Source organism: Aquarana catesbeiana, linkage group LG02 (genome assembly GCF_042186555.1).
Source record: "Aquarana catesbeiana isolate 2022-GZ linkage group LG02, ASM4218655v1, whole genome shotgun sequence".
Taxonomy (NCBI): domain Eukaryota; kingdom Metazoa; phylum Chordata; class Amphibia; order Anura; family Ranidae; genus Aquarana; species Aquarana catesbeiana.
Window position 1 is genome coordinate 570,320,421 of NC_133325.1, and position 72,089 is coordinate 570,392,509.

The window sequence follows — 72,089 nt, forward strand, 5'->3', positions numbered from 1 at the left end:
TTTATACAAGTCTGTACTCCTACACCGTATATATTTGTTGTGCAAGTGCCGGAAAAATCCACCTAGGGGATCCCCTTTTTCTTTTGTTAATGAATTTTTACGGATGTGGCACTGCCCCTTTCTGTAAGCCTAGGAGAGCTAGTTACTCTCTTGCACATTGTCTAACTGGGGCATTCTGAGAGCGGAGGACTTAGACAGTAAACCCCTGGGAAAATTACCGTTAAGGAGATCGTGAAACAGAGGGGATTATTATCATTCATCCATAAGGCTGTTATCGCTCAGCCCTGAGGTGAGAGGCTGGGGGAATTATATCTGGATTCACCTTATTTACACTTGTGATTGAGTGCTGACACTGGGAATCTTGGATGAACATATTTTTTCACTCAATTCAATTGTCACAATCTGGATTGCAATATCTATGGAATTTGTTGCTTTTTGACACTCATTTTTTCACTCAATTTAATTGTCACAATCTAGATTGCATTGTTTATGGGACTTTATAAAATTATTTTTCACTATTATAAACACATTCATTTTTAATTATTGATTTTCACATTTGTGAAGTATCGCATGAGATTTAATAGAATTAATTATATTTAGGTTGCACAAATCTGCACTTTATCGTTTACATTTATTAATTGATGAGTCTTTAAAATATTTTTATTAATCCGGAATATTTTTCCCTGATTGTGTTTCACTCTCCCTTTGTGAGGCTCCATTAATTGGTAGCTTCAGGGATTTATGTAGTTTGGATCCATTTATTGCAGTAACTTTGATTCGCCTTGGTCCTAAGTTACCCAATGTGATGGAAGATTAAGAAATTTAGACATAAGTATTTAGTGGATTTTTCCGGTTTTTGAACTTCCATATATACTTAGTTGTTTTACATCTTTAATTGTCTTGATTGAGCGCCACTTTAATTATTTTGATTGAATTCTTTTTTTCAGATCCTCAGAGAGTTCTTTGCCATGAGGTGCCATGTTGAACTTCCAGTGATCAGTATGAGAGAGTGAGAGCGATAACACCAAATGTAACACACCTGCTCCCCATTCACACCTGACACCTTGTAACACTAACGGGTCACATGACAACGAGGAGGGAAAATGACTAATTGGGCCCAATTAGGACATTTTCATTTAGGGGTGTACTCACTTTTGTTGCCAGCAGTTTAGACAATAATGGCTGTGTGTTAAGTTATTTTGAGGGGACAGCAAACTTACACTGTTATACAAGCTGTACACTCACTACTTTACATTGTAGCAAAGTGTCATTTCTCCAATGTTGTCACATGAAAAGATATAATAAAATATTTACAAAAATGAGAGGGGTGTACTCACTTTTGTGAGATACTGTGTATATATATATATATATATATATATATATATATACACACAGTCAGATCCATAAATATTGGGACATCGACACAATTCTAATCTTTTTGGCTCTATGCACCACCACAATGGATTTGAAATGAGTCAAACAAGATGTGCTTTAACTGCAGACTTTCAGCTTTAATTTGAGGGTATTTACATCCAAATCAGGTGATTGGTGTAGGAATTACAGCAGTTTGTATATGTGCCTAAAGTAATGGGACAATTGGCTGCTCTGCTGTTCCATTGCCAGGTGTGTGTTATTGCCTCATTATCCCATTTACAAGGAGCAGATAAAAGGTCCAGAGTTCATTTCAAGTGTGCTATTTGCATTTGGAATCTGTTGCTGTCAACTCTCAATATGAGATCCAAAGAGCTGTCACTATCAGTGAAGCAAGCCATCATTAGGCTGAAAAAACAAAACAAACCCATCAGAGACATAGCAAAAACATTAGGTGTCGCCAAATCAACTGTTTAGAACATCCTTAAAAAGAAAGAACGCACCAGTGAGCTCAGCAACACCAAAGGACCCGGAAGACCACGGAAAACAACTGTGGCGGGTGAGCGCAGAATTCTTTCCCTGGTGAAGAAAACACCCTTCACAACAGTTGGCCAGATCAAGAACACTCTCCAGGAGGTAGGTGTATGTGTGTCAAGGTCAACAATCAAGAGAAGACTTTGCCAGAGTGAATACAGAGGGTTCACCACAAGATGTAAACCATTGGTGAACCATTGGTGAGCCTCAAAACCAGAGAGGCCAGATTAGAGATTGCCAAACACACACCTGGCAATGGAACAGCAGAGCAGCCATTTAAAAAAGCCTTCACAGTTCTGGAACAACATCCTATGGACAGATGAGACCAAGATCAACTTGTACCAGAGTGATGGGAAGAGAAGAGTATGGAGAAGGAAAGGAACTGCTCATGATCCAAAGCACACCACCTCATCAGTGAAGCATGGTGGTGGTACTGTCATGGCGTGGGCATGTATGGCTGCCAATGGAACTGGTTCTCTTGTATTTATTGATGATGTAACTGCTGACAAAAGCAGCAGGATGAATTCTGAAGTGTTTCGGGCAATATTATCTGCTCATATTCAGCAAAATGTTTTAGAACTCATTGGACGGCGCTGCACAGTGCAGATGGACAATGACCCAAAGCATACTGCAAAAGCAACCAAAGAGTTTTTTAAGGGAAAGAAGTGGAATGTTATGCAATGGCCAAGTCAATCACCTGACCTGAATCCGATTGAGCATGCATTTCACTTGCTGAAGACAAAACTGAAGGGAAAATGCCCCAAGAACAAGCAGGAACTGAAGACAGTTGTAGTAGAGGCCTGGCAGAACATCACCAGGGATGAAACCCAACGTCTGGTGATGTCTATGCCTTCCATACTTCAGGCTGTAATTGACTGCAAAGGATTTGCAACCAAGTATTAAAAAGTGAAAGTTTGATGGATGATTGTTAATCTGTCCCATTACTTTTGGTCCCTTAAAACGTGGGAGGCACATATACAAACTGTTGTAATTCCTACACCGCTCACCTGATTTGGATGTAAATACCCTCAAATTAAAGCTGAAAGTCTGCAGTTAAAGCCCATCTTGTTCGTTTTAGTTCAAATCCGTTGTGGTGGTGTATAGACCCAAAAAAAAATTAGAATTGTGTCGATGTCCCAATATTGATGGACCGGACTGTATATATACACTACCGTTCAAAAGTTTGGGGTCACATTGAAATGTCCTTATTTTTGAAGGAAAAGCACTGTACTTTTAAATGAAGCTAACTTTAAACTAGTCCTAACTTTAAACAAATATACTCTATACATTGCTAATGTGGTAAATGACTATTCTAACTGCAAATGTCTAGTTTTTGGTGCAATATCTAAATAGGTGTATAGAGGCCCATTTCCAGCAACTATCACTCCAGTGTTCTAATGGTACAATGTGTTTGCTCATTGGCTCAGAAGGCTAATTGATGATTAGCAAACCCTTGTGCAATCATGTTCACACATCTAAAAACAGTCTAGCTCCTTCCAGAAGCTACAAAACTGACCTTCCTGTGAGCAGATTGAGTTTCTGGAGCATCACATTTGTGGGGTCAATTAAACGCTCAAAATGGCCAGAAAAAGAGAACTTTCATCTGAAACTCGACAGTCTATTCTTGTTCTTAGAAATGAAGGCTATTCCATGCGAGAAATTGCAAAGAAATTGAAGATTTCCTACAACGGTGTGTACTACTCCCTTCAGAGGACAGCACAAACAGGCTCTAACCAGAGTAGAAAAAGAAGTGGGAGGCCGCGTTGCACAACTAAGCAAGAAGATAAGCACATTAGAGTCTCTAGTTTGAGAAACAGACGCCTCACAGGTCCCCAACTGGCATCTTCATTAAATAGTACCCGCAAAACACCAGTGTCAACATCTACAGTGAAGAGGCGGCTGCGGGATTTTGGGCTTCAGGGCAGAGTGGCAAAGAAAAAGTCATATCTGAGACTGGCCAATAAAAGAAAAAGATTAAGATGGGCAAAAGAACACAGACATTGGACAGAGGAAGACTGGAAAAAAGTGTTGTGGACGGATGAATCCAAGTTTGAGGTGTTTGGATCACAAAGAACAACGTTTGTGAGACGCAGAACAAATGAAAAGATGCTGGAAGAATGCCTGACGCCATCTGTTAAGCATGGTGGAGGTAATGTGATGGTCTGGGGTTGCTTTGGTGCTGGTAAGGTGGGAGCTTTGTACAGGGTAAAAGGGATTCTGAATAAGGAAGGCTATCACTCCATTTTGCAACGCCATGCCATACCCAGTGGACAGCGCTTGATTGGAGCCAATTTCATCCTACAACAGGACAATGACCCTAAACACACCTCCAAATTGTGCAAGAACTATTTACAGCAGAAGCAGGCAGCTGGTATTCTATCGGTAATGGAGTGGCCAGCACAGTCACCAGATCTGAACCCCATTGAGCTGTTGTGGGAGCAGCTTGACCGTATGGTACGCCAGAAGTGCCCATCCAACCAATCCAACTTGTGGGAGCTGCTTCTAGAAGCGTGGGGTGCAATTTCTCCAGCTTACCTCAATAAATTAACAGCTAGAATGCCAAAGGTGTGCAATGCTGTAATTGCTGCAAAAGGAGGATTCTTTGATGAAAGCAAAGTTTGATGTAAAAACAATGTTATTTCAAATACAAATCATTATTTCTAACCTTGTCAATGTCTTGACTCTATTTTCTATTCATTTCACAACGTATGGTGGTGAATAAGTGTGACTTTTCATGGAAAACACAAAATTGTTTGGGTGACCCCAAACTTTTGAACGGTAGTGTATATATATATATATATATATATATATATATATATATATATATATACACACACACACACACACACACACACACACACACACACACACACACACATAGACATGATAGACACGGCACTGGGACATGGTTACTGTCTTTGGGGGTCTGAACGAGGAAGGAGGAAGTCAAAAATCTTCCTCCTTCCCCCGGGATTCTCTCTTCACTCTCTGATTCTCCACCTCTGAGCTGGTGAATCGGGGAGTGTGAATTCTGACTCAGATCACCAGTGAAGTGCTGAGATTGCAGCTTCATAAACTTGGGATCCTTGGGATCACCGCTGATCACAGTTTCATAAACGGACGCCTAACTGCTTCACTGCAGTAAGTAGAGAAATAGAGACAACTGCAGTGTGCTTTTACATCAGGTAGGGCCTAATAGTTTACTAGCTATAATGTATCCAAAAAGCCATTTCAGCAAATGTAATTTTCTAATACAATTAAACATAATTTAATAACATAGCAAGACTTTGAAGAATTATTTTGTTGAACTAACAAATCACAAAAGTATGCAGCCTTGTTGCTTTTAAACTACTTAACGTCGCAAAGATGCCAAATTCATCAGCAAACAGATAATACAATTTCTTTTCCCTGTCTATTAAAGATAATATATGGCCATGGCCTTAGCTATTTTTCATGTTTCTCAGTCTTCTTGCTATGCCATTTCATCCCCCAAACATTCTCACCCTCCCTTGCCTTGTGAATAGAGAACAAGTTGCTGTGATTTCCTTATATGGCCAATTGAAGCATAAAGTATCTTTTCCCTGTCAGAGATACACGCAGTGCCAGACAACATATTCCAGAGAGGCTGGTGGAAGAGTTTAATTACACATGCATTTAAAATGTTTATTAAGCTCTTGAAACATTTATTTTCCACAACAGATTTACATGTCAAAAAATATATAAATTTATACCTGTGCAAATGTATTTTCAATTTAAATACAGTGATACTCAGTACCTATCAATTTCTTATTACACAGCTTCTAAGCTATGCTTTATCTGTTAACCCGTTCACAATGGAGAGGGAAACAGAGGGAAGTACTTCTACCATTATGTGATAGACACAGTTTTGTCTTTTCAAAAGAACTGTGACTTACCGTTTACTTAGAATACAGCAATCCAAAGTAAACAACAAGATCCATATAGTCATCTAAGATATTGCACTGATTATGTGGCATCACTGTGGTTTCATTTTGCTCAAGGGAACCCTCAAAATGGGAATACAAATCAAGCATGGCTAATTTAAAGTGACACTAAACTCTCAGCCTCCTCTAAATCTCCAAATTCCTTTTTTTTCCTGCCACCATGATCCAACTTTCTGTCATAGGCTGGCTACCTTTGTTCGTCATGGTTCCACTGTATGTAGGTCATCCTCTTCTGCTCACTCCCATGATGGACTATGGGATTTGTAGAATGCATAGAGCAGTCCACATGACCTTCAACTAATGTGCACTGCTCCTTCCAAACAAATGGAACTGAAGAAGAAGTGGAGAGGTTCAGAAGCTCACGGGATTATTTTTGGAGAATAAGGATATTGTTTAGTGTCACTTTAAGGCTGGATTCATAGATGTAGCATTATAAAAGGACATCTTTAATGTGTGTTTTACTAGGCTTTACTGTGTTATTGTGCGTTTTGCTGCTTTTTATTCACATTGAAAAACACAAGCTCGAGAAGTGCTCTTAAAGCAGAATCTTTATAACACTATAGTGTTATTCCAGTCTCAAATGCCACTCTACTAATCCAGCAAACAGCAACGGATGGTGTCCCAAGATTATTAATCACAAGTCACCTTTATTTGCTATCTTCTGGTTGACCATACAAATAGAATGGCTGTTAAATAATACAAGCAATTCAGATACAGTTATAACTCTATACATGAAGTGTAGATGATCGGTTTTGGAGACCAGCATTATATTTGGTAGAGATACAATGCATTGCTACAGTTTTCTGCTGATACAGCAGAGGTCAGCCAGAAAGGGCCAGTCTGTAGTAATTCCATATAAAGTGTTTATGGACATGTTAGGTAAAAAAGCATCTCTTAAGATTCATACTCGTGTTTAAGTAGCCCTTATGTGATCAACCTAAGGTGATGAAAGGTGGCTTCTGATTTATTGACATATATGACTGCACAGCACTACAATCTCGAGTATATCTTTGGAACAATGACTCCCATTTTTCACTGATCCCTTCTTGATCCTGTTTGTATTCTGAAAAATAACAAACTATTAGGCTACGTACTTGGAAGCTCTGCATGCCATCAGTAAATGTTTGTATCAAGGGTATGTAAACTATTGCTGCCTTCAGGCCCTCCCATCCCAGCCAATATTCATATTAAATAAAAAGGTTAAAATAAATGGGACAGCATCAATGCAGAAGCCTTTCATTCAGTCTATGTGCTACTAAAATCACTTTTTTCTCCGTTGTTTTAGGGCTAGAAAAATATATTGCATTAATATTTCATAAAATTATAATCTAATGCTTCATTAAAAAAATACTACTCATTTTAACTTCCATGAGCTCCTGCTCACCTGTAGCCCATGATATTAGCTCCTGATATATCCTTTTCTTGTCTCTGGTAAACAGCCGTCAAACCCCCCAAGAAATAATAAGGAAATGTGCTTATAAGGAATGTTGGGTAGCCAAGGCAGCCAAGACTGTAATTAGCCCCTAAGAAGCATAATAAACAGGTGTGGATTTAGAAAAACAAATGGATATGCTTAAGATGTTCATATCGAGAAAAAATGCTCCATTTGGTATGCTTCGCTCTTCTTTTTACCTCAGCCATTTTGGCACCTCCACCTATAAAATAGGAGAAATTATGTTAAAAGAGAATTTGCCATCTTTTTAAATGTTTTATTTTATATTTATGCACACATAATCAGCTTAGTACAATATTAGTATTGGCATATTAATTCAAAAAATATATATTTTCCAACATTCCACGGAAAATTGATAAAAAAATCAATAGTTCGCCACCTCCTCGACACAGCCAAGGTGTGCATCCCTTTATGCTGGAAGTCCACACAACCTCCATCCATAAGATTGTGGCTCAAAAAGGTGGAGGAAATTAACAAAATGGAGGATCTCATCCTCACATCCTGTCACCAACGGGAACGCTACACTAAGACGTGGACACTCTGGAACATATTTGCCTTCTCTGACGAGAAAGCGACACGATGGACTAGTCCATCCCTAAAACAACTAGGATAGTAGACAGCAGCCTCCTGATGCTATCCACCAACCCTTCCTATTTGTACTACAGCCCGGGAGATGCGCAATCGTCACCCCCCTTTCCAGGCCACGTTCCCCCACCGCTCTCTCTTCTCCCTTCCCTCCCCTCTCTACCCCCCCCCTCTCCCCCCCTTCCTCTTCCATCCTCCCCCGGGCCCCTGTGGCTCTCTTGACTTCTTTCTAGCTCATTTTTTTCCCTTTCTTATATCTCTATTCTTCTGGAAAGTTTCTACAGAAATAGATTCTAGCACTGTTTTATAATATTTGAAAAGGCTGAGACGGAGTCCACGACATCACTCACTGCTGCACGTTAAAGGCAATGAGATAGACAATTGGTGACTTAGGGTGGTTCTTGCATGATAAGAGTGAAGGGTATGCTTTTCATATTTTACATGTCTGCATTTAGCGACTATGTCCATGACATGTTGTTTCACCTCACCTGATGCCATTATGCCATTTTCATGTAACTGATGATGTTGTGTCACATGCTCTCGTGTTTTTTTAAATAAAAGATTGGAAAAAAAATATATATATATAAATATATATATATATATATATATATATATATATATATATATATTAACTACCGTATATATCTAATGTAAAGGGACCTAGATGTAAGGGGTAAAACTTGTTTATTTAATTTAAATTTGATTTATTCATTTATAAAACTGGCATGCAAATATTTGTAAAATATATGACATAGCGCTTTTACTGGAAAATTTGGAGACACCTGCTTTAAAACACACTAATTTACTAAAACCGGAGAGTGCAAAATCCGGCGCAGCTCTGCATGGTAGCCAATCAGCTTCTAACTTCAGCTTGTTCAGTTAAGCTTTGACAAAAAAATGGAAGCTGTTTGGTTTTTATGCAGAGCTGCACCAGATTTTGCACTCTCCAGTTTTAGTAAATCAACCCCATAAAGTTTGATTTTGCATAACTGATACAAACTCAGTTAAAGCCTATGGGCAGCTCAACCTATGAATTCAATGGAAAGCAACCTTTCTAAATTACCTTAAAAAATACATTCTCCAGGTGTCTACTCTGTAATATATTTTATTGCAGTAGCTGTTTGGCAAGGATGCTAATTCTACTATCTGACATGCAGATAAAACAACTCCTAACAGCTTCAAGTTGCATGTGATCATCAGTAGTTACATTTGCTTTACTGCACAACACACATCATTTTAAATCTAAATAAAAAAAATGTTGTAGACCATAAATATATGCCAGCTTCATGTTCAGTGGTATGCTAACAACACCAAAAGAACAAGCGCAAATACCCAAGTACTTTAACAGGTGCTAGAGAGGTCATAAATTGCTTACATAAAAATGGGTTCATACAATGCTGAGGTCAAGTAACCTGAGGATTTGTTGTAGTCTGATGTATTGCGTTACCTTCCCTCTATTGAGTTATGCATGAACAGAGGCATTAATATTTTATGACCTCCTCAATTCTTTATGTAATCCTTTTCTCCCATAATATATCATATGATGTAGCAATGTTCGTATATCTTTGTACAAAAATTTTATCTTGCTCTTTTAATTTGAAATGGAATTCATAAGGATTTGGATTTGGAATATAGTATAGGGATGGAAGGATTATCATAGCCTTTCCTACATTGATCATGTTGAGCGTTGCTCAACAATTTAACATCGGAATGCTGGTTTTGACACAAAAAATTTACTGTATGCTACTACTATAATTATAGAGGCAATTTTACCTGGAAAACTTCCCCTAATTACCTAACAGATGTGCATGAAGCTCTTATGCCCTGTACACACAATAGGATTTTCCGATGGAAAATGTGTGATAGGACCTTGTTGTTGGAAATTCTGACCGTGTGTAGGCTCCATCACACATTTTCCATAGGAATTTCCGACACACAAAGTTTGAGAGCTTGCTATAAAATCTTCCGACAACAAAATCCGTTGTCGGAAATTCCGATCGTGTGTACACAAATCCGACGCACAAAGTGCCACGCATGCTCAGAATAAATTAAGAGAAGAAAGCTATTGGCTACTGCCCCGTTTATAGTCCCGACATACGTGTTTTACGTCACCGCGTTCAGAACGATCGGATTTTCCGACAACTTTGTGTGACCGTGTGTATGCAAGACAAGTTTGAGCCAACATCCGTCGGAAAAAATCCTAGGATTTTGTTGTCGGAACGTCCGCTCAATGTCCGACCGTGTGTACAGGGCATTAGACTCCCTATGTCCACACCTTAAAGTGGAACTTTAGTCAGAAAATTAAGTCTGGCACCTTTTGCAGGTATATCTATGTAAAACATTAAAAATAAGTGCCTATACTTTTTAAAATCCAGTAATACACTGTTTCACCCTGCTCTGCACATGCTCAGTTGCTCTCCATTTTTAGGCATTTTTAGGCACTGCCGAGTTTGTAGAGGCTGATTTGCTGACAGCTTTAAAGCGGAGTTAAACCCTCCTATCCTTTACAGCCAAGGAAGCTGCTTATGTTTGATCTGCAACTGCCATGGTGCTGCACATGTGATCAGTTAGGACACCAGCCATTTGATTGTTAAACAGTTTGGTTAAGGACATAAGCAAATGTGACAGTTAGCAATCCCGGCATACCAGGAATGTAACTGTTTTTCCTGGTGCCAACATGGCAGCATACATATGATATAGCTCTGCCCCTATATCCACCCACAAGACCTGTCCAAATCTATAAAAGTCTGACTGAAAGCAACCTCCCTCGTTCTCCTTTTTGTCCTCAAGATATACACCCGCAAGACCGTGATGTTACAATAAGTACTTACCTGCCAACTTGTCAGTGTCCGACTGGGTTCAGCCTCCCCCCGGCGCAGTCCCATATCTTAGATTGCTAAATGTGCCAACAAGGTGGGGAGCTCCTTTTGGTGGTCTTTTGGGGCTGAGGAATTCTCTAACACGAGAGGTCAGAACCTCATTTAGTGCATCTGAATTGGTGTCTGTTTGCTGGAATCCATGCTGCATGTATCTCTCTGCACACCTGAATTGGTGTTTGTTTGCTTGTGTTTCTCTGCACTTCTGGGCTGAATCCTGATGCTGGTGTCAGTGCTGCATTTTCTTCTCTCCTACAGGAGCAGATGCCTCTACTGCCTTTGGTCATGAAGTTCCAGGGGAGACTGTTGTCTGAGGGTCTTACAGTGATAGCAAGCATTCCGATTGAACCACAAGCCTTGGGTTTACCCTAGCCATGCAATCTAGTCAGGACCAAGCACTTCAGCTACCAGTGTTTCCACAACACCTGTCCCATGATGGACTGTAAATTGAGGGGGAAGGATTGGAGGATGTTTTCTGGAAGTGGTTCAATCCTGTCAAGCTTTCAGAAAGGACGTCAATAAATGCTATTTACTCTGAAGTCTGGAATAGGTTCAGAGCCTTTGCAGCCCGAGCAGAATTTTGATCCTGGCAACCTAGAGGTTGCAGAGTTGCTATCAGTTCCTCACATGGATATAGATTTGTTGCTCAACCTAGTTCCATAAGGACTCAAAATTTTAGCTATTTCAGCTTTCACCAGGGAAAATGGCCATGTGAGCTGCCAGGGGAATGCTTCACAAGGTCAGTCCTGAGACTTTGCCCTGAGGAGGAATAACATTCCTCAGTAGGTTTTTATTCTGGTCCTGGATTCCCTTGCCAGGACTCTGTTTGCATTATTAGAAAGCAATCCTCAATGGGACATCACTCGAGAGGCAGTGTCCCTAGATATCATCAGGTGATAGCTTCAAGGGGCAAAGCAGTGGCGTAGTTAGGGGGTGGCTATTGAGGCTAGAGCCCCGAATATGGGGCCCATAGCCCCGGGTCCAGGGCTGGCCCTACCGTGAGAGTGTCGCAGGCTGCCTGATACAGCACTGTCCCGCACAGCCGCGGCACTCTCACTGAGTCTGCACTCGTGCTTCACTGACAGCGAGAGAAGGGAGATCAGTGTGAGAGGGAGTCTCCTCCCTTGCTCCGCCCATATAATAGAGTCGGGATGAACTTTCTCACGCGAGCTCCTGAGCTGTGGAGTGAGTGCAGATTATGCAAGAGGGGGAGGGGAGAACTCTGTACTACCCTAGCCTGTCTTCTGTATACCTAGCTTCTCTGTATACCCCAGCCTCTCTGTATACCCTAGCCTCTCTGTATACCCTAGCCTCTCTGTATACCCTAGCCTGTCTTCTGTATGCTCTAGCCTCCCTGAATATACTAGCCTCTCTGTATACACTAGCCTCTCTGTATACACTAGCCTCTCTTCTATATAACCTAGCCTCTCTGTATGTAACAATCCGCATCTGGTGGCAGGTGACGTGATAAGCTCTCTAGTGATCCCGAATTAAGGGAGGGGCTCTCTTGGGACCTTGATGTAATGAGGGGGGCTTTGGGGACCCTGATGTAATGATAATATATAATGTTATATATATATATATACACACACGTATATTCTATAGATGTGTATGCCCGCCCAAGCGTATGACTATCTTTACTTCGCTGCTATGGGCTCTAGCCCCAGATCTTTTGTAGACCTAGCAACACCCCTGGGTCAGAGTATCGGCTCTGCAAGCACTTGGACCTACAGAGTCCTACATCTTAGTTGGGGCCTATGCCCCTCGAGCACCTTGGTTCCCAAGGGGGCTTCTGTTTTCATCTTACAAAGTGGCGGTTCCATCCTTCCTGGCAGAGACAGTACCTAACCTACCTGTCTAAAATGCCTACCTTCAAGCAGCTTCCTAAGTAAAATCCTCCAGAAGGCTGTTCAAATTTGCCTGATGGAAACAGAGGAGGAACCTACAGCAAAACCTTGTCATCTTGAAGAGACAAGGTCATCCAGAAAACTTACAGTGTGGCCAAGCAAGAGCCTCCAGAAGTGATATAGGCTCATTCAGTTAGGTCCATTTTTAGATCTCTAAATTTGGGCATTTGCCAATGGAGACATCTGCAGGTTGGTTGACACAGTGCACCTGCCTCAGGCACTACAGGGAAGATCCAAGGGCTTGTACATCAATGGACTTCAATGGAATGATGGTCCAGGCTTCCATATCCATTGTAATAAAAGTTTGATTATACATTTTTGCCCTCCCTGTTTAGCTCGCTATTTATCATATGTATGCTGCCATGTTGGAAAATGGAAAATTGTATCAAATACTTACCGTAATTTTCCTTTCCTGACACCAATCCATGGCATCATATGAACCCTCCCTTTTTTTATCTTGATATTTTTACGGTGAATGGGTGAGGTTGCTCTCAGTCAGACTTTTATAGATTTGGACAGGTTCTGTGGGTGGATATAGGGGCGGAGCTATATCATATGTATGCTACCATGGATTGGCGTCAGGAAAGGAAAATTACGGCAAGTATTTAATACAATTTTCCATTTTTTTTAAATCAACAGGTTTGGTTCTGCTTTAGGTATTACTGCTGTTCAGGAGCTCTGGGCTTCAGCAAAATGGCAGCCTCCAGCAAGAACAAATGGGCAATGCTGGAGGCAATTTACAGCACACACTAATTTTGGTAGCACAATTATTAATGTGGAATGTATGTTGCTTACTAAAGAACATTATTTTTTACCAAGTTGTTATGGGTAAAGTTCCACTTTAAAGTGCCTTTCTTATAGCAAATGTTTTGTGCCTGCCTAGTTCCAAACACTGCATGACAATTACTGGAAGGAAAAAAAATGGTTTATGATTATGTGCTTATGTAGCAGTTACATGGCTTAAAGGGTTAGTTCACCTTTACAGAAAAAAGGTGAACACTATACAACCCCCCCCCCCCCCAATCCCTGCTGCACTTACCTCCCTTACCTCCAGGAATGCTGAGCTCTCAGTGCCCACGCAGTCAGTCTAGCAGTCCGAGGGCTGCTCTTCTCCCTCTTGTCTGTGTAGTGCTTCTGAGACGGACCAAGTTATTCACTGAGCAGGTACTGACAAATCAGAATCGCTCTGGCCCATCCCAGAAGCGCTGCACAGAAATAAGGGAAAAGAGGGGGGATTTCAAATACTATAAATGTTGGAGCAGCTCCATTCACTGTTTCAGGTCCAATTTCAAAATTAATTTTGGGCTGAATTCGGACCTGAAACGGACCAAAAGACGCACAGGACTCCTATGCAATTTGCACTGAAGCCGCTGCAGAGATGTGTGAACCAACTCCATAGAGAGCCAATCACAATCTCCAGCTATGCGAATTGGATGCGGGGAAAATCCACATCCAATTCCCACTAGTGTGAACCCAGCCTAAAGCTAAACTCTGATATGCAGCTATCCAACTTTTTATAATCCTGTACCCCATCTGCTGTGCAAATTTTGTACCACTATTTTAACATTTATCAAAAGTTTTCTGCCTTAAAAGCAGAGAGAAAAATAGGGTGATATGGCCACTCTTTTTTTCCTGCTATGTACTGGACAGTGTGTGTGTGTGTGTGTGTGTGTGTGGGGGGGGGGGGGTTGGTGGAGCAACGGCAATGAACATTTTGCAGACAACATGTTTAATAAAGCTGAAAAACACAGTTTTGCCTAAATGTGAACAAAACAAATCAGAACCAAAAAAGTAAACCAGATCCAGATCACACGTCCAAAATCTGGTGTAGATCTCCATAGAAAACAATCAGCTTCCAGGTTTTATTGCCAAGGCTTAACCCCCTGGCGGTTTTCCCGAGTGTGGCTCGAGGTTAAAATTCAGGACCATTAGCGGTAACCCCGAGCCACACTCGGGATTACATCGCAGGATCCTGGTGTGGCTTTACTTACCTTGTCCCCGGGATCCTGCGATGTCCCCCGCTGTGTCTGCGGGCTCCGTCCTCCTCCGAAGCCTCTCCATGCCAGGCTCCGTTCCCCGCGAGCGGCGCGACGCACGGGGGCGGAGCCTGGCGGCAAATTCAAAAAAGTGTAAAATCATAACACATACAGTACTGTAATCTTACAGATTACAGTACTGTATGAAATTATTTCACATCCCTTTTGTCCCCAGTGCTTTGTCCTATGCCCTGCATGCAGTTTTATGTTATATATACTGTTCTTTCTGCCTGGAAACTGGAGATTGTCCATAGCAACCAAAAAGTGTCCCTTTACATCAAAAGTGGCTTTAGACCAGCTAGAAAACAGCGATAGTAAATTAGAACACTTGCAGAATTGAGCGATAGTGAATCTTGGGGAAATTTATTTTATTATTAATTTTTTTTTTTTTTTAATTATTTATTTTTATTTATTATATTATAATTTATGTTTTTGTGTTTCAAACTTTATCATACCCGGGATATCTACTAGACTCTTGTTTGGACAGATTTAAGTGTGTTATTGTTAAGAATTGCAGACCTACAATATAAAACGCCAAATTTCTATGCAAAATAATTGTACCGCTTTCAGCACCTAAAATCCGAAATAATCATACCGCCAGGGAGGTTAACTGAACAAGGTTACGTTAGAAGCTAGTTGGCTATCATGCACAGCTGAACCTGATTCTTTCTGAGTGTAGCAGTTTTAGTAAATCTCCCCCACTGAGTGTGGCACTTTGGTGTGTACAGAGAGGAAGGTTTATTTGCATGGGTGACACAGTAGTGTAGTGGGTAGCACTCTCACCTAGCACTTAAAAGGGTCACTGGTTCAAATCCCAACCATGACACTACCTGCCTGGAGTTTGCATGTTTTCACTGTGCCTGCGTGGGTTTCCTCTGGGTACTCCAGTTTCCTCCCACAATCCAAAGACATGCTGGTAGGTTAATTGGCTTCTGTCTAAATTGGTCCTAGTATATGAATGTGAGTTAGGGACCTTAGATTGTAAGCTCCTTGAGGGTAAGGACCGATGTGAATGTACGTATATGTAAAGCGCTGCATAAATTGACTGCGCTATATAAGTACCTTAAATAATAATAATAATCTAACTTCCTCATCCAGGTAAAACTATAGAAGTGTGCACAACAGAGGAATCATCAGCTGTGACTGACACCAACTGAAACCCAGGGGATGTGTATTTAGCAGTCTTGTGGGAGGTTGGCCGTCATACAGACAGAAGTGTGCCTGCTTCAATGACCTATAATGAAAATGACATACAGTAGATACAGGAAGGGGTGAAAATGAAAGGACTTTACAGTTTACCCCAAGCAACAGAGGAAGAAAGAGATAAGATATAAACCTATGAGGTTGAAGTTCCGCATTAAGCGAATAAATCAAATGACAGGATGCTTCCCCAGAAAATGAGTTGGCCTAGACCAGAATATATATGGCTCTTCCCTGGTTTTTGCTTTTTCTGGCAGGTGGTGCTTAGTTACTTGAGCTCTTATTATGAAGCTATTATTACTTTTCAGATATGAGCCTGCAGATCTAGAAAAACTTTCCCACTACTTATGATACAGAAATAATAAATACAATTATTGTCCTGTAAAAATTATTACATTTTTTATTCAATCTAAAAAAAAAAAAGAAAAATGTTTAGTTTTTTCTATATTAACACATTGTTATTTTAAAACAACAGGTGTTATTGTAGATAAAAAAGTTGTATTTTTGTACTGTAAAATCTTTTACTCAGAGCCCATTGAGGGACACAGCTTGACAGTATAAAACCTAAAGTTATACTGCTGCCTACAGAAGAAATTGACACTAGAAAACTGTATGCCAGCGTCTCAATGGAAATTACCCCACCACACCAATCCTGTTCAGTTGTAACAAGCAGTCAAAAAAGAGAAAAATAGCAGATGAGGAGAGGAAGTACTGTCCCTCAATGGACTCTGAAAAAGCTCTATCGTCCGTCCGTGTTCCCCCCCCTCCAAAAAAAAAAAAAAAGTTTAATACATTAGGGTAGACTACGAACACTAAAAGGTGTAATGTGCGGACCGTAGACATAATCGAAATGGAAAAAAAAAACACTCTGGGACTCAACTGAATTTAGGGATTAAAAGGCCCAGAGACTGAAGAAGGTCCAGCATGCTCTGCAAAATGAGAGTCATAGGTTTTTACTGCATTAATTGTTTAATTCCAAAATAAATATTTTATATACATGATTTAAACAAAAACTACACAGTTTATAAGGGTTAGGCAAGTGTTTTCCTGGATTTTTACATATATGTCAATTGCATGTCAAATCGAGGCCAGCAGATTACAATTTATTTCATTGGTGTAGTGTGGATGACAGTTCTCTAGCTGGATATAGTCGAATGAATGTAAAATTGGGATGTGGTGTTGAATACTGAATCTTGCCTCTGATATGTTTTGCCATTTCTTTAGCTGCATTTACCTACTTTGCATTGCGTTTCTTTGGATGCAGCCTACCCTATTGAAACGCCATTTCATGTTCAAAACAGCATTTCACAACTACTATATATACTGTACACAAGTCAAATTTGTAAACAATGACTTTTTTTTTTACATAAAATGTTTTTACATTTTTCCTATTAACATTTGAACTTACCTAGAACAGATTTAAACAATGGAGCTAATTATGTGATTCAAACAGCATTGGAATATAATAACAAAAAAAAAAAAATAACAATAAAAAAACATTAAAAAAAAAATGTTCAAAATAGCTTGATCATACCAGTAATGCCCTGTACACACGGTCGGATTTTCCGACGGAAAATGTGTGATAGGACCTTGTTGTCGGAAATTCCGACCGTGTGTGGGATCCATCACACATTTTCCATCGGATTTTCCGACACACAAAGTTTGAAAGCAGGCTATAAAATTTTCCGACAACAAAATCCGTTGTCGGAATTTCCGATCGTATGTACACAAATCCGAAGCACAAAGTGCCACGCATGCTCAGAATAAATAAAGAGATGAAAGCTATTGGCTACTGCCCCATTTATAGTCCCGACATACATGTTTTACGTCACCGCGTTCAGAATGATCGGATTTTCCGACAACTTTGTGTGACCGTGTGTATGCAAGACAAGTTTGAGTCAACATCCGTCGGAAAAAATCCTAGGATTTTGTTGTCGGAATATCCGATCAATGTCCGACCGTGTGTACGGGGCATTAGACTCCTGAAAATTCAAAATATCATTACTATTTACGATGAGTGAGAAGAGCTGTACTATCAAGCTTACAATGCCTATAATTACATTAATTAACATAAAAGACATTTACTTATAGATCTATAAAGAATGCACATACAGTAGTAGTAATATGTTTACTAAATACCATGTGTTCAACTGACAGCTTCAGTTTAACAATGGTTAAATAAAATAATGATGTGGAGAACATCACAGAACACATATGTGTGCTGTGTAAGAAAAAGCTTTGGCTATATCAGTTCCTTTGCGGATTCTATTAGAGCAGGGGTGTTCAACCTCTGACCCATGGTTTTGTGTATTTTATCTGTGGCCCAACACAATTTCCCATCTTCCAATGTGACCTTGGAAGAAGATACTTTCTTCAGAGGGAGAACTGATGCACAAAACTCAGTTTTAATTAAATTTCCTATCATCTAGAGTACACAATGGCCATACTGGGGTTGTACAAACATTAATTCTGCCTATTTTTTGCAAAAACCTGCAGTTATCTCTAAAATTATGTTTATGTATTATGCCTCTTACCTTTTTTAGCTGTTTGACATTGCTTGACCTAATTGATTCCAAAAGCTTGTCTCTTGAGTTCTTCTCTGCGGGTCCTGTCTTTTCTTCTATCTTTCTTCGAGATGCAGGGGACAAAGAGTTCCTAATGTTTTCAAGAGGGGGTGCCAAGGGTGCCATTGGTGGGGGTGGAGGAGGTGGGGCAGGTACCCCATCCTTTTTAGGGACATCCTTTTTGACCTTGCTTGGAATTGGTTTTGCTGGTTTTGGGGGCTCTTTTGGGGGAGGAACTACCTTGGGAACTTCTAAACAGTTCTTCTTGCCCTCAGCCTCCTTTAATGCTTTCTGTTCTGCCATTCTACGTTGCCTTTGCTTGTCCATGTTGCGACTCAGCAAATTGGTGACAGTCATGCGGGGACCAGCTAGCTCAAAATGGTACCCAAGTTTTAAAATAGTAGTGTTCTCCTTTAGAATCTTTGCTATCTCCATCTCAGTTTTTCCTCCACATATGTGACGTTGATTATGAAAGCGTAGTTCTGTAAGTGTATTATTGTGCTGCAAAGCTCGGAAAATAGCCTGTATACCTTTGCCTGTAATGTGGTTGGAGTCCAGATTGATGCTAAGAATGGTCTTGTTAGATTTGAGCAAAACAGCAATGGCCAAAGCAATGTGGTCATCAGCACGTGTGTTCGCTAATGAAAATGTCTTAACTATGGTATTGAACTCTAGGGCCTCTGTAAAACTCATTAAGGTGTCTATGGTAATACACTCTGAATTGTTCAGGTTGAGCTCTATCAATTCTGGTTCATTGTTTTTCACTTTTTCTAGAAGTTCATCAAAGATTTTTGAAGCCTCATCATCCTTATTCTCTTCTGTTGTGTTCTTAGCTCCATTTTCAGTCTTCTGTTGGGTTGAATTCTTTGCATTCTTCTTGTCTTGATCAGCTGGTGGCTTCTCCTCTGAAATATTTTTATTAGTTTGGACCCTTTCTGCTTTATCTTGTTTCTCCTGAGTTTTGTCTGGAGTTGCTTTTTTATCCAGTTTATTTTCAGACTGAAGCTTTACCATTTCCTTCTTTTCTGTCTTTTCAACAACCTTCTCTGTTTTCTCATCAGTGCTTTCCTTTACTACTTTTTCCTTCGATGTCTGCTTTACACTCTTTTCTTCTTCCTGTTTTTTAGACGGTGTCTTTTCCAGCTTCTCCTTATCCACTGCACTAATATTTTTTTCTTGTCTAAATCTCTCCCTCATTTTGCTAACTCGGTCATCCTTTGCTTTGTCTGTGTCTTTTTTTGCCATAGCTTTGCTGTCTTCTGGTGTTTTGCTTAGACTTGCAGTACCAGGCTCTTTCCCCCTTTCTTCCTTCTTTTTCTCTTCTTGTGTCTTCTGTGGAGATTTTTCACTCTAAAAAAATGGCATTTAAAATATTTTTAATGTACAGAACATATTAAGTAGAAACTCAGTCTTTCTAATGTAGAAACATGCATGGATGTATGTATCTCACTCTGGTGCACGTCTGTTTCTATGTTATTTCTTTACAGAGATTTTATTTTTGTACTATACAGTACATCACCAAATAAGAGACTGTGACAAAGGGGAAAAGAGAGTTTTCTTCGAAGGTCCTTTACTTTAGTGCGGCTGTCCAGGACTTTTCTCTAAATGTCATTGTTATAAGCATTGCTGGCACCTGTGGCTTCCAGCCTGGAGGAGAGGTCTGTTCCTGATTGACCTTCCTAGAGCGGTGATATTTCTCTCTCTGCTACTCCTGTCACCTGGGTGCTCTGTAGCCCATTCCTCTTTTGCCTATCTGCATACCTAACTATGGGTATTCTATTAGTACACAAGGATGTTTTGCCATATTGAAAGGTAAAGAGTTACAAATATTAAAGCTAAAACTTTTATTGTTGTGGATAGGTGGGGAGGGCTAAAACTACTGCTGGCTGTACTGATCTCTGTGGCCCCAATCGGGAGATTTGCCCTTATTTCCTGTGCTGGTGACACATTGCCACAAGGACAGAAAGTTAGGGAGAATCTTCTAACTGGGGCCACAAAAGTAGATCAAGTCGTGAATGCTGTCTATGTCAATATTGAAGCCTTTCCCATAATTTTCTGTCCTAATAGCAACATTGTCACCAGGACAGGTATATAGGGGAAATCTCCCCATTGAGGCTCCAGATAGAAAAAGCCTGACACTCTATCCATATCATATCATGTCATATTTTGGCAGCTGTTACACTGGATGTAGATTTACACTAGCTCATCCTGCCCTTCCTTCCCTTCCTTCCCTTTGTGTATGGAACATACGCTGAAAAAAAAAAAAAAAAAAAAAGAAATATTGTGGTTTAATGTACAAAACACTGCAATCTTGACACATCGATTCAGATGAGTATATTATTATATTCATAAAGTTACAGTACTGTACAAAATGTTTAGGCAGATGTGAAGAAATGCTGTAAAGAACGCTTTCAAAAATATATATTTTAATTGTTTATTTTTATCAATTTACAAAATGCAAAGTGAGCGAACAGAAGAAAAATCTAACTCAAATCAATGTTTGGTGTGACCATCCTTTGGCTTCAAACCAGAATCAAATCTTACACTTGCACATTTTGTACACTTTCACAATGTCAGGGATTTTATAGAATGAATCACTAATTAGTCATTAACTGAAACAGAAACAGTGGTGTGGGAGGCTAAAACTGGGCGAGGAACAGCCAAATTCTGCTACTAAGGTGAGGCTATGGAAGATAGTTTCATGTCACAGGTCATACACCATTGCAAGACTGAGCACAGCAACAAGATACAAGACAGAAGGTAGTTATACTTCATAAGCAAGGTCTCTCATAGGCAAAGATTTCAAAGCAGTCTGGGGTTTCAAGATAAGGAAAGGGATGGTCGGCACTCAGGATGACATCCAAAAGTCTGGCCAGAAGTGGTCTTCATGGAAGAATTGTGGCCAAAAAGCCATACCTTCGACATGGGAACAAGGCTAAGCGACTCAACTATGCCTAAAAACATAGGAACTGGGGTGCAGAAAAATGGCGGCAGGTGCTGTGGACTGATGAGTCAAAACTTGAAAAATTTGGCTGTAGTAGTAAGCAGTTTATTGGCTGAAGGACTTGAGATTGGTATAATAATGAGTGTCTGCAGGCAACAGTGAAGCATGGTGGAGGTTTCTCACAAGTTTGGGGTTGCATTTCTTCAAATAGAGTTTGAGATTTGGTCAGGATCAATGGTGTTCTCAATGCTGACAAATACAGGCAGATAATTATCCATCATAACAAACCATCAGGGAGACGTGTGATTGGCCCCAATTTATTTTGCAGCAGGACAATGACCCCAAACATACAGCCAATGCCATTAAGAACTATCTTCAGTGTAAAGAAGAACAAGGAGTCCTGGAAGTGATAGTTTGACCACCCCAGAGCCCTGATCTCAACATCATTGAGTCTGTCTGGGATTACATGAAGAGACAGAAGGATTTGAGGCAGCCTACATCCACAGAAGATCTGTGGTTAGTTCTCCGAGATGTTTGGAACAACCTACCAGCTGAGTGCCCTCAAAACCCAAGTGTACTTAGAAGAATTGATGCTGTTTTCAAGGTAAAGGGTAGTTACATCAAATATTTATTTGTTTTGGATTTCTTTTCTGTTCATTTACCTTCCATTTTGTTAATTGGCATAAATAAACTATTAAACACTTCTATTTCTGAAACCATTCTTAATTTACAACACTTTTTTACATCTGCCTAAAACTTTTGCACAGTAGTAAATACTGTATGTTTTACCTGGTGTTATTATAATCCTTCTAGGCCAACACTGCCACAAGTGAAGTGAAGTGGAGTGAAGACTACTGTGTCAGCCAATGATCGATTTCCTTTTCAATTCATCTCATCCGATAGGAAAATTCAATCTATACTCAACAACCCGTTTGATTGATATGTCATATGGGAAGTGGATTTTGATCGATAGTTCATCATTGTAACTTACTATCATAATATTATTGATCACATCTCTGTTTTCACCATGCTATTATATTCATGAACAAAGCATCTCAGTTCTGCCGAGTGATAAAAAAATGATCGGTAATATTCCACCATGGTCAACTGACTCAGTTTTGATAGAATCCGATCCAAATTTAATCTAGATTGACTAGAAAGGAAGTCATGGCTATTTGATTGTTTGCAGATGCAATTGTTTTGATCTAATCACATATTGATCAGATAAACATTGAAACGTCTATGGCTGCCAAGAGACCATATACAATGCAAGAGTCTCTGATCCTTTCTTCTACTCTTCATGACCAGATTCTCAATTGCAAAGACACTAGCCTGTGCTATGCTATTATTCCATACAGAAGCTTCAGGATTGATGAACAGCAAAGAAATATAAAAATGTTGCATATACTAAAGAAATCATTCACTGTAGTGAAAAATGTATGCTTTTTCCATTAACAATCTCTGGTGAATGTATTGCTGGTACCCTACTCTGGCTAAAACCTTGAAATATGTGCCCTCTTATTCTCCTCATCTGCTCGTGGGTGCAATAGCCTGGGCACAATGCTTCACATCTAGAGGATGCTCTTAATGCTCACTACTTGTGGACTAAGGTATACCCATATATTACCACTACTCCTCATTTCCACATATGACCAGATCCATAGGGAGCTCTCTTATTCCACAAAAACTCAAACATCCCAAAACAAGCCACTGGTCTCCAAACTGCGACCCGGGGGTCAGACGTGACCTTTGCTTGCCTTTATCTGGCCCTCGGGGCCAGTATTCTACCAACTGACACCAATGATAGAGCACCATCCCCGTCCCCCATTCCCCCTACTGGGATGTGAGAAGGTTGAAGCGCTTACACACCTGTATTCATTCCTCCTACTGACACCATCAATAGGGCACTATTCCTCCCATTAATACCAATGATGGGACAAGGATGCTGGGGCATTTTCTACTCCCAATGGCCACAGTCTGGCCCCCCTAAAGCCTTAAGGACAGTAAACCGGCCCCTTGCTTAGAAAGTTTGGAGACCCCTGCTCCAGACTAATCACACATACAGTATATTTAGCACAACCATGCAAACAGTTGCCAAAGCGTGGAACCCCCCCCCACACACACACACACACACACACACACACACACACACACAGATTTGGGAAAGTAAAAAGTAGACTCTGTGGCATCTTTCTAAATGAGAAACTCACTGCTATTTTTGTGGATACATATTTAACAGTTTGGGAACCCTGAATTGTCTAAATCTACCCCACATGTTATATAGCATGAGTTTTATACCCTGCAAGGTATTCTTACCTTTACAGCCCATTTGGGTACCCCCTGTAACCTGAAAACTTCAAAAAAATGAAATGCAAAGGAAAAATGTGTGTTTCTGATTCTACAGCTAAGTCTTGTAGTTAGATTCTGCCAACTGCATTCTTTATTTATTTACTATGAGGAATTCAGGGTAGGGTGGTTAACCATAGCATTCTAAGTCCTAAAAGAAAAACAATATGGACATTCTAGACACTGCTACAAATTATCTTAAAGCGGAACTTCACTCTCCCAATCAACATTGATTATTTTTAATCCTCATGCTGCTAACATTGGTAAATAGAAAAAAAAAAGTATATTATATTTACTTGTTTTAAACTATTTCTTTAGTTACTTCCTGGTTTCTTGTCTAGGCAAATTATGTCATACATCCCAGGAGTCTTCAGAGGGGGAGGAGAGGAGGAGGGATTTTCTCAGCTAAACACGCTCTCCTGCATGCATGAGCTAAGGGCAGATGGATTCCAGGAAAGAAATACTACATGAATCATTTGCCCTTACTCAAGATGGACACAGCCAGAAATGCAGGAGGGGGGGTTCAAAGTGATTTCTCAACAATATAATGCATGGAGACATGGATGGGGGAGTTTGCTTTGAATATTAAAAATGGATTAAATACTGTTTTTGGATTGTGGCGCTCAAATGCAGTAAAGATTCACTTTAAGTGTAATTTGTAATTAAGTGACATGGTCATGGCTGGACTTACTAAAGTGTAATATGTAGTTACTAGGTGACATGGTTATGGAACAGAGTTACTAAAGTGGAATGTGTAATTAAGTGACATGATCATGGGCTGGATTTAAATGTAAATAACTTTTAACATATCAAGTCTTTAAGATGAGTGGCAGGGCTTACATAGAATTTACGAAGAAAAATCCATCCTTACATGTCCCACTACTTAAAGAGGAAGTAAACCTTGATGGGGTTTACTTCCTCTTTGTTTCCCTGCATTGGTAAAGCATAATGGGCTACTATGCATCGCATAGTAGCCCATTATGTGTCACTTACCTGACACAGGAGCCTGCAATGTCACCGCTGTCCCCTCTGCTACGGAGCGTCCATCTGCTTTCCGGGTATCGTGGCTCCGGCGCTGTGATTGGCCGGAGCCGCGATGACGTCACTCCCGCGCATGCGCATGGGAGCCGCCACTAACGGCATATTGCCGTTAGCAGCGGCATGCTCGGTGCGCCTGCGCACCGCTGTCTACAGCGCACCGTAGACAGCGGTGCCTTTCTTTTTGCAAATATCTCCTAAACCGTGTAGGTTTAGGAGATATTTCTTGGACCTACAGGTAAGCCTTAATGTAGGCTTACCTGTAGGTCAAAGTGGTCTGTAAGGGTTTACAACCACTTTAATGATCCTGTAACCTATTTTGTAGGAAATTGTTTCCTACTGGGTTTTTCTGCCTCCTTTTAACATCCTCCATGAGCTCCCGAACCTTTCCTTTTCCCTCTCACTTCCTCTTACTTGCAACAAGCAGTGCATGTTAGTTGCGGTCATGTGCATTGCTCTACGCACACTACACATCCCTATGAGTCCATGGTCTATTTCAGGAGTGAGCAAGAGAGGGAGGCCATGTTCCTACATACAGTGGGACTATGGAGAATGAACGTAGCCATGCTTTAATAGGAAGGCTGATCACATAAGAAAAAAATAGGAATTTGGCAGATTAGAGCAATAGAAGTACTTTTTTATGTAAAAAATATATACTTGAATAGATTTTTTCAAACTAAAATCTAGAGCCCTTTCACACTGATGTGGTGTGCTTTAACCACATGGGGTGCAGTGTACGCAGGTGTTTTGTGGGTTAGCTGCGCTTTCCCATGAAGTTCTATTATTTCCTGTGGTTTTTGTGCTTATTCTGAAAGCACACCAAAACCACGGGAGATAATAGAGGTCAATGGGAAATCGCAGTAAACCTGTGGGTGCACTGCTAGGGTTACCACCTCATCCCTTTAAACCCAAACACATATGAAGTTCACAGGTTCTGAGGCTAATTTAATGCAGATAAGGCACCAATTGAGTTTAATTACCACCATAATCAGCCTCAGAAACTGTGTAATTCATATGTGTTCGGGTTTAAAGGGATGAGGTGGCAACCCTATGCGCTGCACCCGTGGTGTGGACAAACCGCACCACAACAGTGTGAAAGTGCACTAAGGCAGGTCATACTTTATGAAAAATTGCTCAGTTCCCCTATGAACACATTCAGTGTTCATGGGGGAATCCCTCCCGCTGTGCTATTGTATCCTGACAGGCTGAGGTTTCCCACCCATCAGAATACAATGATCACTGCTGGCGGATATAGCCACCAGCAGTGCTTGAACATAAAAAAAACCTGACAGGCTGGTTAGATCAACTTCAGCACAACCAGCCTGCCTGAAGATAGATAGCTAAACAGGCCTGATTTCGATCCATGACTGGCTTAAGTGTTACTTTAGGATGAGTGATTGGATTTACAAAATCCTAAACCTGATGAAAATTTTCAGCACACTGGCAGCATTCCATCCTCGAAGCACAAAACTTTCCCTTAAAAGACAGAGCTGGGGTGGATGGGATTTACTAAAACTGGAACAGCTGTGCATAGCAACCAATCAGCTTCTAGTTTCAGTTTGTTCAGTTAAGCTTTGAAAATGAAAGCTAGAAGCTGACTGGTTGCCAGACAGAGTCCTTTGGCTGTAGATCCAGATGAAGGGAAGAGTAGCCATTTAGTGGCCGCCCCGTGTACATTTACTGCGGCAGGGCGGCCGCTGTGCACTGCAGCATGTATCTTATATACGATCAGCGATTCTGAGTAAGTGGGGCACACGCACGCGCCCGCTGCCCCGGCTGTGCTGTGATTTGTTACAGCACAAGCTGATCAGTAGATCCCTGCCACTGATTGATCGCCGGGACCCCCTGATCTGCTGCGTCATTCACGGAAGAGAGCTATACACTGATAGACGATCTTGCTATTTTTTTATTCCCTGCAAAGCAGGGGAAAAAAGAACAAGATCATTAAGTAAACGTAGCACATATTACACACATTATACTTTATTAGGGACACAGTTAACCCCTTGATCGCCCCTAGATGTTAATCCCTTTCCAGCCAGTGCCATTAGTACAGTGACAGTGTATAGTATTATCACTGATTAGTATTAGTGTCACTATTGATGTAAAGCCTTTTACACACTAGTAGTTTTATTTCGTTCAGCCCTACTGACAGCTCAGAAGAAGCCGCTGTACTAACCATGCAATGTTAGTACAGCGACCTCCCCTGCTGTTCTATTGTGTTCTTGACAGGGGAACGCCCCCCCAGAACACTCTGGCCAGTGCTCTCAGCCATTGATCGAGAGCAGACATTTTACGGTCATGCCCCAGCCGGCTTCTGTCGGACCGACTACAGTACACACGGGTCGAATGTCGGATGGTTTCTATTGAACCGGCCGATGCCGCCCGACATTCGGTGAGTGTGTACTAGGCTTAAGTGTCACTTAGTGTAACCCCCAGCCATCGTCAGTTAGTGTCAGATTGCCTGCCATCCTATCATAGGCGTGCGCACAGGGTGTGCCAGGTGTGCCTGGGCACACCCTAATCGCCTTGTGTGGTGCATATTCCCCCCTGTTTAGACCACTGATATTTCATCCCAAAAAAAAGTTACAAAATAAAATAATTTAAAAAGAATAAAAATAAAACTACTGACACTGTCCACTGCCCTACTGACACCATCAGTACATATACACATGCATATGTATTTGAGCTTTGGGGTGCACACCCTAATGCAAGAGGCAACGCACACCTATGCATCCTATCACAGTTCCACTATAAGTCTCTGATCATTGCCATTATTGGTAAAAAAAATAAATAAGTACAAATTCCAGTAAATATACTATACTTTGTAGACGCTATAACTTTCACACAAACCAATTAATATATACTTATTTGGATTTTTACCCAAGACATGTAGCAGAATGCATTTTTCCTAAATTCATGAAGAAATTAGATTTTTTAATTTTTTTATTGGATATGATTTATGGCAGAAAGTAAAAAATATAGTTTTTTTCCCCAAATTTTCTGTTTTTATTCGTTTATATATATATAATAATAGAAGAAAAATAGAAAAGAAAAAAAAACTGGTGATCAAATTCCACCAAAAGGAAGCTCTATTTGTGTGAAAAAAATTATAAAAATTCCATTTGCATACAGAATTGCATGACCGCGCAATTGTCTGTTATGGCTCATTTACACTCGCTAAAAAACATGGCTTCGGGCACGCTTTTTTAAAGCTCTCTGAATGCCAGTCAAAGCTCCTGACACTAAATAAAATGGTTAGCTTACATTCCTGTTTACACCTTGCTTTTGCTTTGCTTTCCTTCGACTTCGCTTTACCCCATTATACCCCATGTCACTTTAGTGGTGCTTCAAAGTGTCTTCAAAGCCTCCATAAAAGTCTATGACAAGGCTCGTTTGAAGCACCTGCAGATTTTGAGAGGCTTTAGTTCAGCTTTAGCTTCACTTTGTTTTGAAGGTATTGCATGTATAAGATATCAACACACACACAGGAAATCTGCCAAGCTTCATTAAATCTTCAAAAAAGCACCACTAAAGCATCATTGAAGCACCATTGAAGCACCACCGAAGCATTGCAGAAGCATCAAAAACATCAAAAAAGCATGTAGAAGCGGTAAGCTTCTGTGTGTGTTGAAGTCAAAGCAGGTGTAAATGAGCCCTTAACCGGTTCCCCACCCCACGTACATTTACTGAGGTGGGGCGGCTGCTCTGTGAAGAATCATGTACTGGTATGTGATCTGACACTTCTGGGTCTGGGGCGCATGTGCGTGCTTCCAGCAACCCGCTCCCAATGTGATTGGACACAGCGAGAGAGAATTAGCGGGTCCAGCGGACTTGATGTCTGCCGGGACCCGCCGATAGTTTGGGACACAAGCAGAATGGCAGACTTTCTGTGTAAACAAGGCAGATTGGCGTTTTGTCAGAGGGGAAGGTACTGATCCTGTGTTTCTGCTAAGCAGGAACACGGATCTTTGCCCTACCCTAGTCAAAGCACCTCCCCCACAGTAAGTAAACACAACTTAGGCATACATTTAATACTTTGATCGAGTCCCTGATGTTAATTCCTTCCCTGCCAGTGTCATTAATACAGTGACAGTACATAGTTTTTAGCACTGATCACTGTATTAGTGTCAATGGTCCAAACCAATCAATATACGCTTTTTGGGATTTTTTTTTTTACCAAAAATATGTAGCAGAATACAAGTTGGGCTAAATTGATGAAGAAATTCGATTTTTTTAAAAAATGTTATTGGGTATGGTTTATAGCAGAAAGTAAAAAATATTGTTTTAAAAAAAAAAAAATTGTCACTCTTCTTTTGTTTATAGAGCAAAAAATAAAAACTGCAGAGGTGATCAAATACCACCAAAAGAAAGCTCTATTTGTGGGAAAAAAAGGACATCAATTTTATTTGGGTACATTGTTGCACATCTGCGCAATTGTCAGTTAAAATAACAAAGTGCCATATCGCAAAAAATGGCCTAATCATGAAGGGGAGTAAATTTTTTTCTTAATGCCTCAAAATAACACAACATGACAAGATAACATGAATGGGTACAAATAGGACATGAAGAACAATCCTCAATAACACACATTAAAAAAAAAAAAAAACTTGTTTTTAGAACCTGTAAACATGGTCTGCAAGCTATCATAGCCACGATATCAACGCACACCATAAAGCTTTATAAAATATTTTTGAAAAAGGGGAGAGAGACACCCTAGGGCGGGGATATGCAATTAGTGGACCGCCAGCTGTTGCAAAACTACAAGTCCCATCATGCCTCTGCCCCTGGGTGTCATGCTTGTGGCTGTCAGAGCCTTGCTAGGCCTCATGGGACTTGTAGTTCTGCAACAGCTGTAGGTCCGCTAATTGCATATCCCTGCCCTAGGGTGTCTGAGGGAAAGGGGAAAATGTAAATGGAAAGGAGAGAGGAAAAGGAAGGGTAAAAAAAAAGAAGGGAGATATAGGTAGGGATAGAGGAAGAGGCGGAATGATAGGACGAATGGAAGAAGTGGAAGTCCACGGTGAGGGCGACTGGGCTTCAAATCGCATCCAATACAGAAGATGTTAGCAGGTTAAGATAGTGATAAGTATTCATCTGAATAGTAAAACAAGTCCCGGTGAAGCCATTGCATGTTGTGCTCCTCAATCTTATTTCTAAGGGTAGCAGTTAAGTGCTCCATATGTTGGATGTCTGACAGCTATTTTTTGTTTAAAGCGCAAAAAATAAAAACTGCAGAGGTGATCAAAAGAAAGCTCTATTTGTGGGGAAAAAAAGACAAACATTTTATTTGGGTATAGCGTCGTATAACCGCGCAATTGTCAGTTAAAGTAATGCAGTGCCATATTGCAAAAAACGGCCTGGTCATGAAGGGGACAAATCTTCTGGACCTGAATTGGTTAAAGAAGTGCAATTCTGAATAACAAAAAATGGCATGGTCATGTAGGGGGTAAACCTTCCAGAGATGAAGTGGTTAACTAGTTGCCGACCAGCCGCCGCAGTTATACTGCAGCAAGTTGGCTTAGCTGCGCGAATCGATGTACTGGTACGTGGGTTCATGCACTGGCTTTTGCGGGCGCGCTCCCACCGCGCAGTGCAGTGCTCTCCCGTGGGTCCAGTGGTCCCAATGTCTGCCAGCCATCCGCGATCTTGTGAAAGAGAGCCAGAACGGGGATCTGTCAATGTAAACAAACAGATCCCTGTTCTGACAGGGGAGGAGAGAGAGATCAGCTGTACCTAGTGATTAGGAACAGTGATCTCTCTCTTCTCCCAGGCAGCCCATCCCCCATACAGTTAGAAACACCTCCCAGGGAACGCAGTTAACCCATTGATCGCCCCCTAGTGTTAACCCCTTCCCTGGCAGTGCAATTTATACAGTGATCAGTGCATTTTTATAGCACTGTATTGGTGTCACTGGTCCCCAAAATGTGTCACTTGGGGTCAGAATTGTCCGCCGCAGTGTCGCAGTCCTACTTAAAATCGCAGATCGCCACAATTACCAAAAAACAATACAAAACAAATTAAAATGTAAAAACAATTTTAAAAAGGTCCCTAAATCTTTCCCCTATTTTGTAGACACTATAACTTTTGCACAAACCAATATATGCTTATTGCGATTATTTTTTACCAAAATTATGTAGAAGAATACATATTGGCCTAAACTGATGAATAAACTTGTTTTTTAATATATTTTTTGGATATATATTATAGCAGAAAGTGAAAAATATTGTTTTTTTTTTTTTTTAAATTGCCGCTCTTTTTTTGTTTATAGCGCAGAAAATAAAAACCGCAGAGGTGATTGAATACCACTAAAAGAAAGCTCTATTTGTGGGGAAAAAAAGGACATTTTGTTTGTGTACAGCGTAATTGTCAGCTAAAGTACCGCAGTGCCATATCGCAAAAAATGGCCTGGTCACGAAGGGGGTAAATCCTTCCAGGGCTGAAGTGGTTAGAGTAGCACAGTGCTGAATAGCAAAAAATGGCCTGGTCATGAAGGGGGGGTAGAACCTTCCAGAGGGCAAGTTAGGTAGGTGAGCCTTACCTTGCTTGCCTGTGCCTGCTTCTCCCTCTCCGCCTCCCTCTGGTTGGATGCTCTCTCTGTCTGGTCCCTGCGGAGCCCCGCAGACAAGCCGGCATCCGGGTCTCCAGCATCCAGCTCCTTGTGAAGCTGCTCCATCTCCTCCGCGGACAAGGTGGACAACAGGTTGTCTATGTCCGGGTCCTCGCTCACCTGGCGCCGGTACTTGGCCACCCTGGACATGATGCCTGGCTGTCTGTACAAAGCAGAGAGGAGCACGGAACTGGAGTATACAGGAGCAAAGCCCTTATACAAGTAATGGGTTCAATGATGGAGAAGAAGATCAGGATAGGAGCATAGCCACGATGTGATCTACTATGGCAATGGTCCTCCTAACGCCTATGATCTACTATAGCAATGGTCCTCCTAACTCCTAGACTGCGATCTACTGGTGGATTTGGGGAGCCCCAGAAGGTGTGTACCCCAGCACCAACAAGGAGAGGATGGTGTTGTAGTTGTCATGGATTGTCTTCTCCGCTGACTCTGTCCTCGGCACTCCCCCTCCACTCCCCAGGGCTCAGAGTCAGACATTCCTGTGAAAGTTCCACTCATGCCCAAATTTAGAGAGAGGATACATCGCTTTTTATGGAAATCACCGAGGACTGGCAGCAGGAGAACTGCAACATGGGAATTAGCCAGAGATCTTTGTATACAAATGAAAGGTTAATCCTGATCATTCTACAACCTGAGATATCAAGCATCTCCACTTTCACCTATACATGTCCTCTACCATACACTTCTTTTACCTGCGTCCCCACTCTTTGTTAAAGCTGCCTATTTTCTCACTAAAATAAAAAGTAATCTACTTAATAATTTAGCAATATGATTGGGATTTTGTATATTCTGACAGCTGTGTATCCTTTGATGTGTCTGTTTTACAATTAGTGGAAGGTACAGATAAATTAACAAATCCTTATTTGGTAAAGAAAAAACTCAGTGTTTACACATTGCTTAGCTCTGGAACTATCTGTGGCTCTGGCAGTTATTACTACACATCCCAGGAATGTTAGTGTAGGACTACAGATGACAGCAAAAGAAAAGCTGATTTAATAGTACACACAGGTTCAGAACCATTTGCAAGTTAGTCTAAAGCAGCTATTTTCAACATGGTTCCAGGGAACACCAGGATTCCCCCAGAGGGTGGTAAGGGTTCCTTGAGTTGTGGCTGATTGAACTCCCATCTGATGGTGTTTGCTTATATCTGGGGCAAACACCACTTTTAAGAGCCTACTGCATAACACCAAGGGGCAGGACAATTCTTGGTTAGTGATATAGTACAAGTTAGTCTAAAGCAGGCATCCTCAAGCAGGGTTTACCCGGAGGTTGCTAGCTGTGGCTGATTGAACTCCCATCTGATGGTGCTTGCTTAATTCTGGGGCAAACACACCTTGCCAAAGGCAGCTGCATAACACCAAGGGGCAGGACACTTCTTGGTTAGTGATATAGTACAAGTTATTCTAAAGAAGCCAATCTCAACCAGGGTTTCCCCAGAGGTTTCATGGGTTCCTTGAGCTGCGGCTAAATGAACTACCATCTTATGGTACTCGCTTAATTCTGGGGCAAACACCACTTAGCAGAGTAAGCTGCATAACACCAAGGGGTAGAACTCACTTCTTGGTTAGTGGTATAGTACAAGTTATTCTAAAGCAGCCAATCTCAATCAGGGTTTCCCCAGAGGTTTCATGGGTTCCTTGAGCTGCGGCTAAATGAACTACCATCTTATGGTACTCGCTTAATTCTGGGGCAAACACCACTTAGCAGAGTAAGCTGCATAACACCAAGGGGTAGAACTCACTTCTTGGTTAGTGGTATAGTACAAGTTATTCTAAAGCAGCCAATCTCAATCATGGTTTCCCCAGAGGTTGAAGGGGTTCCTTTAGCTGTGGCTGATTTAAATCCCATCTAATGGTTCTTGCATAAAAATGGGACCAACACCACTTGCAGAGCCAGCTAGCTGCATAACACCAAGCGGTGGGACACATTTTGATTAGTGATCAAGTACAAGTTATTCTAAAACAGCCATTCTCACCATGGTTCCATGGAACACTAGGATTCCCCTGGAAGGTGCTAGGGGTTCCTTGAGCTGTGGCCGATTGACCTCCCATCTGATGGTGCTTGCATAATTTTGGGGTCACTCCTTGGTTAGTGATACAATACACATTAGTCTAAAGCAGCCAGTCTCAACCGGGATTTCCCCAAAGGTTGCTAGGGGCTTCTTAAACTGTGGCTGATTGAGCTACCCATCTGATCATAATTCTTGGGCCAATAACTTTTGGCAGAGACAGCTGCATAACACCAAGGGGTGGGACTCTCCTTGGTTAGTGATATAGTACAAGTTAGTCTAAAGCAGCCATTTTCAACAGAGCTCCATATAACCATAGGATTCCCCCAGAGGGTGCTAAGGGTTTCTTGGGCTGTGGCTGATTGACCTCCCATCTGATTGTGCTTGTGTGATTCTGGGGCCACACTACTTGGCAGAGTCAGCTGCATAACACCAAGGGGTAGGACACCCCTTGGTTAGTGGTATAATATAAGTTAGTCTAAAGTAGCAATGTTCAACAAGATATCATGGAACCCTAGGACTCCTCCAGAGGGTGCTTAGGGTTCCTTGAGCTGTGGCTGATTGACCTAACATCTAATGGTGTTTGCATAATTCTGGGGTCAACACTACTTGGCAGAGCCAGTGTCAAACCACCAATGATCTTTTTAGCTTCCTGTTGGGGGGGCATTGACCACCAATGTACAGTATCTCACAAAAGTGAGTACACCCCTCACATTTTTGTAAATATTTTGTTATATCTTTTCATGTGACAACACTGAAAAAATTACACTTTGCTATAATGTAAAGTAGTTCTGTACAGCAGTGAGTGTACAGCTTGTATAACAGTGTATATTTGCCGTCCCCTCAAAATAACTCAACACACAACCATTCATGTCTAAACCGCTGGCAACAAAGGTGAGTACACCCCTAAGTGAAAATGTCCAAATTGGGCCCAATTAGCCATTTTCCCTCCCTGGTGTCAAGTGACTCATTAGTGTTACAAGGTCTCAGATGTGAATGGAGAGCAGGTATGTTAAATTTGGTTTTATCGCTCTTACTCTCTCATACTGGTCACTGGAAGTTCAACATGGCACCTCATGGCAAAGAACTCTCTTATGGATCTGAAAAAAAGAATTGTTGCTCTACATAAAGATGGCCTAGGCTATAAGAAGATTGCCAAGACCCTGAAACTGAGTTGCAGCATGGTGGCCAAGACCATACAGCGGTTTAACAGGACAGGTTCCACTCAGAACAGCCCTTGCCATGGTTGACCAAAGAAGTTGAGAGCACGTGCTCAGGGTCATATCCAAAGGTTGTCTTTGGGAAATAGACATATGAGTGCTGCCAGCATTGCTGCAGAGGTTGAAGAGGTGGGGGGTCAGACTGTCAGTGCTCAGACCATACGCCACACACTGCATCAAATTGGGCTGCATGGCTGTCATTCCAGACAGAAGTCTCTTCTAAAGATAATGCACAAGAAGGCCCGAAAACAGTGTGCTGAAGACAAGCAGACTAAGGACATGGATTACTGGAACCAGGTCCTGTGGTCTGATGAGACCACAATAAACTTATTTGGTTCAGATGGGGTCAAGCGTGTGTGGTGGCAATCAGGTGAGGAGTACAAAGACAAATATGTCTTGCCTACAGTCAAGCATGGTGGTGGGAGTGTCATGGTCTGGGGCTGCATGAGTGCTGCCGGTACTGGGGAGCTACAGTTCATTGAGGGAACCATAATTGCCAACATGTACTGTGACATACTGAAGCAGAGCATGATCCCCTCCCTCCGGAGACTGGGCCGTAGGGCAGTATTCCAACATTATTACGACCCCAAACACACCTCCAAGACGACCACTGCCTTGCTAAAGAAGCTGAGGGTAAAGGTGATGGACTGGCCAAGCATGTCTCCAAACCTAAACCCTATTGAACATCTGTGGGGCATCCTCAAATGGAAGGGGGAGGAGCGCAAGGTCTCTAACATCCACCAGCTCCGTGATGTCATCATGGAGGAGTGGAAGAGGACTTCAGTGGCAACCTGTGAAGCTCTGGTGAACTCCATGCCCAAGAGGGTTAAAGCAGTGCTGGAAAATAATGGTGGCCACACAAAATATTGACACTTTGGGCCCAATTTGGACATTTTCACTTAGGTGTGTACTCACTTTTGTTGCCAGCGGTTTAGACATTAAAGGCTGTATGTTGAGCTATTTTGAGGGGACAGCAAATTTACACTTTTATTCAAGTTGTCCACTCACTACTTTACATTGTAGCAAAGTGTTATTTCTTCATTGTTGTCACATGAAAAGATATAATAAAAAATTTACAAAAATGTGAGGGGTGTACTCACTTTTGTGAGATATTGTAAGAGGCATTTTTCACACTGACTCCCTGTGAATTGGTTTTAGCAGGGATTCCCCAAGACCTGAAAACTATTTCAAGGTTTCCTCTGGGGTAAAAAAAAGCTGATAAAGGCCGGTCTTAGCCTGGGTTCACATATGTGCGGTGCGAATTGAAGCTCAGGTTTCACTGGGAAGATAAAAATCTGCTGTTCAAAGGAATCACTGCGTTATAGCTGCGGATCAGTGAGCAGGGAGAGGGGGAGGGGAGAGGGGGAGGTGTAGTGAGGAGAAGGAGAAAATCCTTGTTCAGAACGCAATGCATCTGCGAATCAGATGCGTTCCCATAGGAGATAATAGGCTTGTAGTTCGCACTGCAATGCCCAAAAAACGCACGCGTTTTTTGTGCAATGCGCAGTGCGAATGCAACGCACATATGTGAACCAGATACATTCAAATGAATGTATTTTAAAATGTCCTGTGAATTGGATGCGGTGTAAGCCGCATCTAATTCGCATAGGTGTGAACGGGGGCTTAGGGTTTTCATTAGGAGAATGGACAAATGTACAGACATTGTTCGACTGCTCTGTGGCACCTCCAAAAGAGGTGCTAATTATAATAATATCTAGCCCCCCCAGCCACCCACCTGGATCCTAACAATACAGGTTCACATGACTGTACTCATGCTGCAGCCATGAAGATTTGCTTCACATCCATGGCATTTTTAACTTGGGCTGCAAAGTTTGACAAGTGACACTGCCTGTCAAACTCGCCCATTGAGTTAACGCATCCCTTCTGCAACCAATTTCAATGCATAGTGCAACATTACAGAGTTAAGTCTGGTAGCGAGGAGGCGATATGATGCCTCCTCATCTCCTATCAAAGGCCCTCTGAAAAGAGATCCAAACACAGATCGCTCTTCAGAAGGCACCACAAATGTGAAAGAGCCCTGACAACTTTCAATCTACTTCCAATCTCTTTATTTAACTAAGATCAGGTGAAATGGCATAACATAACAATATTCAAATCCACTGGTGCCTGTGTGGAAAAAATATAAGAAGCCCACCTTGCTCTAGATTCCATAGAAACATTTTTTTCATATAAAAAAAAAAAATACTAATTAAAAGCTTTTTACCTGGTATTCTTTGTAATGGCACTATTTTCTGGTAGATGTAAAACTACACAATGGTGAAAGATCCTGTATGTTACATCGGAATTTGTCTTTGAGGCCCTCTCAGTGGTAACATTAGGCTACTTTCACACTGGGGCGCCCGGCTTTTCGGCCGCTAGCAGGGTGTTTAAATAATAAAAAAAAAAAAAACGTAAAAAGTCCCATTTTGTTGCGCTTTCAAAGTGCTTTTCAGCGCCGCCCAATCATTGCAATGGCCAGTGATTAAATTAGAACTCCATACAGATTATGTGCACATTGATTCATAAAATACTGTGCTAGGTTTGCTGTACTTACTTTTTCACAATATTGTAACTGAGATTATTTATTGATTTATTTATTTATTTCAGGTACTTATATAGCACTGTCAATTTATGCAGCACTTTACATATACATTGTACATTCATATCAGTCTCTGCCCTCAAGGAGCTTACAACCTAAGGTTACCCAATCAATTGAATTCCTGGCTAAATATAAATTTGTTGGTGAATCTTTAGATGACACTGAGAATCCTTTGGCTAAAGTTTCTTCTAGCACTCTGCCACAGAAACATCATACCTTTACTCATAGGCATGCACATGGGGTGTGCCAGATGCACCAGGGCTTTTTATTCAACCAAAATGTGCCGAAATGGAATTATGCCACCTCCAGTGCTAGCCCCTTGCCTGTCACTCGCTATTATTACTTGCATACACAGAAGCCCTGCTTCTGTGTGTGCAAGTGATAGGCTCCTCTACTCAGCTCTAGTTTCTTGGCTGCAGCTCTTTCTAAAGCATCAGCCGGCAGCATGCACGCTGCTGTTGCAAGTTTTAGGTTCCCTTTAGCAGCAGCCCCTCTCTCCTATGTCTGGTATTCTTTAGGTGGGGTCAGTGGTGTATTTAGGTTTTGTGCTGCCCTAGGCCTGACTAAACTCATGCACCCCCCTAATTTAAATACGACCCACCCCTTGCTGCCGAGGCCACACCCCTTCCTGTTTAAGACCCACCCTATCATCTGTAAATCACACCCCTTCCTCTTTAGGGTCATTTGGCACCTTTCAGGGGAGAGGGGGGAACAGGTACCTGTTTTTGACAGGTACCCTTCCCCACTCCCTGGAGACTGTGCTGCCCCCTCTGAAGTTCGGCCCGCCTCCTCCTTCCTCCACTGGGGCATTCAGAAAGTGCAACGCGCTTCGCACATGTGCAGTAGTGAACCGTCCGGTTTCTCTTACCATGAATGATGGTGGCAAAACCCGAGAGCCAATCCAAAAATTGGCTGAGGTGTCAACATTGCGGGATCCCTGGACAGGTAAGTGTCCTAATATTAAAAGTCAGCACCTACAGTATTTGTAGCTGCTGAGTTTTAATGTTTTCACGGGGTGGGGGTGGGACTCCTCTTTAATGAGTTTCCATTGATTTCAGCATTGATGGAGCACTTTATTGCAATATCATGATCTGCATATTAATGCACTTTCACTATATGTGGACTGTTTTGCATTGATTTTAGCATGCATGGAGCACTTTGCACATGCCAGTGGCGGCTGGTGCTCAAAATTTTTTTTTTGGGGGGGGGTGCAAACAAACGAAAAAATTCTGAAAAAAAGATATCAATTGCAGCCTCACTGTGCCCCATCAAACGCAGCCACTGTGCCCACCAAGTGCAGCCACTGTGCCCACCAAACGCAGCCACTGTGCCCATCAAATGCAGCCACTGTGCCCATCAAACGCAGCCACTGTGCCATCAAATGCAGCCACTGTGCCCCATCAAACGCAGCCACTGTGCCCACCAAATGCAGCCACTGTGCCCATCAATTGCAGCCACTGTGCCCATCAATTGCAGCCACTGTGCCATCAAACGCAGCTACTGTGCCCATCAAATGCAGCCACTGTGCCCCATCAATTGCAGCCACTGTGCCATCAAACGCAGCCACTGTGCCCATCAAGTGCAGCCACTGTGCCATCAAATGCAGCCACTGTGCCCCATCAATTGCAGCCACTGTGCCCTCAAACGCAGCCACTGTGCCCTCAAACGCTGTCACTGTGCCCATCAATTGTAGCCACTGTGCCATCAAATGCCAACACTGTTCCCATAACACTGATATAATTTATTAAATAACTTTACCTGCTGTCCTGGGGGGTTCCCTTGTGCTTCTCTCTCTCACTCTCCTCCTGACATCACTGCCAGACCCCGCCCAGTGCAGAGGAGAAGAGTCAAGAAAAGCAGTGCGGAGGAGGGTAGGCGGAGCATAAGGCTCCACCTCTGCCAGTCACCGGCCGCTTATGGGGGTGGGAGTCACACGCCGCCCCCCGCATGAGAGAAAGTCCCCCCACCCATCTTCCCGATTCCTGGCTCCCGCGGCCGCCCCCCGCACACATGCAGCCCACGGCGGCCGCCTTGCTGTAGCGGGCGGCGCTGCTGTGTATGGGCGTGAGCTCTGCTAAGCATGCCCATACACACGCCCCTCCACCCTCTGCCAAGCACACCCATACACAGCAGCGCCGCTACAGTGAGGCGGCCGCCGTGGGCTGCATGTGTGCGGGGGGCAGCCATGGGAGACGGGAATCGGTTGGGGGGACTTTCTCTCATGCGGGGGGGGGCTTTTTTGCCGTCCCCCCGAAAAGTGCCGCCCTAAGCCTAGGCCTAGTCGGCCTAGGCCAAAACACAGCCCTGGGTGGGGTAGAGAGGATTTGGGGGAGAAAGGACAGTTCTGTGTTTTGGGGGAGAGCTCTATACTCGCTGTACATAGCTCACTCCTTAACTCTGCAACCTGTACATAGGGCACTCCTTAACTCTGCGACCTGTTCATAGCATAAATGAAAACAATGGTAACACTGCGCTAACCCAGTGTAAAAAACACAAAGCTGCTACACACAAATGTGACAAATATTCAAAATGGGCTAGTGTAAAAATGTAGCGCTAAAACAAAACAAAACCAAAATATATAGGCAGATAAAATTCAGTGACAAGTGGGTGATATCCACTGTGACATAAAGAAAAACAAAACCAAAATGTATATAAGTGAATAAAATTCAATGACCCATGGGTAATATCCACTGTGACATAAATATGGGCAACCTAAGTGATAAAGTCCCACTGTGCAATAAGGCATGAAATCCAGTGTAAGTGGAAAATCTTCTGGTGTGTAATTCATCAGCATGGAAATCTTGAGGTAGAAAGAGGTGAAATCCTCTTACCAGAACAGGTGGGTTCGGATGTCAGCGACACCGAATCAAACAGGCTTATGCCGCGTACACACAGCCAAGCGGACTTGGCGGTGGACTAAGTCCGACGGGATAAGTCCGGCAGGTAATTCGATCGTGTGTGGGCTCCAGCGGACTTTTTTTTCCCCAAAAGTCCGACGGACCTCGAAATAAAACATGTTTTAAATCTGTCCGACGGACTCGAGTCCAGTCGAAAAGTCCGCTTGTCTGTATGCTAGTCCGACGGACTAAAACCGACGCTAGGGCAGCTATTGGCTACTGGCTATGAACTTCCTTATTTTAGTCCGGTCTTACGTCATCACGTACGAATCCGTCTGACTTTGGTGTGATCATGTGTAGGCAAGTCCGTTCATTTGAAAGTCCGGCGGACCTACGCTGCAAAGTCCATTGTAAGACTGTCGGACCTAGTCCGTCGAAAAGTCCGCCCGTGTGTATATATTTTGGTTTTGTTTTGTTTTAGCGCTACACTGTTCATAGCATACTCCTGAGCCATGTGCCCTGTACATAGCACACTCCTGAGCCCTGCACCCTGTACATAGCATACTTCTTTACTCTGCACCTTGTACAAAGCACTCTCCTTAACTCTGTACCCTTTGCATAGTGCACTTCTTAACACTGCTTCCTGCAAATAGCACTCTACTTAACTCTGCAATATATATATTTATACACTATATTGTCAAAAGTATTGGGCCGGCTGCTTTTACACACACATAAAATTTAATGGCATCCCAGTCTTCGTCCGTAGGGTTCAGTATTGAGTTGGCCCATGCTCAGTTATAACAACTTCAACTCTTCTGGGAAGGCTGTCCACAAGTTTTAGAAGTGTGTCTATGGGAATGTTTGACCATTTTTCCAGAAGTGCATTTGTGAGGTTAGGCACTGACATTGGATGAGAAGGCCTAGCTCACACCCTCCTCTCTAATTCATCCCAAAGGTGTTCTATCGGGTCTACAGGACTCTGTGCAGGCCAGTCAAGTTCCTCCACCCCAAACTCACTCATCTATGTCTTTATGGACTTGCTTTGTGAACTGGTCCAAATCATTAGGTGGAGGGGGGATTATGATGTGGGGTTGTTTTTCGGGGGTTGGACTTGGCCCCATAGTTTCAGTTGAAGGGAACTCTTAAGGTGTCAGTATACCAAGACATTTTGGACAATTTCATGCTCCAAACATTGTGGGAACAGTTTGGGGATGGCCCTTCCTGTTCCAACATGAATGCATACCAGTGCACAAGGCAAGTTCCATAAAAACATGGATGAGCAAGTTTAAGGGGGAGAAAGTTGACTGGCCTGCACAAAGTCCTGACCTCAACCCAATATAACACCTTTGGGATGAATTAGAGCGGAGACTGCAAGCCAGGCCTTCTTGTCCAACATCAGCGCCTGACCTCACAAATGCGCTTCTGGAAGAATGGTCAAACATTCCCATAGACACACTCCTAAACCTTGTGTGTGGACATCCTTCCCAGATGAGTTGAAGCTGTTATAGCTGCAAAGGGTGGGCCAACTCAATACTGAACCGTACAGACTAATGCCCCGTACACACGGTCAGATTTTCCGATGGAAAATGTGTGATAGGACCTTGTTGTCGGAAATTCCGACCGTGTGTAGGCTCCATCACACATTTTCCATCGGATTTTCCGACACACAAAGTTTGAGAGCAGGCTATAAAATTTTCCGACAACAAAATCCGTTGTCGGAATTTCCGATCGTGTGTACACAAATCCGACGCACAAAGTGCCACGCATGCTCAGAATAAATAAAGAGATGAAAGCTATTGGCTACGGCCCCGTTTAGAGTCCCGACATACGTGTTTTACGTCACCGCTTTCAGAACGATCGGATTTTCTGACAACTTTGTGTGACCGTGTGTATGCAAGACACGACGTCGGAAAAAATCCTAGGATTTTGTTGTTGGAATGTCCGATCAATGTCCGACCGTGTGTACGGGGCATTAGACTGGGATGCTATTAAAGTTCATGTGCGTGGAAAGACAGGAGTCCCAATAGTGTATATAGATATAGATATATCTATATCTATATATATAGATATATCTATATCTATATCTAGATATAGATATAGATATATCTATATCTATCTATATATATAGATAGATAGATATAGATATATGTATATATCTATATCTATCTATCTATATATATATATCTATTTATATATATATACTGTTTATATATACATACATACACACACACACATGTGCATGTATGTTTAAGCTTTTGGGTGCACACCCTATGAATTTACTATTCTTTTCACAAGCAACAAGAATGGGAGAGTTTGAATTACCATTTCAGACTTCCTATGATAAGCATGTTGGAACTGATAAACCACTGTGGTCAAGAGATAGCAAGTTCTAACTAACTGCTCTCTAGAGGTTTTGGTAAGATTTACTGTTGTGAAGCAGACCTCTCTGCATCTAGTGGCAAGTGACAAGCTGCATCTGGTGGTAGGCGACATGGCAAGTGACAAGCTGCATCTGGTAACAGGTAATGTGGCAAGCTGCATCTGGTGGTAGGCGATGTGGCAAATGACAAGCTGCATCTGGTGACAGGTGACGTTGCAATGACAAGCTGCATCTAGTGGCAGGCGACGTGGCAAGTGACACGCTGCATCTGATAGCAGGCGACATGGCAAGTGAAACGCTGCATCTGGTGGCATGCGACGGTGGCAAGTGACACACTCAGGGCTCCCACTGATTCTGCATTATGGTGGGTTGAACTATTTCATTTTATATTACAATGTAATAATAGAAATAATGCGCTTCAATCATCCTGACACCATACAACCACGGTGCTGTGATGATTGAAGCGCTAACACCAGCCATTGCCCTGACAAATTGGCCATGGAGATTGACCTGACGACCCATTACCCCATCCCCCTGTCGATCCTTGGCAAAATTTTCTTTCACAAACCAGTCCCCAGTGCCAAAAAGGTTGGGGACCACTGGTTTACAGAGTGTTCTTAAAAGAAGAGGGGATGCTACACCACGGTAAGCATGGCCCTGGGCTAACTTTTTTGAGACATGTTGCTGACATTATTTACATTACCGTATTTTTTTTCTAGAAATGATACGTTTTCTTAGCTTAAAGCAGAGCTCCACCCAAAAGTGGAAGTTCCACTTTAAGCACTCCTCACCCCCTTACATGCCACATTTGGCATGTCATTTTTTGGGGGGGGAGAGGGTGGGTAACTAGGTTTGACAGGTACCTGCTCCCACTTCCACTCGGGCTGCCTAGGCGACCTGAGCGGAAGTTCTCCTTTCCCCCTCTCTCCCTGCAATCTTCTGGGACACGTCACAGGTCCCAGAAGATTGCCCAGTCACTGAGGAGGCGCATGCGCAGTGCACACCCAGCTGTGAAGCTGCAAGCTGCCACAGCCAGGTGCCCACACTTTTGATGCCGGGGAAAGGTAAGGGAGAGATCCCAGGGTTCAGGTGGCCATATCGTTGGATCGTGGGACAGGTGCGTGTGTTTATTAAAAGTCAGCAGCTACACTTTTTGTAGCTGCTGACTTTTAATAAACACGGAAAGGACTGGAACTCTGCTTTCAACATTTGATATGTTTTCTATTTTCTATTGTAAATAAAATATGGGTTTATGAGATTTACAAATCATTGCATTCTGTTTTTATGTAGATTTTAGACAGCGTCCCAACTTTTTTGAAATACATAAAACATAATAGTGACATCCTAGTAATTTTTTTTTTCTTTTAATAATACATGTTGTACATGTTCCTCCTTTTTCAGTAACATTTCTGTTTAACAAAAAAAAAAAAAAAAAAAGAAATACCTAGTGATCCTGCCAGTTTATTCAATTCTCTTCCTGGAGCATTCTGACATACTAAGCACTGGAGCAAAGCCATGCTGAAATGTTCAGTTTGAGTTCTTAAGCTTTCCAATTGGAGCTACAGGATGCCATGTTAAAGGCCTGGCTAGGTTTACAGCAGCTGCAAGCAGGTACCTCGCGGTCAAAACACTAATTACAGAGACCCAGTGAGCTTTGTAGATGGGACCTCTAGACCTCACCCCTCAGTTAGTGGTGTGGACTTGCTCTAGGAACCCTATTAGACATCTGGTGGTCATGCTCGTTAATATCACCTTATTGGGATCCAGTTGTAACTCTAACATCGCAAATCATCACTGTGACCCTTCTTTGGGATGCTTGGATACTCTTATTTCAGAAAAGCTGTATGCTAGCTCCTAAATAAAAAAAAAAATCATGTTGCCCCAATTACTAAATGATGCTAAAAGCCTGACCCCCAAGTATACTGGAAAAATCACCACACCACCTCAATAGCTGACTGGGCACTGTATGTTGGTAAAACCTGCCTAAATAAACAGGTCACTTATATACAAAAGGGCAGACTTTCAAATTTACTTTTCCATATGGGCTGGTTGGTTACAATTTAGAAACTATTGGCAACAAAGTCCCAAAGTACTGTTTACAGCTGAAGTTTAGGTATGGCAATCATTACTTCATTACATTTGTCCAGTTTGTAAGTATGTATGTGCCATACCTGTGGGATCCTGGTAAAAGCTGGAAATCGCTGTAGTAGTAACCGGTACTACAGTACTCTCCACTAGCTTCTAGGTCCCATGACGATTTTCTGCCTTTCTGCATGGCAGAAACGAGAGGTTACTCTTTGAATGGTGTAAAGTTTCTGTTTTGACCAATTGTGAACTGTGGAGTTATTACAGAGGTCTCATTAGGAGTGTTTTGGCATAGCTCCCAACTGTCCTTCCTTTGAGACCAAATCCCCTGTCCCTCATCCAGCCTCAGAGATGTTCTGATGTCTACATCTCTGTACAAAATGTACTATTTAATTGCCAAAAATGTTATGCTGCGCCAAACTTTTTTCCAGCCTCTAGATTACTGCATTTGTTATTTTGAAAAGCCAATTTACATCGTTACATAGTTAGGCCGAAAAAAGACACAAGTCCATCTAAAAAATAAATAAATACAATCCCATATACACAATCCTTCACCCACAGTTGATCTAGAGGAAGGCGAAAAACCCCAGCAAAGCATGCTACAATTTGCTACAGCAGGGGAAAAAATTCCTTCCTGATTCCCCGAGAGGCAATCGGATTTTCCCTGGATCAACTTTTCCTATAAATGTCAGTACCCAGTTATATTATGTACATTTAGGAAAGAATCCAGGCCTCTCTTAAAGCAATCTACTGAGCTGGCCAGAAGCACCTCTGGAGGGAGTCTATTCCAGCTTACTGTGAAGAAACCTTTCCGTATTTGGAGATCAAATCTTTTTTCCTCTAGACGTAGAGTGCCCCCTTGTCCTCTGTGATGACCTTAAAGTGAATAAATCAACACCAAGTTCACTATATGGACCACTTATGTATTTGTACATGTTGATCATATCCCACTCAACCTCCTCTTCTCAAGAGAGAATAAATTCAGTCCATCAGTTTCGTTGCCCTTCTTTGCGCTTTCTCCAGTTCCCCAATATCCTTTTTGAGAACTGGTGTCCAAAACTGAACTGAATATTCCAGATGAGGTCTTACTAATGATTTGTACAGGGGCAAAATGATATCTCGCTCTCTGGAGTCCATACCTCTCCTAATACAAGAAAGGACTTTGCTCGCTTTAGAAATCGCAGCTTGGCATTGCATGCCATTGCATGCCATTAATGAGCTTGTGATCACCTGTAAAAATAGAAAAAGGGGGACAGGGCAGGAAAAATAATGGCTTCTGCAATCCCATGGAGTTGGGCCCCTTAGACAGATGCCCCCCTTACAATTCTAAGCACGATTTTGTGCCAGGGCAAAGAAATCCCTGTGTGCATGAGCAGGGGATGTGTCATCATTGTCCAGCCAATTAGGATGTACAAAGACTTTTTGTACATCCTAATTGGATTCATGAAAGACAGAAGTTGTCAAACCAATCTGATTTCTTTTTATGAAGAGGTAAGTAAACCTTGGACAACAAACCAATCTGATTTCTTTTTATGAAGAGGTAAGTAAACCTTGGACAAAGGGGTGGCTGTGAACGTAGTATACTTGGATTTTGCAAAAGCGTTTCACACAGTTCCCCACACATGGCTCATGTGTAAGGTAAAGTCTACAGGCTTGGAAATATCAGTTTGTAACTGGATAGAAAACTCGCTAAAAGACAGAATTCAGAGAGTAGTGATTTAACCACTTCAGCCCCGGAAGAATTTACCCCCTTCCTGACCAGTGCGTTTCTTGCGATTTGGCACTGCGGTCGCTTTAACTGACAATTACGTGGTTGTGCGACGTGGCTCCCAAACAAAATTGACGTCCTTTTTTTCCCACAGAGCTTTCTTTTGGTGGTATTTGATCACCTCTGCGGTTTTTATTTTTTGCGCTATAAACAAAAGAAGAGTGACAATTTTGAAAAAAAAAACGCATTATTTTTTACTTTTTGCTATAATAAATATCCCCAAAAAATAATTAAAATTTTTTTTTTTCCCTCAGTTTAGGCTGATACGTATTCTTCTACATATTTTTGGTAAGAAAAAATCACAATAAGCGTTTATTGATTGGTTTGCCCAAAAGTTATAGAGTTTCCAAAATAGGGGATAGATTTATTGCATTTTTATTAATAATTTTTTTTTTACTAGTAATGGCCGTGATCAGCGATTTTTATTGTGACTGCGACATTATGGTGGACACATCGGACATTTTTGACACATTTTTGGGACCATTGTCATTTATACAGCAATCAGTGCTATAAAAATGCACTGATTCCTGTGTAAATGACACTGGCAGTGAAGGAGTTAACCACAAGGGGGCGAGGAGGGGTTAAGTCAGTACTAGGGAGTGTTTTCTAACTGTAGGGGGGATGGGCTAGCTGTGACACATCACTGATCTCTGCTCCGCATGACAGGGAGCAGAGATCAGTGACACTGTCACTAGGCAGAACGGGGAGATGCTGTTTACATCAACATCTCCCCGTTCGTCCCCTCCGTGAGTCGATTGCGGGTATCCCCACGGTGATCGAGTCCACGGGACCCGTGACCCAACTCACGGAGCTCCCGGCGGTGGCGGTGCGCACGCAATGGCACGGTGGGAAATTCAATGGGACTTACCTGTACGCCCATTTGCCCAGCCGTGCCATTCTGCCAACGTACAACGGGGTGCGCCGGTCGAGAAGTAGTTAATGATTGTTACTCTGAATGGTCTATGGTTCATTGTTGGACCCTTACTTTTTAATATCTTTATAAATGATATAGGGTCTGGGATTAAAAGTACCATTTCAGTCTTTGCAGATGACACCAAACTATGCAGTGGAATAACGTCCTTACAGGATATCTCCAATTTACAAGTCAACCTAAATGCACTGTCTAATTTGGCGACTAAGTGGCAGATGAGGTTTAATGTTGATAAATGTAAAGTTATGCATAGGTACATTTTTGTCTATAGGACAATGCGCACAGCTGTGTAAAGCTCTGTAATACAGCAATGCGTTTAAAGCCACAAAACAAATTGTATATTTGAGTATAGTAATTTAAACACATATGCATATTTATATGTGTAGCGGGTGCTACCCACCGCATCTGTTCATTTTGCTCGCCAGCGGCCCCCTCTTTGACAATGGAGCAGTGACAGCGGGCTTCCCCCCGCTCAGTCCACCCAGAGAATGTAAAGAGCTGCCGCTGCATGGGTAGGCAGAGCGGCTGTCAATGTGTCTTCCCCACTCGACCCCTCCCCTCCTCCTGTCAAGTGTGGGAGACGACAGGGGAGAGGACCAGAGCAGCTGCGGGCTTTCCTCTCGGTAAAGAAAAAAGTTGTGATAGCGCTGCCCAATAGTGAACAATCAATCATTCAATCAATTGACCCCTCCCCTGCTCCTGTCAGCAGTGTGGGAGATGGCAGGGGAGAGGATCAGAGCAGCTACAGGCTTTCCCCCTCCCCACCCTCAAACAGCTACACAGGGAAACAGAGCGGCGCTTATCAAGATTGCCACCCGCTCTGTTCCCTTCCTGTTGGCTGAAGCAGAGGACCAGTCAGCAGCAAGGAAGAAGCATCATGGGACATGTCCCAAAGACAGGCGGCCGATTGGACTTTACGGGGTGCCAAACTACAGCCCCCAGCATGCCGGGAACAAGGGGGAAGGGATAGCCGGGAGCCTGGGAAAAGGGAGAGGAGTAGTGTGGAGACAGGAAGGAGGGGAGGCTGATGTGGTTCGGAAGAAAGAGAACCCAAGCCATAAAAGCCCCTGGAGTTGTGCCATCCTTGGCACCTGAAGTAGGGATCCGCGGTGGTGCTGAGGAAAGTGCCATCTTGCAGAGAGAGAGACTGACTGAAAGAGCTCCAACGTCTTAGCCGGCTGGAGAGTCAGGACCGAAGACTGTCCCTAACTCTGGCTGCCCCCAAGCCTTTGCCCATGTCAGGGAAATGGCCGTAGGACTGGCAATGTCGCCAAATACCCATCATGGCCGCATCTGGCAGACTTCCATGCGCAATGGCGCACACAGATGTGCGCTGGTGCGCGCAGGCGCAGTGGTGTGCACACAACGTGACAGATGCTGCTGAGATCTCTGCTGGATTATCGTCAGCTTCCCTGTGTTCCCTGTGCTTCTGTATATTCTGACCTTGGGCTTCCTGTTACCGACCCGGCTTGCCTTCACCTGCTTATCCTGATCTTCTGGTTTGACCCCTGGGTTGTACTGAGACTTTGCTCCTGCCTGCTCCACTGTGTTCGATCTGGGCTTGGCTCTCCAACTCTGTTACCGTCTGTCTCACTGTGTATGTCCCCGACTCATTCCAGTTCTGTTACCTGAATTTGCTACTGACTGATATTACTGTGTATGACCCCTGGCCTGTATCCTGGTTCTGCTTCCGGACTACCCTGTTGCCAAGAATGTCTGGTACTACTATCCAAGCACACCTGCTCTACAGTGCATTCTGCTTGTTCCAACCACCTCATGGTGATCAGCTCATCAGACTACAGTAACTGGCAATACCGTGCTTTTTGGGCACTGCATTCCCTGTACCATCTTCAGGGGTGCGCTTCACTTACCCGCAAGGGGGGCCCTCTCAGCACCTTGGCCGCCAACCTGACTTCTGACCTCCCGCTACTTTGTTTTAAGAACGAACCACACTTTATGCCCTCCCCATTTCCTTAGAGTGCACTCTAATGCCGACGATCGGACATTCCGACAACAAAATCCTTTATTTATTTCCGACGGATGTTGGCTCAAACATGTCTTGCATACACACGGTCGCACAAATGTTGACGGAAATTCCGATCGCCAAGAACGGGGTGACGAACAACACATACGACGAGCCGAGAAAAATGAAGTTCAATAGCCAGTGCGGCTCTTCTGCTTGATTCCGAGCATGCGTGGAATTTTGTGCGTCGGAATTTTGTGTATACATGATCTGAATTTCCGACAACGGATTTTTTTGTTGGAAAATTTGAGATCCAGCTCTCAATTTTTTGTTTTCGGAAATTCCGACAACAAATGTCCGATGGAGCCTACACATGGTCGGAATTTCCGTCAACAAGCTCACATCGAACATTTGTTGTTGGAAATTCCGACCGTGTGTACGTGGCATAAGTGTAGTTTATTATGCGTTATACTGTTCATAAGGTTTATTCCCATTACTTATTGCCATTTCACTCATTGACTCTAGTTAAAGTCAAAGAACTCTTTATTCTTTACTTGGGTATGGTTTTCATTCTGTATAGCTGACTGTATTACCTATGTTATCCCAGACTGTCTTTATTTTAAGTGGTTTCAATATACCAACTTGCTTATCATCAAATGGGTGTGTGTGCATTTACTATAGTAACATACAGCCAGGTGCGGGGTATTTTCCATTTGTGTCTATATCTTTGGTTGTGGAGGTTTCTCCATTTACCCAGGTGTGTCAGGGGTCCTGAGTTTGTTGTTGGAGTCAAGGCGGAAGACAGAGGGCCCAAAACTTAATCAGTGGTTCCTTCAGGGGTGGCGCTACACTGGGGGCTCATCTGGGATCCTCTTTTCTACTAGAAAACCTCCAAGAAAACACTCAGAGTGTGTCAAGATGGACCCTGCTGCTGCAAATCAGTAGTGTGAGAAGGAAAACGGCCAACAGGAGTCAAGTGTTGTAATCGACGACCCTGGGATCGACCTGGACCGAGGAACAGATCAGTCAAGCTGTGAGGACCCTAGTTCAAGATCAGAAGGTGTGGGTGATAGATGTCAAGACCGATCAAGAGAACTCCTGCACTTATGCCCTAATAGAGTGGAGGAAAGGAATCCCTACTTGTTTCCAAAGGACCACCTTATGGTTGACCAGCGATATCGAACCTCGTCTAATCCAGTTAAATGTGTCGGATGTGAGTCCAGAAAGTTCAGGCCAAGCAGCATCATTGGAAGATGCTACCTTACTGGCACCTGTAGTGAAGATTGGGCTGGAGTTCATTACTGCCTTGCGCGACTTTGTGGAAAGGTGCCAAAAGAACTACAAACTACACTGGGTCCGGATATTGAAAACTGAGGGTCTTTTTCAGAAAGCAACCAGTGCCTGCCATAGAGGACAGCTTTGAGGAGTGGCTGGAGCAAGCCATGCAAGCTTTAAATGAATGGGACGTTGCCGAGTCTCAGAGAAAACTGAGATTTACTGAGAATTTAAGGGGCCTCAGAAGCCATTCGCAATTTAAAACTTAGCAAACATTGCACTGCTCATGACTACTTAAGTATTCTGCAAGAAGTGTTTGGGCGAACAGAAAAGGCCTCTGACCTTATGTATCAGTTCGAGTATCAAAGAAAAGAAACTGCTTTTAGCTCTTTACACTGGCTGCCCTTAGTGCTGGTACATGGATTCATCTCCCTCTTCATCTTAGAGACTGTTGCTATGGACTTTGTCCCTCCTATTGAGAGACTCTTTTAATCACATTTATTTGATCTGTGTACACCTCCAGGGTCTCTCCTCAAACGAGCACTGAGTTTATTTTTTATCAGTTTGAGCATACCTATCAGAATGAAGGAGAGAAGCTATCTGACTATATGAGGTGTCTAGACAGGATAATCTACCATGTACTACTAAAAAAGGGCCTGGATCCCAGGTCAGTAGATGAGGTCCAGGCACAACAGGTTTTGAAGGGAGCTCAACCCCTAGACCCTATCACAATCCAGCTGAAAACTCTGGGAGACGGAGGAGTCTGAAAATATCCTAACTTAATCTGGGCTGTAGGGCGGCTATGCTGGAAAGCAAAATGAAGACCCAGAAATCAGAGCCTGTTGCTGGGGTTAGAATAGAAGTTCGTCTGATTGCAACGCAGAGAGAGAGCTTTTGAAAACCCAGGTGTCATAATTGATGGAGATGATAACTCTACTGACAGCCAGGATCACTGTCTCACCTGGTAAAGAAGTCTCAGCGTCCAAGCAGTCCTCAAACCCTATAGTTCTCCAGGTCAAGAAGCCAGTGAATCAAGGAGGAGTGGGGCATTACTGACATGTTTGTCCAAGCCCACTGAGGTTTGAAACCCTGTGTCCAAAGCCAGCAGGAAATTTCAAAATGCCCCGGCGAGGGAGCCAACCGTATGCCCACTTACAGCCGTTAGCTCCATAATCAAAGATACAAACAAACAACAGCAAAAGCCGAAATCTTTACATAAGACCCCTGCTGCTGTTTCTGAGTGACCATATAACACCCTCTCCTCAACCTCAGGTGCCCGGTCGCTGAGAGTAGTTGCACAGCCCTCTGGGGCCCAACTGAGATGCAAGAAAAACCTGAAGCCCATCAAGAAGGGGGCACAAATACAGATGACAGTACAACCTAAGTACCCTACTCCTGGTAAATTCCCTGACACACTAGTGGGACCTTCTCCCATCATGTCAATCAAGTGGAAGGCACCTATACAAAGGCCCTTCTTTGTACAGGCACCTCAAACACTTGCCCCTGCAGAAACTGGAGGAATAAGAGATATAGGGTATGGGACCTCAGAATTTCTCATATGATGGATACTTACCGGTCAAGTTGACTTTTGTATGCCCTCGCCAATCAGGAGCCAACAAGAGTTCTCTGACAAAAAAAACCAACACTGACCTCGGCAGAAGGCTGCTCTCTCCTCTTGTATCCAAGTCCAACACCCAAACCACGGGCATACACCCTATGCTGAGACAAGTGTATCAGCACCTAGTCCAAGAACAATGAGCCCCAGCTGAAGGAGTGGGGAATATATGGCGACTAGACAGAAGTGAGAAGGTACTACAACCTGGAGAGGTGGCGTGTCTACAAGCTTCAGTCAAGCACAATTGGAAGCAACAGGGCCCCTTTACTAAAAAGGGCACAATCGTAGACCACAGACCCATTGGAAGTATATAGGCACCCCTACTGTGGAACAGAGGCCCTACCAAGTGGAGGAAGTGACGCCCCCCTCCCTCCGGAAGGAGTAGGACGCCATTGTCATCACTGCACCAGAGTGACCACAGACCTATTGGAAGCACACAGGCACTTTTATCGTGCCATAGAGGTGAGAGTTCTGGGAGCCCCGAGTGGGTATCCGTTACCACGAACAGTCACCAGATCACCTAGCAACGCATGTTCACCCACCAGTCACAGTTTATGTTATGTTTTGTGCTTTTATTGAGTGATTCTTATTTTGATTAGCACTTTGTCACTATGATACACCTGCTACATGTTTTTTAATCTGCACATATTGCTCTACCCCATTAGGGGATTGATATTTCATTTTTCAGGTGTGTAGTTTATGCATTTATTCATTTACTTCATTTTGTGTTGCGCAGAATCACTTACACAATCCATTACGATTGTGCCCTTTTTAGTTTATTAGTAGTGTAAGGTGTTCACTATTTGATTTTGCAGCATCACTAAGAATACATCACCACTATTATTTCATTTCATTATTTCACTTAGTTTTAGGTAGTAGCGCAGAAGTCTTTCTTTTTAGATTTTTTATAACAGGGCCCCTTTGTTGTCCTTAAAGCTGACTGTCGGGTTGAGGACATTGGGGGTGTAGGTGATCCCAGAAGTGAAGTTAGTCACTGGATATGCGATACCCTAACTACCAAGACCTGAGGTGTGCCTTGGCCTAGCTGGTCAGTACGCCTGAAAAGAGGGCAAGAAGACACGAAAGTAGGTATGAAAGAAAGCTTAGATGAAAGGTGGGTAACAAACCGTCTAATAGGGTAGCACACGTCCGGACAATAAACGGATCCGGTATGTATCAGCTATAACAGGATGAACACCAACGTCCCATGAATTGATGATAAAAAGGGACCCCCCGTTGGAACCTGCCATTGCCCAGAACCCAAATAATGTCCTATAAATGATTTGGATGGGGCCCCGATTCCCGAGTACCCAGACATGGGAACAAACTGCTTGTAGCGAGAGGATATGTGGGGGGAAAGGGAGCAAGGGCTGACCCGAGGACCCCTTGCAAAATAATGCAGAGAAGACCGAACGCTTCAAATAGACACCAGTTCAGTAGCTCCGTGACATTTCCACGAACCCCCGGCCTGTGTATACTTGGTATGGGGAAGTTAGAGAGGGTAAGCCGCAAAAATGGACAACCTGACAGGAGTTGCAGGGGTCTGAATTGCTGGATACCTGATGGATGTGTTTGATAGTGTTGGCGAATAAGGCCAATGCGCTGTGGCAATATGCACCGTTGAACATGGAGAACTATACCAGACGCCCAGACACTGGTCCCACACTAAATAAATCGGGACGTGCTTCTGCCTGTAACCTGACAACCGAGTCTGAGCCCTAAATAGAGGAAGGAGGGCCAGACTCCATCCCGGGGAATAAGTCTCATGGCATGATTCCGCATACCCAAGTGACAGTGAGCCCCTCCTTCTTGGAACAGGCTGGGGATCGGAAAAAGATGACTGGTCTGACGTACCTGAGCAGTTCTCTAGGCAACATCCTAAACAAGAGATTAGCGCCGAGACTGGAACCCAGAATCATGACGACGTTTGCCCAAACCTACCACTTGTGGACCGTCAAAGGGATGTGGCTCAGCACACACCCTGAGAGAGACTAAAAAACCCTGGGCGGTAACCAGGGCCTCTATGCAACAGGACATCAACTGGATGAAATTGATCCCTGACCCCCCTGCAGGTACCCAAGACCCGAATGGAGTGCTTGGCAAGCTTAAGAAGCAAGGACTGCTTCCGATCCAAGGGTAAGCCCAGTGGTGAAACTACATCTGCACCAATTTATCTTGCCCTACCAACGGGCAGATCTGACAGAAGTGAGTGCAAGCATAGTTGATATCGGTGTGGATGCCAATACAACCCATCGCCAGACCACGGACGAGTACCTTGATGAAAAAAAAGGTTTCCGCAGGAAAGCGCAGCCAAAAAAGTAACAAACGATATTGGAGACTTGCCACTGGGCACCCTGGTGGCCCGGCCCCCTACCTTCAGAACGAAGGTAAATAAACCAGACCAAGCACCCCAGCCCCTGGAAATTGCTGCCTCCAGTAACTTGATTGGTAAAGAAAGCATGACTGTCTGCTGAAGCCAAGATACTTCAAACAAAGAATCTGATGATATAGTGAAGAGCCCGCATGCAGGCCTGGAAATACCTCCAGCAGGGCTGTCTTAGGACCAGGGATGGGAGATTCCAACACCGCCCCTGAAAAGGAACATGCTTGGCTCAGACACATTGAAACCAGAAAGCCTGAAAGACCGGACCAAGGGGATGCAGACCTAGCCTGCAGGAATGTAAGAAGAGCAGGAGCTGGGGGTACGCTGACACCCTGCCTCTGACCGCGCGAGTTTCGATCACCTCCATCCTGACTTGCAATCGATCCAGGTCGTCGAAAGCATACTTAGCCCACATGAATCTGCATTCAAGAATAATGCCTAGAACATGTACCATGTTGGTAGATGAGAGTAGCTGGGACGAAATTGGAAACAAACCGAAGCGTACCGCCATCCCCTGTGCCAAAAAACTCAGCTGAGTGCTGAAGTATGGACTGACTCCTTAATGACGGGGTGCTAACCCTGCTCTAAACCCCCACATGGTTGTAGGGATGAACGTGAACTAGTCATTTCAGAACGTGCGGTATGCCCAACCTAAGGAGACACAAACTAGAGAAAATTACAACAGACAACCAGACATGAGAACAACAACGCCCCTCTGTGCTTACCCAAGTATGAGAACATGAGCAGAAATGTCAAGACCATCGCACGTGAATGAACCTGATGACGGCCCCCACCCTAGTGTAAGTGAGCCCGAGTAACCTGCAGCGCAGAGACAGGTAATTAAACTGATCACTCAGGGCTAGTGTACCCACAGACCGTGGTGGGTAGTCGTACAGGTGTAATGAATGAGCGTGCATCGTATGACGTATGGTATACGGACGAGAAGATTGTGGTTAACAATCATTTAAAAACGAAACCTCATCCCGTATGGATCTGTAGACATGACAGACCCTGAGATGACAGCACTAGCTAAATAACCCAGATTACAAACATGAATGAAGGTATGATGGGACATGGCAACCAATGAGGATGAAAACAGCTACCGGAGTATATGCTGTGACTGCGTGGCACCGATGCTATGACGGAACCCGCTACGACAGAACCCGCTAATGACAGAACCCACTAATGACAGAACCCATTATGACAGAACCCGCTATGACAGGACCCCTGAAATTGAGCACAAGGCAGAAACGCTGAGACAGAGACGCTATGGCAGAAACGCTATGACAGAAATGCTATGACAAAAACGCTATGACAGAAACGCTGGGGCAGAAATGCTGAGACTGAAACGCTATGATTGAAACGCTATGACTGAAACGCTATGACTGAAACGCTATGACTGAAACGCTGAGACAGAAATGCTGGGGCAGAAACGTTATGACAGAAACGTTATGACAGAAACGTTATGACAGAATCGCTATGGCAGAAACGCCGGGGCAGAAAGCTGGGGCAGAAACACTGGGGCAGAAATGAGGAGACTGAAACGATATGACAGAAACGCTATGACTGAAACGCTGAGACAGAAACGTTATGACCGAAACGTTGACAGAAACGATATAACAGAAACGCTATGGCAGAAATGCTATGACAGAAACGCTATGACAGAAACGCTGAGACTGAAACGCTGTGACTGAAACGCTGGGAATAAAAACGCTGCGTAGCTCAGTATAGAAAAGAATATCGGAATGTACACGTGCACACAGTAACCTACGGCCTGCATCCACCCCCCCAGGACCTAATGAAAGCTCAGACCTGGACTGCAAAGATGAAAGCAAGGATATCCACAACACTTATATCCGGCGTTGGGAAATGACATGGGCATATTGCCGTACCCTTCCAGCCAAGCAACCCCCCCCCCCCCACCAGAGCAGAGAAAAGCAAGTGCTGTTGCGTGGACCTGGGATCTTAGATCTCTCCACCTGGTGCCTAAAGGTAATGCCATGTTAGTCTGAAACAACCAGGAATTCTGACACCTGAAACAATTGTGTTGTCCCCCTCCCCTTACTCCGATGCCCCAGGAAAGGATGAACTGCTGTGAGCGGGCAGACCCCCCTAACACTGACGCCCCCCCGCATGACAAAGAGGCATCTGGCGCGCCCCCCCTGATGCCCTCTGCCCGTCAAGCCAGCACCATGGAAACCGGAGAGGTGAACCACCACCAGACTCCTGGCCGACCGTGCTGCCGCTCTGCGCTCTGGAAGCACCGGGAGAAATGGGTGGCGGCCCCCTCGACGATGCGGGATGAGCCCTGGGAGAAGTGGGTAGGTGAATGGGTGGGTGACTGGATGGATGGACGGCCTCCCCTCTCCCCCGGCGTGAGCCGGGATGCGGCCCCCTTGATACCGGATAGAGCCCTGGCAATGTGGGTGGGCGAATGGGTGGATGGCCCCCCCTCCCCCGGCGTGAGCACCAGGAGAAACGGGCGGGCGGCCCCCTCAATGCCGGATAGAGCCCTGGGCAACATGGGCGGGCGGATAGATGACCCCTCCCCCGGCATGATTAGCGGCAGGGAGAGGTTTTAGATAAGTAGGGGAAAGAGCAGGGACACGCCATCCTTCATGGAAGCCTCCCTGTTTGGGCACTCACTGGCCAGGCCCCATTGCACCCCTCAAGACAGATGCTGTTGGTGCACCTGAGACCTACTGTTATACTCTCTCTACAACATCCTGTGAGTGCACCCTGTCGGGTTGTCTTTCCATGTGCAGCACCATGGTAGTTGCAGATCCATCAGAGGCTAAGATGGCAGCTTCTTGGCTGAAAAGGATAGGAGGGCTTAGTTCCACTTTAACTGCTTTACGGCCGCCCACCGCACATATACTGCTGCAGAGCGGTCGCTCTGCACTGGATCACGTACCTAGTATGTCATCTACTCACCGGGGTAGAGAGATTGGTCGCTGGCACCCGACAATCGGCTCTGGACATTACCGAAGAGAGCCCTGTGTAGCTAAACAAACAACAGAGCTCTCTTCTGACAGCAGCAATGTGCTGTTATTTTCCTCCTTCAAAGCAGGACATTGCATCAACCTACGCTTACTGTTTTTTTTTTTTTTTTTTTACCAAAAATATGTAGCAGAATACACAATGGCCTCAAATGATGAAGAAATTTGATTCTTTACATTTTTTTATTGGATATGTTTTATAGCAGAAAGTAAAAACTATATAATTTTTTCAAAATTGTCAGTTTTTTTTTTTTGTTTATAGCAAAAAATGAAACTCACAGGGGTGATCAACTATCACCAAAAGAAGACTCTTTTTTGTGGGGAAAAAAGGACATACATTTTATTTGGGTACAGTGTCGCACGCCCGCGCAATTGTCAGTTAAAGTAACGCAGTGCCGCATTGCAAGAAATGGCCTGGTCATGAAGGGGGGGGGTAAATCTTATGGAGCTGAAGTGGTAAAGCCCACCCTTTACCACCCCATATATGAGTTACGTTCGGGGGGGCAACGGGGCACTTGCCCCCTCTGAAAAATATTACTGACTGACTCCCGAGAGTCTCTCGCTCTCACATCAGTATCATCAGCAGCAGCGGTGCAGAGAGAGAGAGACGCTGTTGTCCTCACGCCACGCTGGAGCCCGGAGCACATGGAGGGAGCAGGTGGGTGGAGCTGCACTGCTGGCTTGGCCTCTACTGTTTGCTGAACTGGTTACTAGCACCTGTGCTGCCTGGCGTCTAGCAAACAGTGACGTCAGTTACGTCCGAGCCACTGCTGAGGAGGAGAGCCCCAGCACTTAGAGCGGAGCCTTTTTCCTCCTCCGCGCCTAGTGTGAGCGTTGGCTCCACCCACCTCCTCCCTCCATCTTCTCCAGGCTCCACGTGGCGTGAAGACAGGATAAAGCAAGTGGCTGTGTATCACTGTGTGATGCTGCCTGCAATCCCAGAATTCCGATCCCGCTCATCTCTATTGCTTCTCCATTCTAAGCCCCTCCCCCCATCAGCAACAAAGTATATGAATAAAATTACAAAAATTAATGATGATGATGTAAAATCGCAGAATACAGGTTGTATGTCATTAGTCATGAAAAAAAAAATGCTGCCCCTTTTAGGATTGACATTTTTGTCTTGTTCAAGCTTAACTGCTTGCCGACCAGCCGCCACAGTTTTACTGCGGCAGAATGGCACGGCTGGGCGAAACTACGTTACCTTATGTCGCTTCGCCTTTTGGCCACTAGGGGCGCGAGCGCACACGCAGCGTGTGCCCAGAGCCGATGCGGGTGCCTGGCGGGCGCGATGACTGCCGGGCATTCGCGATCGCTTGTGACAGAGCGAGAACTGGGATCTGTGTGTGTAAACACACAAATCCCGGTTCTTTCAGGGGAGTAGAGACAGATCATGTGTTCATACTAACAGTGTTAATTTTGGCAGCAAATTTCGATTTAGTTTTAGTCTTAGGACTAAAATGGCATTTTAGTTTTAGTCCCATTTTAGTCTTCTGCAATTGTTTTAGTTTTAGTCGTATTTAGTCGACTAAATCTCCGGTACATTTTAGTCTATTAAAATGTCCTACGTTTTAGTCGACTAAAATCACCAGTACATTTTAGTCGACTAAAATTCATTTTAGTCGTCTAAAATCAAATGTGTGGAACTAAATTGTAATGCATTAGTTAACATTTCTCTACAATTTCCAAACTCATTATACACTGCTGGAGTGAAAAATCTCATATGTTATTATTTAAGGTATTGAGGTATGAACATGCACTACAGACCAGTGTTAATTTTCAAGTCAAATTTAAATTTAGTTTTAGTCTTAGTCTTTTGACTAAAATGCCATTTTAGTTTTAGTCCCATTTTAGTCTTTTGACTAAAATGCCATTTTAGTTTTAGTCGTATTTTAGTCATCTCAATTGTTTTAGTCGTATTTTAGTAGACTAAAATAGTATTCATTTAGTCGACTAAAATGTTTTAGTCATTTTAGTTGACGAAATTAACACTGCATACTAAAGCCTCGTACACACGATCGGATTGTTGGCCAACAGAGCGTCAGACTTTTGTCCAAAGGGCATGTGCCAGGAATTTGTCTTGCATACAAATGGTACACAATTGTCAGCCAACAAACACGAACGTAGTGACATACTACGTGGAATTTCAGCTCTTGAGCGCCACCCTTTGGGCACCTTCTGCTAATGTCATGTTTGGTGAGCACTGATTCGGAGCATGCGTGTTTGTACTTTGGACTTTTGTGTGACGGACTTGTCTACACACGAGATGAAAATCTGACCACAGACCTTTGTCCACCGAAAATTTACTAGCCTGCTAACCAACATTTGTTGGTGGAAAGTTGGATAGCAATTGTCTGATGGAGCGTAATAACAGTCGGATTTTAGGCAGTCTGTCATTACACAATTCCCAGACGAAAATCCAATCAGGTGTACGAAGCTTTAGTATGAACACTGATCTCTCTCTCCTCCTAAACAGTCCCATCCCCCCACAGTTAGAACATACCTAGGGAACACATTTAACCCCTTGATCGCCCTCTAGTGTTAATCCCTTCCCTGCCAGTGACATTTATACAGTAATCAGTGCATTTTTATAGCACTGATCGCTGTATAATTGTCAATGGTCCCAAAAATGTGTCAAAAGTGTCCAATTTGTCCGCCGCAATATCGCAGTCCTGAAAAAAAAATCGCAGATCGCCACCATTACTGGTAAAAAAAAAAAAAATGCCATAAATCTATGCCCTATTTTGTGGACGCTTTAACTTTTGCTCAAACCAATCAATACACGCTTATTGCGATTTTTTTTACCAAAAAAGAAGTGTATGTAGAAGAAAAGTGTATGTAGAAGAATACGTATCGGCCTAAATTGAGGAAAACATCTGCGATATTTATTATAGCAAAAAGTAAAAGATGTTTTTTTTCCGTATTTTTTGCTGTATCGCAAAAAATGGCCTGGTCATTGAGCAGCCAAATCTTCCGAGGCTGAAGTGGTTAACCACTTCAGCCCCTGAAGATTTACCCCCTTAATGACCAGGCCACCTTTTGCGATGCGGCACTGCGTTACTTTAACTGACAATTGCGTGGTAGTACGACTCTGTACCCAAAGTTGATGTCCTTTTTTTTCCCACAAATAGAGCTTTCTTTTGGTGGTATTTGATCACCTCTGGGGTTTTTATTTTTTGTGCTATAAGCTACACCTTATTTTCTGGCAGTGACCCTCCCGAGACTAGACTCTGGATCCGCCCCTGGTTATGCAGTCACTGGAAATACACTGTGCTTTCTCTTTGCTCTGCTCTCATGGGGACTGGAGCTGAACAGCAATGCACTACAATGTTAGGAACAGTCGCCTAAATAAAACGTTTTTTATAGCCTGGTATAGCTCCCAACTGTCCCTGATTTCGAGGGAATGTCCCTGATTTGGAGCAATGTCCCTCTGTCCCTCATTCCTTTTTATTTGTCCCTCATTTTGGTCTGATCTATATAGATGTAAATAAAATGCACATTTTAGCTATCAAAAAGTGTTTTCCAGCGCTAAACCTTTCATCTGATTTGTAAATTGCTGCATTTGTAAATTCCAAAAGCCAATATAAAGGAATAGTAGTGGTAAAAAAAAGCACTTGTGGGTTTAACCAATCTTGTTTTTTGTACAATTCTCCTTTAAGGAGACGTGGCAAGCGGTGTGTCCTATGCCTGCACACTTTTGCTGATAGGTGTCCCTCATTTCCATCTCAAAAAGTTGGGGGGTATGACCTGGGTTAAAATGGGGACAGAAATCTATATACAAACCAAAAACATGGCTGCTCAAACACTATGTGGCGACATGGTTTAAAAGGAGTTGTTTTGTCAGATTAGGCGACCCGTCAGAATGTGTAACGGAAGTGACGTGTGTCACCGCCATCTTGTTACACCCCGCACTCCTCCACAGTAAGGGGAAAGCGGACATCTTGTTACACCCACTGGAGTTTTGCATTTTACACTTATTTTTAACAGTAAACCGAGGTTATATAGTGAAATACAGTCCTTAGAACTTCATTTGACTAGTTAGATGTTGAATTTTAAAAGCAGCGGCAAGCCTGCTGATCTCACGGGTTTGCTAATCTGACAGAAATTCGCTGCTTTAAAATCCAGCATCTAAACATTCATACGGAGTTCTAAGTACTGTATCTCACTATATAATCTTATTTACTGTTAAAAATAAGCGTAAAAAGCAAAACTCCGGTGGGTGTAACAATATGTCCGCTTTCCCCCTTCTCAGTTTATCATTACTATGGAATAGTGCGGGGTGTAGCAAGATGGCGGCGGCGGCGAAACGTCACTTCCGTTACACATTCTGACGGGTCGCCAAATCTGATGAAACAGAGGCTGCTACGTCAAGTCCCCGTGTCTCTATGGTAGAAGTCCTGTGAAGTCATCGATCTGAACATCCAATAGGAAAGGGTTGTGCCGGTGATCACATGTTACTCTCTCTTCCTGGATTTCTTCTTTTCGACCTTCGGTGGCATCATGGAGGAGTACACACGGGAGCCATGGTAAGGAAAGCCCGAGCTTTCTGTGCCGGTATGCGGCTTCCTGGGTGCTGCTGACTGGGGTGTAGGAGGGCAGAGGCCGGGCCTGTTCTGTTGGTCACATGATCACCTACCGCGGACACCTGGGACCATTCTGTGCCCTTGACTTCTACCAGGACAGGTTCCTCCTTCAGGGACGTATCTGAACTATCAATGAAACTCGCTGCTATTCCTGAAGCACACCGACAAAACACAAATGTGCCAGCAGTGGGCTGTTATGTATAGCAGAGTATTCTTCTGCCACAAAAATCCTTTTTACTTGGTAAAATGTTTTAGCATCCAAGTCTGTGCGTTTCCGGAATGTGCGGAAAATGTCGTGTTTGCGGTGCCATTCGTTGGTAACGGCACCCCATACACGTCTGGCATGACAAAACGCACGATAAAGAGTAATGCTCCATGCACTACTTTGCTGTGCATAGGGCAGTCCATGTAAGTGAACGGGTTGCCTTACCCAAAAAAAAAAACGCGCCCAAAAAAGTGTGTTTGCGCAGTGCGTAGGTGTGAATGGAATCTCCATTCTGTACCCTGAGGGCTCGTTTATTAAAGGATAAGTCCACCCTAACACTAAAATCTCTACATCTACAATCTAACACTAACCTATCTAGCCCTATAAAGAAGTAATTGGTATACATACCTTTTTTGAAGCCGATCTGGTCCGGACTCTGCAGAGGACACAGCCGATAACGGCTGGAAAAGGAATGGGGAGTGATTGTCGGCTGTGTCTTCTGCACCCGCCTCCACAGTGAAGCCGCAGCTGACAGCTCAGCTTGGGATCAGGTCAGATCGGCTTCAAAAAAGATATGTATAATGATTTCTTTTTTATAGGGCTAGATAGATTAGTGTTAGATTGTGGATGTCTGTAGATGTAGAGATTTTAGTGTTAGGGTGGACTTATCCTTTATCACTGTCAGGGGAATCCAGTAGAACAGTAACAGCACTTTTCTGGCGCTGTGCCCCCTTTAACATGACCTGCACCTGATTCATGAAAGCCTTGCACCAGATTTGGTACAAATACCCACCCTTATGCCAGGTTCAGGGAGCTCCTAATACCGCCACTTTAAGTCCTCATGCACATGGACGTTTTTACAGCTGCTTTTTTGAGCTTTTTTTGCAGCTTAAAAAGGCCTGTCTATGCTAGTCTATGGCTTCATGCCCACCTAGGCGTTTTTAAGCTGTAAAAAAAACCCAGGACCAGTGCGTTCTGAAAGACGTTTTTCAGCTGTAAAAACGTTCTAACACTGAAAAACGCTTAAAAATGCTTAAAAACGCTCAAAAACGCTAAAAAACGCTATTGCAAAAACGCTGAAAAAAGCTGAAAAAAGTTTAAAAAATTCACTGCAAAGATACTGGCGTTTTCATAACGTTTTTTTAACAGCCTGTGTGCATGAGGGCTTAGAATCTATCACTTCACAGATGAGCAAACTGGCAGTTATTAGGATCAACTCAGAGTTTGTGTATGGGGGGATGTTGTATGTTAAATTTTATCATGTTTGAATGCATTTTACATTTACTTGGTTGCTAGGATACTAGAATTCTGCATCCTAGTAACTAAGGACAGAAGTCATGCTGATTTGACAGTGGGCGGAGCCTGATGGGGAAACTCTGGGAGACTAATTTTCCATCGGGTCCTTGCCTGTGATTGGTAATGGATGGCAGTGGGTGGATTTCATAGCCACTATTTAGTCCCATAGCGGCTTTTAAAACCACCCACTGCCATCCACTGTCAGTGGGGAACTTGTCTCTCAGAGTTCCCATTATCCCTCGTATATAACTCATCGCCCATGCACCTGTCATGTGACAGACAGAAGGAGGAGTTTCCCGTATAGGCACTCAGACATGGCTAGATTCATATACTTCAAGAATTCAAGAGGATAGAACTGCACCAAGATCTTATGTCAGGATGTTCTGCTGCTGCTCTATTGGGATAAACCCAACCTGAAAATATAAGTCTGCAAGAGAACAGCGCTGTGAAAACTAGTGTTCCTATTTAGGCTCGGTTCACACTGATGTGATGTCCAACATCGGATGTGATTCACACCGCCGCTGCAGAGAAAATCGCATGTGATGTCTGTGCAATACGAACTCGACCATACAGATAGTATGGTTGAATTTGCATCACATTCGGACCAAACTCGCACATGACCCTTTTTTTTGGTTCGCACCAGAATCGGATCGCATAAGTGTTCACACCCATGCAATCCGATTACTGTCCAAATTGACAGATCGCACTGCGATATGCAAACTGATTTGGGGGTGTCATTAACTTTCTATTGACAGTCCCAGCAGTTTGCATATGGCAGTGTGAACTGCTTGCGAGTCGGGTGCGATGCGGGAACCCCGCAGTGGATTCACAGGGTTCTCGCACCGCACCAATGTTAACAGAATTTTAAATGTAATGGAATGCAAAAAAAAAATTAATAAACGTACATATATCGCATCTCTTTAACAAATAAAGTGTTAATGTTCTATTAACCACTTCGCGCCCGCACTATAGCCGAAAGACGGCTACAGCACGGTGCTCAATTGCCGGGAGTGTGTCCCTGGACGTCCTCCTGTTTACTTCCCCTTTTCGCGCCGCCACAGGGCGCGCATCAGGGAAATTCTGTGTTGGCTGTGTCCCTTCACAGATTGTGCTAAATGGCCAATCACAGCGGCCATTTAGCACTCGATCTGAGTGTCCAATGAAAGATGATCTCATATGTAAACATATGAGATCACCTCTCATTGCTGGCTCTCCCTCCTCGCACAGAGACCGCTTGTGAGGAGGGAGAGCGACCTCCGGCTGCAGCATGAGTGTGAACACAAACACAGTGCCCACAAACACACATGCCCACAGTGCCATCTGTCCCCAGTGCCACCTGTCAGTGTCATCTGTCATCAGTGCCACGTATTGGTGCCATCTGTCATCAGTGCCATCTGTCATTAGTGCCACGTATTGGTGTCATCAGTGTCACGTGTCATCAGTGGGAATGCCATCTGTCATCAGTGCCACATTAGTGTCACGTGTCATTGTCTTGGTGCTCCAGTGCCTTCAAAAGTGTAATAGATAGTCACAAGTTAGATGTGCAATTTATGCTCCTAGAACACCTGATGGTGCTCCCTGCATGTTGGGCCTCTCTATGTGGGTAGGCTGTGAAAAAGTCCCACACATGTGGTATCGCCGTATAGAGGTCGGACGATATTTGGTGTTTTTTACTTAATCGGCATCGGCCGATTGGCCGATATAACTTCAGCGGACTTGAAAATGACTTCTGTAATAGAAGTCAGTGCAAGTTGCCTGAAATCTTCTGTGAAGAGACTTCTCCCTCCTCTGGGCAGCCTGCCAAATCTGATAAAAAGAACCTGAAGTGATACAATGTTTACACTTATGAATTAACTAAATTCTGTGTGTAGAAGCTCTCAGTTTAACCATTTAAAGACTAAATCTTTTCTGACATTTGTTGCTTACAAGTAAAAATCCTGTATTTTCTGCTAGAAAATCACTTAGAACCCCCAAACATTATATATATATATATATATATATATATATATTTTTTAGCAGAGACCCTAGGGAATAAAATAGCGGATGTTGCAATATTTTATGTCACACCGTATTTGCGTAGCGGTCTTTCAAACGCAATTTTTTTTTTTGAAAAAATACATTAATAAATAAAAAAAAACTAAGCAGTAAAGTTAGCCCATTTTTTTTCATCCAAAAGTTTTGATTACCTGTTTTTGTATATTTAATATTTAAGATATAGTTTTTTTTTTCTAAACTCTACATACAAGTGAACTGATTGGAGGTTTGTTTTGTTTAATAAATGTTTAAATGTAAAAAAATTTCTGTATCACTTAAGGTTGCCCCCACACTGGAGCGGGCATGCGTTGACAGTAAAACGCTGCTAGTTTTAGCAGCGCTTTACCATCATTTTAGCGGCGCTATTCGGCTGCTAGCGGGGCGCTTATAACCCAGCTGGCAGCCGAGGAAGGGGTTAAATGGGCCCCTGAAGCGCCGCTGCCGAAACGCTTTGCAGGCGCTTCGGCAGCGGTGCGCATTCATTTCAATGGGCAGGAGTGGTGGTATATACTGCTCCAAAGATGTTGCTTGCAGGACTTTTTTTTAACATCCTACCAGCGCATCGCCTCAGTGTGAAAGCACTCGGGCTTTCACACTGAGACTGCAGGGGAGCCATTTTACAGGTGCTATTTTTAGCCCAAAAGCGCCTGAAAAACGCCCCAGTGTGAAAGGGGTCTAACTGTTAGATTTTATGAGATGAGGGGGGGGGGGAAATCGGCCTAATATATCGGCCCAAAAAAATCGGCATCACATATCGGCCATAGGCCACCGAGATTTCTAAATATCGGCATCGGCCAGAGAAAAACCCATATCGGTCGACCTCTATCGCCGTACTCAGGAGGAGTAGCAGAATGTATTTTGGGGGTATTATTTGTGGTATATACATGCCATGTGAGAGAAATAACCTATTACAATGACAATTTTGTGGGAAAAAAAATCTTAATTTTGCAAAGAATTGTGGTAAAAAATGACAACATCAAAAACCTCACCATGCATCTTACTAAATACCTTGGAATGAAGCGCCACCTGAGTGTAGTATTAACAAATGATGTTTAATGACAGCAGGTAAAAACACACACACACACACACACACACACGTATGTGTGTGTGTTTTTACCTGGTGTCATTAAACATCATTTGTTAATACTACACTCAGGTGGCACTTCCTTCTCTAACCCTCTCTCATCCATCACAGAGCCAGCTCTCTGAGGACAGCAGCCGCCTAGCCTACCAACCTACTTTAACCATTACATTACCGGTTACCACTTAACCCTTGAACTTCCAGCCTGTCCCCTATGGACTAAGTTGCTCAGCCCTTTATATCTCCTGTTATATATGGACTTGTGTGTTTGCACTTACAGTTGCCAATACTCTAAATACCTTGGAATGTCTACTTTCAAAGACGGGGTCATTTGGAGGTATTTGTACTTTCCTGGCTTGTTAGGGTCTCAAGAAATTAGATAGGCCACCAGTACATCAGGTGTGATAAATGTTTTATGATTTGCACCACAACTTGTAGACTCTATAACTTTCACAAAGACAAAATAATATCCACTAATATGGGTAATTTTTACCAAAGATATGTAGCAGTATAAATTGTGGCCAAAATTTATGAAGAAAAAATTAATAATTTGCAAAATTCTATCACAGAAACTAAGAAAAATGCGTTTTTTTTTTTCAAAATTTTCGGTCTTTTTTTCATTTAAAGCGCAAAAAATAAAAAACCCAGAGGTGATCAAATACCACCAAAAGAAAGCTCTATTTGTATGAAAAAAAGGACAAAAAATTCATTTGGGTACAGTGTTACATGACTGAGTAATTGTCATTCAAAGTGTGAGAGCACTGAAAGATGAAAATTGGTCTTGGCAGGAGGGGGGTTAAAGGGGTTGTAAAGATAAAAATTTTTTCACCTTAATGCATTCTATGCATTAAGGTGAAAAAACTTTTGACAGTACCGCCGCCCCCAGCCCCCCCGTTTTACTTACCTGACGCCTCGAATCTTCGCTGCTCATCCTCATTGCAGCTCAGCCTGGTCGCTGATTGGCTGCAGTGGATGGATTGAAAGCAGCGCAGCCATTGGCTCGCGCTGCTGTCAATCACATCCGATGACGCGGCGCGCCGGGGGGCGGGGCCGAGTGATACAGCGAGCGGCTATAGCCGCCGGCTGTATCACGGGAGCGCGCCCGCAAGCACTCACCACCATGCGAGGGAGCTCGCATTAAGGTGGTTAATGCTTGCGGGGAGGAGCTGAAACAGCCGCCGAGGGACCCCAGAAGACCAGGTTCGGGGCCACTCTGTGCAGAACGAGCTGCACAGTGAAGGTAAGTATAACATGTTTGTTATTTTAAATAAAAAAAAAATTACCTTTACAACCCCTTTAAGTGCCAAGTTGTCAAGTGGTTAAATATGAATGTAACATAGTGCAAAGGGTGGGGGTAGATTTTAAATGAAAAGGAGTGTTTAAAATACTTTTTGATCTTCAGTGCGGTTATTTCTAAGCCCATCACTGTTTCAGTATTATTACACAGAGAAGATGATAATCCCTACTCTATGCAGCGATCTGTGGCTGGTGAGTGGTGACCAGTAGGCTGACATGGCTCTCGGGCTGCTTCTGAGGGGAATAGGTATTTCACTACTGCAAAACTATTGCATGGTCATGACTTGCACTGGAGGCTTCTGCATATAGTCTGTAAAACCAAAAATGTATTATATTGCAATTTATTAATCCTTAGATGTGGTGGCTGCATCAGTTTTCTTTGGCTTCTTTCCCTCAGTTTTCGCCTGGTGATCTGGCCAGTAACACCTCCGGTATTAGAGCCCTTTCACACTGGGGCGGGGGGCGGCGTCGGCGGTAAAACGCCGCTATTATTAGCGGCGTTTTACCGTCGGTATGCGCCCGCTAGCGGGGCGGTTTTACCCCCCGCTAGCGGCCGAGAAAGGGTTAAATACCACCGCAAAGCACCTCTGCAGAGGCGCTTTGCCGGCGGTATAGCCGCTCCGTCCCATTGATTTCAATGGGCAGGAGCGGTATACACACCGCTCCTTCACCGCTCCGAAGATGCTGCTGGCAGGACTTTTTTTTACCATCCTGCCAGTGCATCGCTCCAGAGTGCCCTCGGGGCTTTCACACTGGATACACAGCAGCGGCACTTTCGGGTCGGTTTGCAGGCGCTATTATTAGCGCAATAGCGCCTGCAAACCGCCCCAGTGTGAAAGGGCTCTTAGTGAGACACAACTCTGGATGAATGAGCACAGGAGGCACAGCAGACAGCGGCATTGTCAGTCTAGGGGGAAGGGAGTGTTAAAAGAATTAGCAGATTTAGAACCACTAACAAACTGGAGCCAGTCTCCAGCACACGCTTTGTAATCAGTTACAACAAACACATTCTTTTTTTTATTTTGGGATAAAGGTTTTACGTAAAATCTGATCCTTTTTTTTTTCCAATAATTTTTATTGAGAGTTTACATATCCAATTCCGAAACAAAGGATTTTTCACATAAGACCGTTATATCGGTAAACCAAAAAAGATACAGCAAGGTACTAGAAGTATAAACATAATGATATATTCCAACAAATATACCTGTTAAATTGCTTCGCTCTATGAGCTGTAATGAAATAAACAAGAGAAGATAAATAACAAGAGTTGGCATATTCTAGGTTCCCACACCGTGTGACATGTGGCTGATATCAATAAATCTATGTAAGATAAGTGGGGGAAAAGGAATCCAAGTTGTAATTAGGATCTGTCTGAGCCCCCACAGTGCTTCACATATAATTAAGTATCTGATAATGTATAGCCCACTGGTTTGGCTGGATTACCAGGTGAAGCAAATGAACAGCAAGCCTAAAAAAGAAAACTAATAATTGCAAACACCACATCTAAGAATTGGTAAGCTGCAATATATGTTAAAGGGGTTGTAAAGGTAAAATTTTTTTCACCTTAATGCATTCTATGCATTAAGGTGAAAAAACTTTTGACAGTACCGCCGCCCCCAGGCCCCCCGTTTTACTTACCTGACGCCTCGAATCTTCGCTGCTCGTCCTCGTCATCTTCATTGCAGCTCAGCCTGGTCGCTGATTGGCTGCAGTGGATGGATTGAAAGCAGCGCAGCCATTGGCTCGCGCTGCTGTCAATCACATCCGATGACGCGGCGCGCCGGGGCGGGGCCGAGTGATACAGCGAGCGGCTATAGCCGCCGGCTGTATCACGGGAGCGCGCCCGCAAGCACTCACCACCATGCGAGGGAGCTCGCATTAAGGTGGTAAATGCTTGCGGGGAGGAGCTGAAAACAGCCGCCGAGGGACCCCAGAAGACCAGGTTCGGGGCCACTCTGTGCAGAACGAGCTGCACAGTGAAGGTAAGTATAACATGTTTGTTATTTTAAAAAAAAAAAAAAAATTACCTTTACAACCCCTTTAATATATGTTTGCTTTTGGGTTTAATAACACTTTAACCGATTGCTGTCGCTTGATGGCGGCAGAATGGCTCCCCTGCGCAAATTGCTGTAGCTGTATGGCGGCCGCTTTTAAGGGGTATAGGGGGCGCGCCTGCCGCGTCACTGAGGAACCGATGTGCATGCCCGCCGGCCGTGATGTCCGCCGGGCACCCGCGCTCACTCCTGACAGAGCCAGAACGTGTGTGTGTGTGTGTGTATATAAACACACACATCCACGTTCTGGCAGGGGAAAGGAGACAGATCGTGTATATAGGAACAACGATCGGTCTCCTCCCCTGAGCAGTCCCATCCCCCTACAGTTGGAACACATTTAACCCCTTGATTGCCCCCCTAGTGTTTACCCTTTCCCTGCCAGTAATATTTATACAGTAGTCAGTGGCTATTTATTGCTCTGATTGCAATGACATGCCAAATGTGTGGCATGTCAGGGGGTAACCATCCCTTAAAGCGGAAGTTCCATTTTTGGGTGGAACTCCGCTTTAAGTGGTCCTTAGATTTCAAAAACATATTATCGGATTTAGTACCATTCCCCTTTCACACGGGCGGATCGTTCAGGTCCGCCTGTCAGTTTTTTAGGCTGCATTCACATCTGAGCATAGCTTTTTTTGAGCGTTTCTTCCGGCGTTTTTGTCGTTTTTCAGGCATATTTGCGCGTTTTTGAGCTTTGGCATTTTTTTTATTAGCCAATAGGAAAAATGATCATTTGTTTCATCATTTGTTGCTATGTTGTTAGATTTTGTAATCTGCTTCCTGCTCCAAAAACGCCCAAATCTGCCCGATTCGCGTGACAAAAAAGGGTCCAGAACTTGTTTGAGATTCAGGCGTAGGGCTTCAGGCGACTTGGAGTGGAGATGTGAACCATCTCCATAGAGAATAATGGATTTTTTCCCCTCAAGCATTTTGTAGCTTGAGGCTTCAAGCTACAAAACGCTCAGGTGTGAATGGGCTCTTAGGCGGACCTGAACGGACGCTCCATACAGGTCTATGGAGCGACGGATGGCAGCAGTGACATGTCCGCTGACATCCGACCTGCTCCAATCCGCTAAAGTGTGACGGAGGAGAACCCTACTCATCGGATGAAAACTGACTCTACAGTCCATCGTCATCTGATCCCCCATAGAGGAGAGCGGCGCTCTGACAGGTTGGTCACTGCACAGTGTGCAGAGACAGACCTGTCATCTGCTGATCGATGGAACGATCCCCCCGCTGAGCAAAGCAGAGCCCGTACACGGACACATCCGGGTGAAAGGGCCCTAAGAAATGTCAACTACTACATTCGTGTCTCTGTGCATCTCCAGTAAATTTACTGGTTTGCAATTTTAAATTGGAAAGCTGTTCTTTCCCCAGAATTATGGCCCATTTACACTTCTCTGATTTGGTCCTTAGCATTTAGTCAGGTAAATGAAAACTAGATAGATGTGCTTCAGGCTTCGATTTGCTATGCTATAGGTGGACCCTGCACTGTTGTTGTTTACATGTTGGCCCTGAATTCAATAGGTAGTTGCAGGGTGCAAAGTGACCTTGAATAACTTTCTGATTGACAGAAGGCTGGGTCATTCTGCACTGCAAATGCTGATTACACATGATCAATGTCTTTATCTCCACCTTGAATGAGTCATTTATGCGGCTCAGGTGAAACGACCACTTACTTCCCCGGTACTAAAGTGTCCTGGGCGGCAGCTTTATGCTTGGATATTGTGTCATTGATTTGTTTTTTTTTTCCCTCCCATATTTTACAGTCCCTGGAGAATCGTAGATGACTGTGGTGGAGCCTTCACCATGGGTATCATTGGAGGAGGCATTTTCCAGGCTGTCAAAGGGTTTAGAAATGCTCCTCAAGTAAGTGATGATCTTTTCCCAATTTAGGCCAAAATTTTCAGTCCTAGTTTAATGTTTGGTGATTAATTGTTGGCTCTTCACTGTTTTTGCTTAGAATGTTCTTTCTTTTGTGTTTTAGGGCATTAATCATCGTATGAAGGGCAGCTTAAATTCTATAAGAACTCGTG

General features: G+C 43.5%; 2 protein-coding genes across 3 annotated transcripts in view; one reads left to right on the forward strand and one right to left on the reverse strand.

Annotated features, from left to right (window-relative positions):
• Window positions 1-5,519: 5,519 nt before the first annotated feature.
• LMOD1 (leiomodin 1) lies at window positions 5,520-44,809 on the reverse strand. 2 transcript variants are annotated; one of them, XM_073616078.1, is made up of 3 exons: window positions 44,660-44,809; window positions 18,459-19,838; window positions 5,520-7,522 (listed from the first exon to the last, which is right to left on the reverse strand). In XM_073616078.1, the coding sequence occupies exons 2-3, from the start codon at window positions 19,731-19,733 to the stop codon at window positions 7,496-7,498; spliced, it is 1,302 nt and encodes a 433-aa protein (XP_073472179.1). In that variant the 5' UTR covers window positions 19,734-19,838; window positions 44,660-44,809; the 3' UTR covers window positions 5,520-7,495. The 2 variants fall into 2 exon arrangements, with proteins under 2 accessions (XP_073472179.1, XP_073472178.1); XM_073616077.1 differs by lacking the exon at window positions 44,660-44,809 and adding an exon at window positions 31,355-31,905.
• Window positions 44,810-61,877: 17,068 nt separating this feature from the next.
• The window catches only part of TIMM17A (translocase of inner mitochondrial membrane 17A), a 27,045-nt gene continuing 16,833 nt past the window's right edge, over window positions 61,878-72,089 (forward strand). Inside the window, exons 1-3 of the mRNA XM_073616079.1 lie at window positions 61,878-62,033; window positions 71,823-71,922; window positions 72,041-72,089. The exon at window positions 72,041-72,089 is cut by the window's right edge and continues 15 nt beyond it. Coding sequence (XP_073472180.1) covers window positions 62,008-62,033; window positions 71,823-71,922; window positions 72,041-72,089 — 175 coding nt within the window. The 5' untranslated portion in view covers window positions 61,878-62,007. The remainder of the gene's footprint in view (window positions 62,034-71,822; window positions 71,923-72,040) is intronic.

Excerpts from the sequence above, each read along its gene's own strand:
- LMOD1 (XM_073616077.1), bottom strand. The coding sequence starts at position 31,573 with ATGTCCAGGGTGGCCAAGTACCGGCGCCAGGTGAGCGAGGACCCGGAC. Across the intron at positions 19,839-31,354 it reads AGCAGGCACAGGCAAGCAAG|AGTGAAAAATCTCCACAGAA; the intron begins GTAAGGCTCACC and ends CCATTTTTTTAG. Across the intron at positions 7,523-18,458 it reads ATGTCAAACAGCTAAAAAAG|GTGGAGGTGCCAAAATGGCT; the intron begins GTAAGAGGCATA and ends CCTATTTTATAG.